The 72,089-nt window shown below is 34.1% G+C and overlaps 2 protein-coding genes, 1 long non-coding RNA gene, 1 other non-coding gene and 1 pseudogene across 6 annotated transcripts; all 5 read right to left on the bottom strand.

Moving 5' to 3' along the window:
* Window positions 1–26,110: 26,110 nt before the first annotated feature.
* Window positions 26,111–26,217, bottom strand: LOC111897151 (small nucleolar RNA R71). Its single transcript, XR_002852110.1, has one exon. It is a non-coding gene; the product is annotated as a small nucleolar RNA R71 (small nucleolar RNA).
* An 11,225-nt stretch (window positions 26,218–37,442) lies between these two features.
* LOC111897141 ((3S,6E)-nerolidol synthase 1-like) lies at window positions 37,443–44,968 on the bottom strand. 2 transcript variants are annotated; one of them, XM_023893106.3, is made up of 7 exons: window positions 44,817–44,967; window positions 44,472–44,742; window positions 43,981–44,341; window positions 39,777–39,995; window positions 39,516–39,654; window positions 38,061–38,309; window positions 37,443–37,921 (listed from the first exon to the last, which is right to left on the bottom strand). In XM_023893106.3, exons 1-7 carry the CDS (start codon window positions 44,952–44,954, stop codon window positions 37,649–37,651), a joined length of 1,650 nt encoding a protein of 549 aa, XP_023748874.2. In that variant the 5' UTR covers window positions 44,955–44,967; the 3' UTR covers window positions 37,443–37,648. The 2 variants fall into 2 exon arrangements, with proteins under 2 accessions (XP_023748874.2, XP_042757023.1); XM_042901089.2 differs by lacking the exon at window positions 39,777–39,995 and having other exon boundaries at window positions 44,817–44,968.
* On the bottom strand, window positions 40,191–43,939 carry LOC111897142 (chaperone protein dnaJ 11, chloroplastic-like; annotated as a pseudogene).
* Window positions 44,969–46,145: 1,177 nt separating the features above from the next.
* Window positions 46,146–47,605, bottom strand: LOC111897101 (uncharacterized). The gene is made up of 3 exons (XR_002852093.2): window positions 47,546–47,605; window positions 46,884–46,965; window positions 46,146–46,313 (listed from the first exon to the last, which is right to left on the bottom strand). It is a non-coding gene; the product is annotated as an uncharacterized LOC111897101 (long non-coding RNA).
* A 9,018-nt stretch (window positions 47,606–56,623) lies between these two features.
* Window positions 56,624–61,112, bottom strand: LOC111897116 ((3S,6E)-nerolidol synthase 1). 2 transcript variants are annotated; one of them, XM_052770374.1, is made up of 7 exons: window positions 61,037–61,112; window positions 60,630–60,939; window positions 60,167–60,524; window positions 58,118–58,336; window positions 57,859–57,997; window positions 57,309–57,557; window positions 56,624–57,159 (listed from the first exon to the last, which is right to left on the bottom strand). In XM_052770374.1, the coding sequence occupies exons 1-7, from the start codon at window positions 61,109–61,111 to the stop codon at window positions 56,887–56,889; spliced, it is 1,623 nt and encodes a 540-aa protein (XP_052626334.1). In that variant the 5' UTR covers window position 61,112; the 3' UTR covers window positions 56,624–56,886. The 2 variants fall into 2 exon arrangements, with proteins under 2 accessions (XP_052626334.1, XP_042757564.1); XM_042901630.2 differs by lacking the exon at window positions 61,037–61,112 and having other exon boundaries at window positions 60,630–61,035.
* Between the last annotated feature and the right edge of the window lie 10,977 nt (window positions 61,113–72,089).

Genomic DNA, 72,089 nt, shown 5'->3' with positions numbered 1-72,089 from the left:
TCAGATAGTATTAGAGTGGTGTAATTATGCAGGTGTAGCCATAGCATTCACTAGCAGCCAGATAGTGTTAGAGTGTTGTAATTCTACGGGTGTAGCCATAACATTCACTAGCAGTCAAATAGTGTTAGAGTGTTCTAAGTCTGTGGGTGTAGCCATAGCATTCACTAGTAGTCAGATAGTATTAGAGTGTTGTGAGTCTGCGGGTGTAGCCATAGCATTCACTAGGTTAGTAAATAGCGTAAGTGCGTAGTTAGGACGTGGGAAGGACAGTTGTACCCACCAGTTCGGGTGTAGCAGTGAGGAGATGGAAATCCATGGATTAGATTTCGGAATTTACCCAGACGGGTTAGATCTGGTTAAGCCAGAGATAAGACTATAGAAGCGCCACTATAACTATGAGAGCAAGGAAGCAGTGGATGGCTTAAGGTCATTTATGACATAAGGCTACAATTGGTCATGTAGCAATCGCGTTTAGCCGTGGTTTAGTAACATTAGGAATCGACGCACAGAACCCGGTCAGTTGGATCAGGAGGTTGTTAGAGCCTCAGTGACATGATAACTAGTGGCAACTAGTTCTAGAGAAGAATTTTTCTCAGAAGTCGTGTGAGGCGACTAAATAGAGAGTCATTTGGCTCCGCAGCCGAGCTGGAACCCAATATTTCAGATGACTGACGAATGAATTGAGACCAGGAAGGTCTCCATAGATGTTGGAAAGCAGCCATGAAGCAGCATGTTGTTTCAGACAATTTAGTGTTTTAGGCAGTCATTGTTTCAGGCAGTTCAATGTTTCAGCCAGTCAGTGTTTCAGGCAGTTCAGTGTTTTCAAGCATGTCAGGGATTCAGACAGTTTTGGGTCACCAACGGTAATGGTATTGGAGGATCTCATGTATGGTAAGCATAACAGATTGCTGAGTAATGCTAACTCACCCCCCCCCCCCCTACAGGGTTAATCTATAATGATTTGGTACGAGTGGTCTGTCAAGAATTCAGACCATCTCGAGACAACAGATTTCAGACGGTGTAGATGTGATCTTGTTGCAAGGAGTTCATTCATCTGCAAGAGTTAGGGCCTTACGAAGGATGACCAATTGAGTAAATTGAATTCTCAGGATCGTTGGGAGAACTAGAGTGCACTTGAGGATTGTTATCTGCGATGATTAGTTTTAGTATGAATGACCGGGTGAAAGGTCAATAGAAGTGGCCAGTAGGAGTTAGATTCTTCCGGCAGGAGTGTTGAAAGCAGATTGCAGAACAGTTGGACTTAGCGAACTTCAAGGACGAAGTCAAGTTTAAGTGGGGGAGAGTTGTAACACCCAGAATCCAAAAGGCCAAGAAAGGAAAGAAAAGCCCTTAGTTAAAGGAGTCAACTCGTCAAGTTCAAAGAAGAACTTGACGAGTCAGAGCAGGCTCCATGTGGAAAAGGAAGTGACCGACTCGACGATTTGGCAAGTGGACTTGGTGACTCTGGTCTGGGTTGGGAGACCCTAATTCTGAGACTTGGTACCCTATTGAAGCATCTCATTATTTTCCCTAGGGCCCATTTGCGGCCCCTATTTTCCAGAACTCGAAACCCTAGCCACCCAACTCCATTGTTGAGCTAGTTCTTGCATTGAGAGAGAATTGAAGCTTGGAGAAGGAAGAATGACCTTCGTGGTGCAAGAAGAAGCTATAGATCTAGAGTTGGGGTAGCATTCCGGACCATTTAGAGGTAAAAAGCTTATACCTTGACTGATAATCATTTAGATCCCCTTTCTAGCATAGATTTGGTCACATTTGGACCATTTCCAAGGTCAATTCGGGTATTGAGCCATTGAGGACGAAAAGGACATAAGATCTAAGCATTTTTGAGCTTTAGAAACTCCGAGAGGGCAGCTTTACCCAGCTATGGCTCCATTTCATGACCTAGGCCTTCATTGTAGCTTGGATTAAGTGTTCTAGCCTCATAGCACCTTGCATGCACGTAAAGTTTGCAACTTTACGTGCAATGCTAGCATAAGGAGTCCAGATCTATGAGTTGGAGGTGTTGGGATGGACTGGAATCGGTAGAATAGAGATGTCACAAGATGGACTCGACGAGTCAGTTCTTGGACTCGACGAATCGGGCCGCAAACCCAAACCCTTCTGTTTATGAGTCGGATCAGTGAGTGGGGCTTGAGAAGGTCTCAGGTAGTCTGTGTCCATAATGGACATGAAGATCATGGTACTCGACGAGTTCAAGGAGGAACTCGGTGAGTCCAAGGCAATCTCCTTAGCTTATGAAGATGGACTCAGCGAGTCGGTTGAAGATGGTCCCGAATGTTTAGTTGAAGGAGAACCCGTCGAGTTGTTGCTAGAATCGACGAGTGGAGTCGGTGTTGTTTTGAGATTTGTGAGGCGTGGACTCGGCGAGTTGGTAGAACAACTCGGCGAGTTAGGTCAACTGGAAAGTTGACTTTGACCAGGACCTTGACCAGAGTTAACTTAGTTAACCTCTAGAGGACAGTTTAGGCTATGTTCTATTCTTTGGTGTTGGTAGCTCGGTGAGCTAGGAGAGCAGCGCTTCAGAGAATAGTCGATTAGCAGCCAGAGGATTATCAGCAGAGTCCAACAGTACAGGTGAGTATCCTTCCAGTAGGAACGGGTCTACGGCCACAATGCCGACCCGTTTAGTTAGCAGTAGTTCCGGACTTCGGTCAGATACAGTAGTTCAGTGTGCTTGATGTCTTTGTGATTCAAGCATGTCTTTGTGTTATGTGTTCTGGACTTCAGTCCAATGCAGTATGCAGCATATGTGTTTATGCTAGTAGTTATTATTATGCTATCCTATGTTCAGTTAGTTTCCGGACATCCATCCGATGCAGAGGGCGAGGCCCTGGTTAGTTCCAGACTTCGGTCCGATGCAGTTTTCGGACTTCGGTCCGATGCAGAGGACAAGGCCCTGTTTAGTTCCGAACTGTGGTCCGATGTAGTTTCCGGACATCGGTCCGATGCAGAGGGCAAGGCCCTGGTTAGTTCCAGACTTCGGTCTGATGCAGTTTCCAGGCTTCGGTCCGATGCAGAGGGCAAGGCCCTGGTTAGTTCTGGACTTCGGTCCAATGCAGTTTCCGGACATCGGTCCGATGCAGTGCGCAAGGCCCAATATGTGTTTATATGTTATTGTATGGTATGTGGTAGTTTGGGAGAGCTCACTAAGCTTCGTGCTTACAGTTTCAGTTTTGGTTTCAGGTACTCAGTTTTCAATAGAGGAGCTCGTGAAGATTGCAGTGTACACACCATCTGTTAAGCCTATGATGTTTATACTCTGATACTTTGACAATTGTTACGATATATTGAGATACACTGTTTATAATTTTTATATGATGTTTGATGAATATGGTTTTATTATTAAATTAAAACGAAATTTTTAGACTATATTTTTTGGATGTTACAAATGGAGGATGATGGACTGAATATGCCAAATTGGGGGTATTATGAACCTTGATCCCTACCACTTCAACCTCCCAAATCTGGACTATTAAAGATGTGATGGCTGATTTTGGAATCGATTACAGATGATGCTGATGTGATGGCTGGTTCATCCCAAGGACATGATTTTGAAGTCTTTGATTAATCCAAGTTGCAGTAAGATGATTGAACCAGGTGTTGTTTGGAATATTTGGCCGCTTTCTCTTCAAATCCACCCCTCGATCTACAATCTGGTGATGAAGAACGTCAGAGCTAAATAGCAAATTGAGATCGTGAAGCTGTTTGGGATCACGATGTACTGTGGTTTGACCTGGCAGCTCCGTCTTCGACAATTGTGTTTGTTTTTCTTAGTGGAATTGCTTATTACTTAATTGAGTTTGTGTTTGTTAAGAGAGAGAGAGAGAGAGGGGGGGGAGGGGGGGTAAAGGTCAAATAAGCCAAAAAACGGATTATGCAAAAATGGTCCCTTACATATGAAATGACGAATTTACCCTCACGTGTGAGGCACATGAGGGTGCTTAACAAATCCTACATAACGGGAGTTAAGTCTAGGGACCAAAACCACATACAAACCACTCCAAAAGGATGATGGATCCCAAAAACTCGTGGTTTGGACTAAAACCCCAAAAATTTGCATACCACAGGGACCGTTTTTGCAATTTTGTCTTTTATAATAGCATAAACAAAATCAGTCTTTTATGGCCGTAGAAATGGGGATGTCACAAATTCTTCCAAAGTGACCATTTGGACTTGACAAAAACAACTTTATGCCATATAAAGCAACCAAATAACTTTAGGGACCGAATCGATCAATATTGAAAATATTTTAGGGCATTTGTGTCATTTACCCTTTAATTTATTGTGAAATTCCAAATCTTCCCATATGAATTGATTGGTTTAGAATTGGTTAGTGATAGAACATTAGCCAATCTTGAGGCCACTCAATGGAACAAGGTTATGGAAAATGAGATTCAGTCCATGCTGGATAACAAAATTTGGAATTTGGAGTATCAACCACCTAATCTTAAGATAGTGGGTTGTAAATGGATCTTCAAGAAGAAGATCGACATGGATGAGAATATGCAATCATTCAAAGCTAGGTTAGTGATAAAAGGTTACACTCAAACTTAAGCAATTGATTATAAGGAAACGTTGACACCATTAGCCAACATAAAGTCTATTCAGATACTACTTCCATAGCTACTTTTTCATGATTGTAAAATATGGAAAATGAATGTTAAATAACATTCTTTAACGGGAAACTCTCTGAGGATGTGTACATGATACAATCTGAAGGGTTTGAACATGCAAAATATCGATCATGTATGCTATGAAATGTACTTGCCTTGTTGTGACATATGCTTTAAGTATGGTGATTCGATGTAAGGAATACCCAAGACTAATTCATTGGACAACTGTCAAGAACACTTTTAAGTATTTAAGAAATACGAAAGATATCTTGCTTATGTACGATGGAGAACCAGAACTAGTGGTGAAAGGGTATAGTGATGCTAGTTTCCAAACAGGCATAGATAACCCAAAGTCATAGTCTAGATGAGTATTTGTTTTAAATGGTGTAGTAGTGACTTGGAAAAGTTCCAAGCACGAGACGGTGGTAGAGTCTACCAGCAAGTTTGAATACATTGCTATAAATGAAACCTCCAAGGTCATTTTGGATTAGACACTTCTTAGGAGACCTTGGAGTTCTTCTTATTAACAAATAGTCATTGTAGATTTTATTTGATAACAAAGGTGCAATCGCCTTGAATAAATAACCTAGGGATCAAGGAAGTTCGAGACGTATAATGAGGAAGTTTCACAACATTCGAGATAGAGTTGATGATGGGGATGAAGTTGTGAAGCTAGTGTCGTCATAGGAGAACCCAACTGATCCATTCACAGAAGGGATGGCCAAATAGAAGCATAAAATGCATGCTAGGAGCATAGACACGAGAGATGATGTAAAGTTTAGTAGTTATTTGAGTAGTTGAAACATTTAGAAAAAAGAATGAATTTTCTAATTGTTATGGTGATTAAGTAATGGAGATTTATTTATGTTTAAGTGTGATACCATTTTCAATTAAATTTTATATTGTGTTTCATTTTCGCATGTTTAGATCCCCACTTCTAGAGTATTAATGTACTCAAACTACACAATTATTTTATAACGCCCGTGTTTCTGGCTAAGCATTAGTATGATGTTGCAATAGTTAGGGTCAATAATTGTAACCTATTTTGAAGTAATAAAAAAGAATTATTTGAGTATTATGTGATTTTATGTGCATTATATTTATTTATAATGACGTAATGAAATAGTAATAAAAATAAGCGTAAAAAATAAATTAATAGATAGACCCAATATCTATGAAGAATGTTGAAGTAGTCAAAACAAGGATTCTGGGGATATAAGGAACGCTGAAATCCGACTTATAACGAAGAAGTTATGACCTGTCAAAGTTTTGCGGCAAAACCGACACGACACCGAGAATCGTAAAAAATGAATTTACGATAAAATACTTTTTAGCATTAGCGATCTAAATGAAAGCCATGGTAAACAACCAAGAGCGTGCATAAAAAGAAGCTTCTAATATTACTTTGTATGAGGAAATTATGATTTTTCTAAGATTTAGCAAAACAGTGCACAACCCGGAAATCGAATTTTAGATCGTTCAATTTTTAGCCAAAACAATCTAAACAAGAATTTAAGATCTCGTTAATAGGAGCTCAACAATGAAAAGATAGTCGAAAACAAAGCTCGTATGCGAAAGATATAGACGAAACATAGTCCCTACTCTTTGAGCACGGCGAATTCAATACAGATTTTTAAATCTGAGATAGAATGAGAATTTGTAGATGGAGTCTAAATGAAAGTCGTAGTACTCGTAAATACCAACACGTGGATATAAAGAACATCGAGAATAGAGCTCGTATGTTAAAGATATGGATGAAACTTAGTCTATACTCTTCGAGCGCGATAAATTTGATACAGATTTATAAATCTGAGATAGAATGATAATTAGCCGACGGGTTCTAAATGAAAGTTGTATTACTCGTAAATACAAACGTGTGGATATAAGGAACATATAAAATGGGGCTCGTATGTGGAAGATATGGATGAATCTTAGGGTCTACTCTATGATCAAACCCCTATAAATAAAGGATGAATTCTTCATATTTACTTACACCATTCCTCTAAAATCTCTCCAGAATCCTTCTTTCTTTCTTGTTCAATTTCTCCTAGTTATTGGGTGTGATTGAAAAACTGTGAGTCGTCAAAAAGCCGACGAAAGTAGTTTTTAGAGTCAGAGTTATGTCTGCATAATCTTCTGGTTTTCGTTAAAAACCCGATAAGTTAAGCTACACTATTATGTTTCAGTGAAACTTATATTTATAGCCATAAGTCGTTATTATGAACCTACAAACAACATATGTGCTAAGTATTATAAAATATAAGGTGTTATTATAATATCTTGTAACTACTCACGGTACGGAGAATCTGGTTTGAAGGGTTGCATGGGGTTGTTGGGTTTCAGAAGTACTATAATGCCAAAATGGTCCTGCCCTCCGATGTTTCATGTATGGCTCATGTCTATACATAGTAGTTGAAAAGTATTGTTTAAAGCATATAAAATAATAACGTTCATAAATAGTCGCGATAAATATTAGACGATTGTGTAACATGTGCAAGAGTTAAGGCATAACATCAGAAACCGTATGGGAGTTTAGAACCCTTACATGTACGCATGGGTAAATGGGAAGACATCACCATGGATTTTGTGACTAAACTGCCCAGGACAAAGAATGGTCAAGATATGATTTGGGTTGTCGTGGATCGATTCACTAAGAGTGCACACTTCATAGCAGCCAATGAGAGATGGTCTATGGATAAGATTGCAAATTCTTACGTGAAGGAGGTAGTAAGACTTCACAGTGTACCCTTAACGATTGTATCAGATCGTGATAGTCATTTCACGACAAGATTTTGGAGCACTTTACAGGAGGAAATGGGTACGAAGTTGTGTTTGAGTACATCCTACCATCCGCAGACTGATGATCAGAGCGAAAGAATGATTCAAACACTTGAAGGTATGCTAAGAGCATGTACCCTAGAATTCCAAGGTAACTGGGATGAAAATTTACCCATAGTAGAGTTTTCCTACAATAATCGTTACCATTCGAGCATCAAGATGACTTCTTATCGAGCTTTCTACGACTAGAAGTGTTGCACGCTGTCTAGTTGGCTTGAGGCCGGAGAAAAGCAGTTTATGGGCCCCGAAATAGTCTGTCAGATTGCTGAAAAGCTAAAAGTGATTAAAGAAAAAATGTTAGCAGCTCAGGATCGCCAAAAGAGCTATGCTGACAAAAAGCGAAGACCAATGACATTTGAAGTTGGAGATTCAGTATTGCTTAAAGTCTCACCATGGAAGGGACATATAAGATTTGTAAAGAGATGAAAATTGAGTCCAAGATTTATTAGACCATTCAAGGTTCTTCAGAGGATTGAGAACCAAGCTTACAAGCTAGAATTGCCAGAAGAACTAGATGGTGTTCATAACACTTTCCATGTGTGTTATTTGAGGGAGTTTATAGGAGAATTTCTCGATGTAATTCCACTCATTCAGATATGCATACTAGCATCTAATACTAAATCCTATAATTAGGCATATAAAGGAATTTCTCCTATCATGAAATACTGAGCAAATCGTTAGCCCTAATCTAGCATGAAATTCTCATAATCATAACATATAACATGATAAACATGTATTGGTATTCTAGGAACCACTTACTTGAGCTCGGTCGATTGCACGCATCACACCCCTATTCTTTGATTAGAAATTCCTTTTTAGTCAAATATTTATTTCATAAAAATTTTCACCAAACCCTCAGTTTGAGTTAAGGAACGCCTGAGAGTATGCCTGAATCCCTCAAACCAAGGCTCTGATACCAATTTGTAACAGCCCAAAAAATCCAAGGTAAAAATTTCATTTTTATTATAATCAAAACACTATTATAACTTTTTTCAAAACATTGAAAACTATTTCAAATCATACAATTATCAGAGTCCAATCCCAAAGATCACATATTGCGAAAAACACGGGTGTACGCGATGCGATCAACTCGATCACCACCTGGAAATTAAGGTGTTTAAATAGGGTACAAAACCCAAAAATTAAGGTTTCTCAAACAACGTCCAACTCTTCGAGTTCCCTTCACCAACTCGACGAGTTGGTCCTTAAAAACACGCACCCCCAAAAGCTTCCAACATGTCGAGAGTATGCCATAAACTCGACGAGTTGGCCCCTAAAAAGGAAATTTATTTCCATAATTAACCTTCTAGATTCCAGATGTAACAATAATTATGCGTAATTCAAGTTTCCTTGTAAGACATGAATTCATATTGATCTCATGATGTGAGACCCTAATTCTCATGGAGTGAGATATGTTTTATGGAAACTATCAATATTCCTTGATATATACGACTGTAAGAGGGTTGGATTGATATTCTGGAAGTTATAGTCGATTTCAGAAGCAAGATACCTACACAATTCAACCCTCGCAAGAAGAGATCAACTAGAGATTGAAGATTTGAATAATCATAACAAGAATTCTCATTACACATTCGTTTTTCTTTAGATTGAACATGCCTAGCTTACCTTTTATTTAGTTTTTGTGCTTATTTTCTTCCATGAGTAGTTCAATAATTACTCTTTCATTTAGTGTAGATGAACCCTAATACTATGTGTTAGTTTCTTACTTTTCATGGACTTTATGAAGTTGGTTTAAGCTTGTGTTTGATTATCATTACCAAGCATGTTAAATTTATAAACTTTTTTGATTTAATTCACGTTATGTCTATTTGAATGACCTTTTTAATTACATGAACTTGATTACATGGTAGTTTGTGATCATTAAATTGCTAGAGCTAGGATTAACAAAATCTTAGATTAAGTAATAAAGGTAACAACTTTAGTTTTGTTAGAGAAATAATTTTATCATAAATGTGTTTAATTCATTCTCCTGATCATAGATACTTATCTTAGATATATCTTACATATCCCAATTAACCTTAATAATCAATTTAGTGTTTGCTGGTGTACGATCGTTACATATGTAACGCCCATAGATCCGGGCTAGTCAATTTACAAATAATAGGGGTTAAAAACGACTTTTTGACAAAAGATTATTTATAATAAATAATCTTAACCAAGTTGTAGAATACGTCTCAAGGGTTCCGTACATATAAATAACGTTGAAATCCGAGTTATAACGAAGAAGTTATGGTCCGTCGAAGTTTTACGGCAAAATCGGCACGACACTAGGAGACGTAAATAGTGAATTTACGATGGAGGACTTTTTAGCCTTAGAAATCTAAACAAAAATTTTAGTATACGTTAAACCAAGAACATACAAAAAAAAAAGAATGCTCAAATCTGACTTCGTATGAGAAAGTTATGAATTTTCTAAGATTTGGCTTAGCAGTGCACAACCCGAAACTCAAATTTTAGATCGAGCAGTTTTTGGCCTATGCGACCTAAATAAGAATTGGATATCTCATTAATAGAAACTCAACGATAAAAAGACAGACGAAAACGGAGTCCGTATGTAGAAGTTATGAATTTTACGCAGATATTTAACAGTATAATCTCATCGTACTGTTAAATTTAAGATCGGTCGAGAATTAGCCGATGAAGTCAAAATGAAAGTTCTAGATCTTATTTTTACCTACACGTGGATATAAAGAACGTCAAAAAAGGAGGTCGTATGTGAAAGTTACGGATTTAAGAAGTCGGATGTGTGTTGTGCGAAAATGGGTGATGTGGCACAATCTTGGCCATTGCTTTCTCCCCAAGTCTTGCCACTAGATGGTGACATGTGGCACCAAGTTCAGCCATTTTCATCCTATAAATAGAGCCTCTCTCACCCTCATTTTCTTCACACCTTTCCCATTCTTTCTTCTCTTTACTCTCTCTCTAGAATCTCTCTCTAGCCCCGAAACCCCCCGAAAAGCCTAGGGAACCTCCCTAGCACGAGGCGGAAGCCCCGGATTGCTTGACGGCTCCGAGAAGAGGAGCTTTTCGGCTCGGGAACGCTGCTCCAAGCAAAGCCGGTTTTCTATAAAACCCGTTGTAAGTGAGCTACACCTACATTATTTTTAATAAAGCTTTTATTTAATTATAATAACGTTATTAAGAACTTATAATAAGTACTTGGGCTATTATTATGGGTTATATAAGTATTGTTGAACGTTTATATAATAATAATAATAGCTAGACTATTAATTAGTCTCGGCGAATAATAGACTAAACTCTAGTGTTAATAACACTAGGTTTCGTCGAAGGAAATTATTTTTTTAAGAAGCGAAGCGCTGTCTGAGTTCGGAATCACCACCCTTTCAAGTGAGTGCATGGTCGCTTTCATCTTACACACAGATATGAAGTATTTATATAAACTATGTGTGCATATTATCTATATACTTGCTATCTATGCTGGATGAACAATTTTATACAAGTTTTATATGATGTAAAATGTATATGTATTTATATCTACATAATATATTGGGTAAAACATGGGTAGATGAAATACGAGTTGGATGATGAGTTGAGAGGTGATATAGACCATGAGGTAACGGTGAGAGGTGGACGATGTGAGAAGCTTTGTTCCCAAATGTTGGCCCCATCATCTAGCAGAGTATGGATGACAACCACAGACTATTCTAGACAGTCCAGTGGAACACTAGCCGGCTTGCAAACTGTAGGTGTTGTGAACAATGTGTTCACCGGTGTACTCTAAAAACCCATTGACAAGTATTTCGAGTGGACTCTTGCAAACGATACTGCCATTAAACGAGATAACCCTAGCAGCTGTGCTCAAAGGACGATACTGGTAGCTGCGCCTCATATAGAATGTCACAATTCTGGCAGCTATGCCTAAGCGATAAAACTAGCAGTTGTGCTTGACAGCTATGTCATTGACAACGATGGACTTCGTACCTATTCTTTAGGATAATCCTTAGGAATGAATGAATGAGAAATAGCTGATTCTTAGGGTAGACCCTTAAGAGTAAAGAAGATAATGGGGATGGGTAATTTGGTATTTGATGATTAAACATAATAATTATATTATTGTGGGTTGAAAACCCTATGTACTCATCAGGTTTCCCAACCTGACCCACTCAGTTTATTTATATCGCAGGGGTTGATATGAAGTCACATTACACTGAGAGACTAAGGAGATATAAATCACTAGTGATAATGATTGTAAGTTCTGTTTATGATTATGTTTCTGTATTAACGATGACATCCCGAATGTTTTAAAATGATTAAAAATACTTTTCTTCAGAAATACCTTGATAACACATTTATTGTGTTTTAATGGGAACAAATTCTACAACACTTTTATGAAAAATATTACTCTGATTTTCAAACAAGCATAAAAAAATCGGTCTTTTATGGCCGTGAAAATGGGGATCTCATAGTTGGTATCAGAGCATTAGTTTAAGCAAACCAGGAATATGAATTTATTTCTAGACTTAAACTTAGAATGCTAAGCAATGATTGTGAGGAATGTTTCTTAGGTAATACACCTAAATAGACACAAGCAGTAGCTTATTTAAGGAAAATGCCTAACATGCTTTTATGTGCTAAATGATTTATGATGCTTGATGATGCTAAATGTATGATCGGATCTATGGTTTGTTGCCGACAGGATTTGTAAACTTTACGTGTTCAGACTTCTAAACGTTTAATTACGGTATTAGAACTGACATGTAACTTTTCAGAGTAATAGGGAGATTTACATGTCGATCGTAAATAAGATCTTTCTTATCCTAAATCTCATCATTACACACCGAAGTGGAGTCGAGAACGCAAATGGAAATAGGAATCAACAACCCCTAGTGATTGAACAAATACCTTTTGTAGTAGAAGCTGCACCAGAACCAATCACCATGGCCGGAGTACAAGCCATGATTCGGGCTATATTAGCTGAACAAAGGGAAAAAATGAGGAGGATGTTTCAAGAAAATAGGGATGAACCTACCATGCCCATTGAGGAACCTGAGCTAATTCCCGAGCAATCGGAGGAAGGGAACTATAGTTGCCCTGTAAGTCAAGTTGGGAATCAGGGAGAACGAAGGAATGGCCCGGAGAAGGGAAACAACAAGGATGGACGAATGTATAAGAACTTCTTGGGTTCCAAGGCACCAGGCCTTTCCGGAAGCCCGAAGCCGGTTGAGATTATAGACTGGGTCTCCGAGATGGAGATGGTATTTGAGAGCTGTGACTGCAATGATAAGCAAAAGACAGTCTTTGCAGTTAGACAACTAAAGACCAAAGTGTTAAGTTGGTGGAAGTTGTTGACAGATACAATGCCATGAGGAGAAGCCGTACGAATGTATTGGGAAGCATTCACGGAGCAGTTAAAAATGTAGTACTGCTCAGAGATAGATCTGATAGACCTAAACAATGAGTTTCAAAACCTGAAGAAAGGGAAAATGAGTGTTGATGAGTATGTCACCACATTCACTGAGAAGATGAAGCTATTTCCCTACTTGGTGCCTACTGAACTCTCCAAGATAAATAGGTTCACTAACGGACTGCCTGCAGACTTTGGCCCAACGGTCAAAATCGCAGCTACCTTGAAAACAACCGTTAGAGCAGCTAAGAATATAGAGACCCAGATAAGAGAAATGGGTCTAGAAAAAGATAAGGCAGGAGAAAAGAGGAAGTTTGAAGTATCTACAAGGCCCAACAAGGAGAGTAAATCCTCAAAGTTTGCAAGATGAGGAAGAGGCGAAGCAAGATGGTGTGATAAGTGCGAGAAGAAACACTTAGGAAAATGTGGCGAAGAGGTGACTTGTTTCAAGTGTGGAAAACATGGGCATTATGCCAATAAATGTAGATTTAACAAAAGGGTATGTTATGAATGTAATGAGGGAGGTTACTGCAAGCAAGACTGCCCAAAGAGAGAAGGGGCTACAAGGCCAAATGTGCTGCCAAAACCAAAAGCAAGAGCATTCCACATGATCCTCGATGAAGCAGAGAACAACACGTGGGTCAAGGATGAGCAATTCATACCCGAAGATTGAGTTATGAAGTAGCCAAAGGGATAGAAACACATGATGTAGCCTATTCGAGGCATAGTCTAGGGTGAACTTGAACACCTTTGTAACAGTTTCAAGAAATAATATAAAACCTTCGTTTAGTTATCTGATGTGTTGAATGATTGTGTGGTTTTCTTGCATGGTGACTTGGATAAACTGCAAGACAATACTTGGGACGAGTATGAGTAGGTGTGAAAGGTAGTAGAAGCCTATACTACCAGAAGCACAAGACTCACGCTTAGATCAGGAAAAGTCACAAGGTTACCAAGAAGCTAGTAATTGATACCGTTTTATTCAAATATGTCGTTACCATCATTTCGGTAATGACTAAGAGGATGATTGTTATTCTGACCCTAGTGGTCATATCGAATTGAGTCCGACTACGATAAGTATGTTACGTGGTTTAGAGAACCAAGTTTGATGTAGCATCTGACTTAAGTCGGAAGATTGAAATAAAAGATAATCAAAGCGATCGATAGAGGTATCACGATATTTGCTTGTAGCAACAAATGCTACCTTATAAGATGTGATTAGAACATGAAGAAATGTATAGTCTGTTCTGGAAGACTCTAAGAGACTTGAGTCTAAGCGTGGGAACATACGATGATAAGCAGTGCCGACCCATGGGGAGTGCAAACAGTGCCCTTGAACAGGGCCCAATTAATTATGGGGCCCCGAAATTTTCCATCATGTAAACTAGTTGTATTCGGTTTGAGACCCAAATCAAATTAGGTTAACAATGGCATGTATGCAAGACGTAGGGGCACAAGGAGCGGGAAATCTGGAATTTTGGGAAAAGAAAAAAACTCTTCGATTTCTCTTAGGCATGGGGAGCAAATTAATGATGCCTATCGAATCCTCTCCAATCCTTGACAACAACTGTCTTATTGTTTGTTTAATATCAGACGATTTCAAAGGCAAATCAAATCAGGAGCTTTCAGTTCTCACAATCCTATTGTTTCTACTCTAAAATCAGAAGCATCAATTCTATTTTACTCTCAAAAATCAGCTTTGACTGCTTTGTGCTTATAATCTCTGGAAAAAAAAAACCTGAATGATAGAATCATTCTTGTTTCTTCTCGAAAACCAAATTTTAGAAGCTACGAAATCATACCTGGTTGAGGTTTCGAAATCAGAAGGTAAGAAATTTCTGATTTTTTTGTTTTTTTGTTTGTTTTTATGCAGGTTCCTTTTTTAACTATAATTTTTGGTTTGTTTTATTAAAGATACAAGCAAATCGGTTTCGAAAATCAAAAGACACAAGGAAATCAGTTTCGAAAATCATAAGGAAGAAGGAAATCAATTTTTGATTTTTGAAGGTACAAATGTGCAAGCAAATTAAAATCTGTTTTTTTTCTTTAAGTTTGTTTTTTATTTTTTATTTTTCTATTAAGTTTCACTTTCAGATCAATAAGAAGCAAACCAGTTTTTTTCTTTCTTTTCATCGTGTCCTTTTTTTTTGAATTTAGACTAACTGAAGCAACGTCAATCAAGCATTTATGTTTAGAAATTTTTAATTATAAATATTTTTGTAGTATAGATAATCAGAAAGTAACTTATCTAATTTTTTATTATTTTATTAGAAGCAAGTATTGAGTTTGTTTTTTTTCCTGATGTAACTTGTTGATTTCATTTCTGATTTTTCCTATAGTTTTATTTTAAACAAATCAAAGTTTTTTTTTTTTCATAATTGAAAACCAAGAATTCACTTACAAATTTGCATGCATATTGAAGAACTATGATCACAAGAACAATTTAATAAATTGGTTTTGAGAAAAGATTGAGAAAAACATTTTGGATCAAGTTATTCATGAAGAGGTGGCGGAAGACCAAGAGAAACCTATTGGAAGGATAGACAATTTTCAAGTTGAAGCAAATTTCATTTTTTGTGCATTATTTGAATGAATTTTTGTTTTATGTATATTGTAATTGAGCATGGAATAAAATTTGCTTAAATTTTTATGTCTTTTAAATTTTAGGGCATTTTTTTGTTAAATTGAACGGGGCCTCCTAAATCTCACGGCCGGCCCTGATGATAAGTCATTAGAATATGACACATCGGTCCATTTTAGTAATAAAATAACTTATCTTAACTTTGTTAAGTAAAAGAAACAATCTCCAGTAAAGATCGAGATTGTGACTTTAAGGTCATAATTTGGAGTCTAACGTGAGATAGGGAGCAAGTGTAAGATCGAGCATCGCCTGCAATCAGGAAGTCTTAGAGTTAGATAATCGTTTGAAGAAAATCAAAGTTACAGTTATTACTTAGGATGAAGAGATAACATACGGAGTCATCATGCGAGCCCTGTTTCGTTGATGATTCCGGGACGTAATATTAAGGGGGAGATAATTGTAACGCCAGTAGATCTGGGCTAATCAAATTACTGATAATAGGGGTCGAAAACAACTTTTTGACAAAATATTATTTATAATAAATAATCTTAACCAAGTTGTATAACACGTCTCAAGGGTTTCGTACATATAAATAACGTTGAAATCCGAGTTATAACGAAGAAGTTATGGTCCGTTGAAGTTTACAGCGAAACCGGCACGACACCTAGAGACTTAAATAGTGAATTTACGATGGAGGACTTTTTAGCGTTATAAATCTAAACAAAAGTTGTAGTATACGTTATACCAAGAACATACAAAAAAAGAACGCCCAAATCTGACTTCGTATGAGGAAGTTATGAATTTTTTAAGATTTGGCTTAGCAGTACACAACCCGAAACTCGAATTTTAGATCGAGTAGTTTTTGGCCTACGCGATCTAAATGAGAATTGAAGATCTCATTAATAGGAACTCAACGATAAAAAGACAGACGAAAACGGAGTCCGTATGTAGAAGTTATGAATTTTACGCAGACATTTAACAGTATAATCTCATCATACTGTCAAATTTAAGATCGGTCGAGAATTAGCCAATAAAATCAAAATGAAAGTTCTAGATCTTATTTTTACCTACGCGTGGATATAAAGAACGTCAAAAACGGAGGTCGTATATGAATGTTACGGATTTTAGAAGTCGGAAGTGTGTTGTGCGAAAATGGGTGACGTAGCACAATCTTGGTCATTGCTTTCTCCCCAAGTCTTGCCACTAGATGGTGACATGGGGCACCGAGTTTAGCCATTTTAACCCTATAAATAGAACCTCTCCCACCTTCATTTTCTTCACAGCTTTCCCATTCTTTCTTCTCTTTACTCTCTCTCTAGAATCTCTCTCTAGCCCCGAAACCCCCCGAAAAGCCTACAGAACCTCCCTAGCACGAGGCGGAAGCCCCGGAGAGCTCGATGGCTCCGAGAAGAGGAGCTTTTCGGCTCAGGAACGCTGCTCGAAGCAAAGTCCGGTTTTCTATAAAACACGTTGTAAGTGAGCTACACCTACGCTATTTTTAATATAGCTTTTATTTAATTATAGGAAACATTATTAAGAACTTATAATAAGTAGTTGGGCTATTATTATGGGTTACATAAGTATTGTTCAACGCTTATATAATAATAATAATAGCTAGACTATTAATTAGTCTCGACGAATAATAGACTAAACTCTAGTGGTAATGATACTAGGTTTCGTCGAAGGAAATTATTTTCTTAAGAAGCGAAGCGCTGTCTGAGTTCGGAATTACCACCCTTTCAAGTGAGTGCATGGTCCCTTTCATCTTACACATAGATATGAAGTATTTATATAAACTACCGGCTATGTGTGCATATTATCTATATACTTGCTATCTACGTTGGATGAACGATTTTATACAAGTTTTATATGATGTAAACTGTATACGTATTTATATCTACATAATATGTTGGGTAAAACATGGGTAGATAAAATATGAGTTGGATGATGAGTTGAGAGGTGATATAGACCATGAGGTAAGGGTGAGAGGTGGACGATGTGAGAAGCCTTGTTCCCAAATGTTGGCCTCGTCAACTAGCAGAGTATGGATGACAACCACAGACTATTCTAGACAGTCCAGTGGAACACTAGCATACTCGCAACCTGTAGGTGTTGTGAACGATGTGTTCACCGGTGTACTCTAAAAACCCATTGACAAGTATTTCGAGTGGACTCTTGCAAACGATACTGTCAATAAACGAGATAACCCTAGCAGCTGTGCTCAAAGGACGATACTGGCAGCTGTGCCTCATATAGAATGTCACAATTCTGGCAGCTGCGCCTAAGTGATAAAACTAGCAGCTCTGCTTGACAGCTATGTCATTGACAATGATGGATTTCGTACCTATTCCTTAGGATAATCCTTAGGAATGAATGAATGAGAAATAGCTGATTCTTAGGGTAGACCCTTAAGAGTAAAGAAGATAATGGGGATGGGTAATTGGGTTAACTTTTTGATGATTAAACATAATAATTATATTATTGTGGGTTGAAAACCCTATGTACTCATCAGGTTTCCCAACCTGACCCACTCAGTTTATTTATATCGCAGGGGTTGATATGAAGTCACATTACACTGAGAGACTAAGGAGATATAAATCACTAGTGATAATGATTGTAAGTTCTGTTTAAGATATTGACGATGACATCCCAAATGTTTTAAAATGATTAAAAATACTTTTGTTTGGAAATGCCTTGAGAACGCATTTATTGTGTTTTACTGGGAACAAATTCTGCAACATTTTTATGAAAAATATTACTCTGATTTTCAAACAAGCATAAACAAAATCAGTTTTTTCTGGCCGTGAAAATGGGGATGTCACAACATAGTAGTTCATGAATTGGTAAAAAAAACTAGGACATCGGATCAAGACTGCTAATTATATTAGTTTTGGTAACCAAATGAATAAATCCATGTTTGGAAAATATTCATATGAAAAAGGGGGATTCAAAGCTAAATTGATGTTTCTTCTTAATCTTGATAAACAATTGTTCTTAGTTAAGTGTTTGATTAGTTTTTAGTTAATTGAGTACTTAAGTTAATCTAAACTTGCAAAAATCGATAAAACCCCCATTTCAGATATTATTATTAGATTAATTTTTAGTAATTATATTAATAGCTAAATCCCATTCCTTGTGATCAACATCCGACTTACTTTACTATTCTACAATTCGACTAGGTACACTGTGTACAGATGCATTAATTACTTAAGTTAGTTAGCTTTATAAATTTAAAAGTCGATAGGTATAATTGCGCACATCAAGTTTTTGACGCCATTGCCGGAGAGCGACTATTCTAGTTTTTAATTTAATTGTTATAGGTTAATCAAACCTTTTTGTGGGGTAAAAACCGCAAAAAGTTAATTCTTGCAAAATTTTATTTTTTATGTTTATACAGTTCTCACGATGTGAGTGTCACACCTCACGACATGAGTTACATATTTTTCAGTTTTTCGTTTATTTTATTTTTAGTTCGTATTTACCCGATTTTGTTTTGTTTCGTTTCATGACCCAATGATCCAAAACTCCAATAGTTCCACCACTTAAAAATGTAGATTCAGCTTTCCACAAAAATACGAACAAAAAGGTCGACGAATCAAGTAGCACCTTCCAATTTGACATGTACAAAAGCTTTGAGAAGATTCCGGATAAGAAAGGAACCAGGTACGAGCCAGAAACCAAGGAAAATTCAGAAGAAGAAATAAATAGGTAGGAAATGGAGATAGTGGACACAACAAGCATGACAATGGAGGATTATAAGAAGAGATTACAAAACAACAACTATCCACGTCTAGTACCTCCCGAAATTCCAGCTGCCGGGTTTTGAGCTCAAAGGTCATATCCTTTCGAAGCTCAAAGACATACCCTTTTACGGGAAAGACTATGAAGATGCATTCAAACATATAGATGAAGTCTTGGACATTACTAATTATTTTAATGTTTCAAATGCTACTAGAGATGCAGTTTTACTAAGGATGCTTCCACTTACTGGAGATGCAAAAATTTGGCTAAAATCTTTAACACCTGGAACTATGAAAACTTGGCAAAACCATCGTGAAGTTTTCATTGATCAATTTAGTCCTATGACATCCCCATTTTCACGGCCAGAAAAGACCGATTTTATTTATGCTTTATAAAAATCAGAGTACCTCTTTTAATAAAAATGTGCGGAATTTGTTCCCAGTGAAACATGATAAATTCGTTATCAAAGCATTTCCGAATAAATGTATTTTTATTCATTTAAAACATTGGGATGTTATCGTCAATACAAAAACATAAGCATAAACAGAACTTACATTAGTTATCACTAGTGATCTATATCTCCTTAATCTCTTAGTGTAATGTGACTTCATATCGACACCTGTGATAGAAATAAACTGACTGGGTCAGGTTGGGAAACCTGGTGAGTACATAGGGTTTTCAACCCACAATAATATAATTATTATGTTTAATCATCAAACAGTTAACCCAATTACCCATCCCCATTATCTTCTTTAATCTTTAAGGATCTACCCTAAGAATCAGCTATTTCTCATTCATTCATTCCTAAGGATTTTTCTAAGAAATAGGTACGAAGTCCATCATTGTCAATGACACAGCTGTCCAGCACAGCTGCTAGTTCTATCACTTAGGCGTAGCTGCCATAGTTGTGATATTCTATATGAGGCGCTTCTGTCGGTATTGTCCTTTAGATGCTACTGTCAAGGTTATAATGTTCTCTATTAGGCGCAGCTGCTGATATTATCCTTAGAGCGCAGCTGCTAGGATGTTTATCATAGATCAACAACATCTACAGGTTGTGGCGCAGCTGCCAGTGCTCATCTATAGGGTACTAGGTCCATTGTTGCCAATGTTCACTTATAGGGCACTAGGTCCATACCACTAATATTCCTCTATTTTAGCTTTCACCCCTCGTCCTTCATCTACCCATGTTTTACCCAACATATTTTATAGATATAAAAATACATATACAGTTTAAAACATTTAAAACATGTATAAAAATCTCTCACCCAGCATAGACAGCAAGTATTCAGACAATATGCACACATAGCACGTAATTTATATTTAATACTTCATATCTATGTGTAAGCTGAAAGTAACTATGCACTCACAACACTTAACTTGTATAAATACTTCATATCTATGTGTAAGATGAAAGTAACTATGCACTCACAACACGTAATTTATATAAATACTTCATATCTATGTGTAAGCTGAAAGTAACTATGCACTCACAACACGTAATTTATATAAATACTTCATATCTATGTGTAAGCTGAAAGTAACTATGCACTCACAGCACGTAATTTATATAAATACTTCATATCTATGTGTAAGCTGAAAGTAACTATGCACTCACTTGGTAAGGTTGTGAGTTGGCACTCGGACAGCACTTCGTTACTCTTAAGACAATTATCCCTTGACGGAACCTAGTATCATTACCAGTAGAGTTTAGTCTAACATTTGATGAGACTAATTTAATAGTCTAGCTATTATTATTATTATTATATAAGCGTTAAACAATACTTATATAACCCATAATAATAGCCCAAATACTCCTTATAAGGTCCTAGTAACATTACTATATTGGAACATAAGTTATACTAAAGATAGGGTAGGCATAACTCACTTACAACGGGTTTTCTCGAAAACTGGGCTTTGCTGGAGCAGCGTTCCCGAGCCGAAAGGCTCTTCTTGTCAAAGCCGTCGGGCGCTCCGGGCTTCCGCCTCGTGCTAGGGAGGTTCCCTAGGCTTTTTGGGGGGTTTTAGGGCTTAGAGAGATGTTCTAGAGAATGAAGGAAGTGGCGAAAGGAATGAGGAAAAGAGGCTGCCTCGAGCCTCTATTTATAGGCCTCCAGGGGCGTCACCACGTCGTGGTGCCTCTCACCACGTTGTGTGGTTACGTAGGCTCCAATTTTTCACCTGGTGCTGACACGTGGCATCGCACCCAGGGTGAAAATAAGCCGATTTTCAAAAATTCATAACTTTCGCATACGAACTCCGTTTTCGACGTTCTTTATATCCACATGTAGGTAAAAATAAGATCTACAACTCTCATTTAGACTCCCTCGGCTAATTCTCAACTGATCTTAAGTATAACAGTAAGCGTTGATTTCCTATTAATGAGATCTTCAACTCTCATTCAGGTTGCGTAAGCCAAAAACCGCTCGAACTAAAATTTAAGTTTCGGGATGTACACTGCTAAGCCGAATCTTAGAAAAATCATAACTTTCTCATACGAAGTCAGATTTGGGCGTTCTTTTTATGGATGTTCTCGGTTTAATGTATACTACAACTTTGGTTTAGATCACTAAGGCTAAAAATTCCTCCATTGTAAATTCACTATGTACGTCTCCCGGTGTCGTGTCGGTTTTGCCGTAAAACTGCGATGGGCCATAACTTCTTCGTTATAACTCGGATTCCGGCGCTCTTTATATGTACGGAACCCTTAAGACATATTCTACAACTTGGTTAAGATTATTTATTCAAAATAATATTTTTTTGAAAAGTCGTTTTCGACCCCTATTATCTCTAAATTGACTAGCTCGGATCTACGGGCGTTACAATTATCTCCCCCTTAGGATGATTACGTCCCGGAATCATCAACGAAACAGGGCTCACATGATGACTCCATACGTTACCTCTTCATCCTAAGTAATAACCGTAACTTTGATGTTTCTTCGAACGAGTATCTAACTCTAAGACTTCCTGACTGCAGGCGGTGCTCGATCTTGCACTTGCTCCCTATCTCACGTTAGACTCCAATTTATGACCTTCAAGTCACAATCTTGATCCTCATTGGATACAAACTTAACAGAAGTTATTTTATTACTATCATGGACCGATGTGTTATATTCTAATGACCTCTCATCGTATGTTGCAACGCTCAGACTCAGGTCTCTTAGAGTCAAATTCCAGAATAGAATATACCTTCCTTCATGTTCTAATGTGATACAATCACATTTCAATATGTAGCATTTCGAGCTACAAGCTTCTTACTTTAACGGTGATTCGCGATACTCCTATTGGTTGCTTCGATTATCTTTTATTTCAATCTTCTGGCTTAAGCCAGATGCTACATCAAACTTGGTTCTCTGAACCACATAGCATATTCATCTCAATCAGACTCAATTTGATATGACCACTAGGGTTGGAATAACAATCATCTTCTTAGTCATTACCGAAACGATGGTAACGACATACTTGAATAATACAGTATCATTTACTAGCATGTTGGTAACCTTGTGACTTTCCCTGATCCAAGCGTGAGTCCTGTGCTTCCGGTGGTATAGGCCTCTACTACCATTCACACCTACTCATACTCGTCTCAAGTATTGTCTCGCAGTTCTCCAAGTTATTATCAGAAAAACAATTTTAACACATACAGATGTGTCCAAACAATCATATAATTTTCTCTAGACACTACTAGGACTTCTTCCATGTGTATCTTCAATCATCAATTCTGTTTTAACCTGGTTGGTGGTGGAAATGTCAAACGATGGGATAACTTCATGGATTCTACCAAAAATCTTTCTTTCTTCTAATCGAAAGTGAACTTCTCCCGTACTAGACGTATTATTTATTAGACGCATTCTAAAGGCAAGATATCACTCTTAAAATATCTTCTGATATGTATCATTCACTATCGTAAGCCTTATCATTTCCTCCATTTTCTCGGTCTACTATTAGTCCTTATACTGACATTCTATACACCAAAGCAGACGTTCGGTGTATCGATACGAGAATATAGATAGAGGAAGATTTAGACGCGTATTCCTTCGTATTACTCCGAATAGTTACATGCCAGTTCTAATATCATAATTAAATGTTTAGAAACCTGAGCACATAAAATTTCTAGATCTGGTCGGCAACAAACCATAGATCCGATCAAACAATAGCATAAAGCATCACAAATCATTTAGCACATAAAAGCATTTTAGGCATCTTCCCAAATCAAGCCAGTGCTGTGTCTATTCAGGTGAACTTCCTAAAATATATTAGACACACTCCTCACAATCATCGCTTAGCATTCTAAGTTTAAGTTTACAAATAAATCCATATTCCTAGTTCGCTTAAATTAATGCTCTGATACCAACTGTGACATCCCCATATCCACGGCCAGAAAAGACCGATTTTGTTTATGCTTTCTAAAAATCAGAGTACCTCTTTTTAATTAATATGTGCGGAATTTTTTCCCAGTGAAACATGATAAATTCGTTATCAAAGCATTTATGAAGAAATGTATTTTGATTCATTTAAAACATTGGGATGTCATCGTCAATACAGAAACATAAACATAAACAGAACTTACATTCGTTATCACTAGTGATCTATATCTTCTTAATCTCTCAGTGTAATGTGACTTCATATCGATACCTGTGATATAAATAAACTAAGTGGGTCAGGTTGGGAAACCTGGTGAGTACATAGGGTTTTCAACCAACAATAATATAATCATTATGTTTAATCATCAAACAGTTAACCCAATTACCCATCCCCATTATCTTCTTTAATCTTTAAGGATCTACCATAAGAATTAGTTATTTCTCGTTCATTCATGCCTAAGGATTTTCCTAAGGAATAGGTACGAAGTCCATCGTTGTCAATTACACAGCTGTCAAGCATAGCTGCTAGTTCTATCACTTAGGCGCAGCTGCCATAGTTGTGACATTCTATATGAGGCGCTTCTACCGGTACTGTCCTTTAGATGCTACTGTCAAGGTTATAATGTTCTCTATTAGACGCAGCTGCTGATATTATCCTTAGAGCACAGCTGCTAGGATGTGTACCGTAGATCAACAACATCTAAGGTTGTGGCGCAGCTACCAGTGCTCATCTGTAGGTTACTAGGTCCATTGCTGCCAATGTTCACCTATAGGGCACTAGCTCCATACCACTAATATTCCTCTATTTCAGCTTTCACCCCTCGTCCTTCATCTACCCATGTTTTACCCAACATATTTTGTAGATATAAAAATACGTATACAGTTTAAAACATTTAAAACATGTATAAAAATCTCTCACCCAACATAAACAGCAAGTATTCAGACAATATGCACACATAGCACGTAATTTATATTAAATACTTCATATCTATGTGTAAGCTGAAAGTAACTATGCACTCACAACACGTAATTTATATAAATACTTCATATCTATGTGTAAGCTGAAAGTAACTATGCACTCACAACACGTAATTTATATAAATACTTTATATCTATGTGTAAGCTGAAAGTAACTATGCACTCACAACACATAATTTATATAAATAATTCATGTCTATGTGTAAGCTGAAAGTAACTATGTACTCACAACATGTAATTTATATAAATACTTCATATCTATGTGTAAGTTGAAAGTAACTATGCACTCACCTGGTAAGGTGGTGAGTTGGCACTCGGACAACACTTCGTTACTCTTAAAACAATTATCCCTTGACGAAACCTAGTATCATTACCACTAGAGTTTAGTTTAACGTTTGACGCAACTAATTTAATAGTCTCGCTATATTACTATTATATAAGCGTTAAACAACACTTATATAACTCATAATAATAGCCCAAATACTCCTTATAAGGTCCTAATAACATTACTATACTGAAACATAAGCTATACTAAAGATAGGGTAGGCATAGCTCAGTTACAACGGGATTTCTCTAAAACTGGGCTTCGCTGGAGCAGCGTTCCCAAGCCGAAAGGCTCTTCTTCTTGGAGTCGTCGGGCGCTCCGGTCTTCCGCCTCGTGCTAGGGAGGTTCCCTAGGCTTTTTGGGGGGTTTTAGGGCTTAGAGAGATGTTCTAGAGAGAGAAAGAAGTTGGGAAAGGAGTGAGGAAAAGAGGCTGCCTCGAGCCTCTATTTATCGGCCTCCAGGGGCTTCACCATGCCGTGGTGCCTCTCACCACGTCGTGGTGTTGCGTAGGCTCCAAGTTTTCACCTAGTGCTGACACGTGGCATCGCACACAGGGTGGAAATCAGCCGATTTTCAAAAATTCATAACTTTCGCATACGAACTTCGTTTTCGACGTTCTTTATATCCACGCGTAGGTAAAAATAAGATCTACAACTCTCATTTAGACTCCGTCAGCTAATTCTCGACCGATCTTAAATTTAACAGTAGGAGGAGATTATATTGTTAAATGTCCGTGTAAAATTCATAACTTCTACATACGGACTCCGTTTTCGTCTATGTTTTTAACGTTGAGTTCCTATTAATGAGATCTTCAACTCTCATTAAGGTCGTGTAAGCCAAAAACTGCTCGAACTAAAATTCTAGTTTCGGGCTGCACACTGCTAAGCCAAATCTTAGAAAAATCATAACTTTCTCATACGAAGTCAGATTTGAGCGTTCTTTTTATGGATGTTCTCTGTTTAATGTATAATAAAACTTTGGTTTACATCACTAAGGCTAAAAAGTCCTCCATCGTAAATTTACTATTTACGTCTCCCGGTGTCGTGCTGGTTTTGCCGTAAAACTTCGACGGGCCATAACTTCTTCGTTATAACTCGGATTTCGGCGCTCTTTATATGTACGGAACCCTTGAGACATATTTTACAACTTGGTCAAGATTATTTATTCAAAATAATCTTTTGTCAAAAAGTCGTTTTCGACCCCTATTATCTCTAAATTGACTAGCCCGGATCTACGGGCGTTACAAGTCCTTCAAAAATCACCAAACTCAAGAAAAAGATTGCTAATTTTCAACAAGAAGATAGAGAATCCTTATACGAAGCTTTGGAAAGATACAAATGCCTTTTGAGAAACTGTCCTCAACATGACTTGAACATACAACAAGAAGTTTCCATTTTTATGATGTGGTGAATGTGACAACAAGGAAAATCCTTGATTCTCAAGGACCAATGACTAAGAAAGATCCAGTCATCATAAAAGAGTTAATTGAATAATTCGCAAAGCACTCCTGAGAGTACCACAACCCACGAGAGGATGTGACTAGAGGTAAGGGAAGTAGCAATGGAGGTTCGAGAGATTTGGTAGCTCTAATGGCTAATTTAGAGAATATAGACTGAAGAATAATGAAAATGGATCAATCTATACATGCCATACGAGTTGGGTGCAATAATTGTAATGGGCCACACTTAACTAAAGATTGAAATTTGGATGAAAAAGGGAATAGAAAAGCTAAAGTGTCTTATTCTAGTGGGGATGGATTTGATGAAGATTGAAGAAAACCAAAGAAATAATTTTTGCCTTATGAAGAATACAAGAAGAAAAAAGAAGAAAAGTATTGGCAAACTGGACGAGGCTACTACCAAAAGGAGCAACCACCACCCCAGAAGAAGATGGACTTTGATTTAATGCTTAATAGGTTTGTGGAAGCCTCTAAAAAAGACATGATGCTACTGATGAGACCATTATCAATTAACAAGCTTCCATAAAAAGCATTGAGATTCAATTCGGGCATTTGACTATACTTGTTAACAAAAGGTTACCACTTAAGAATCCTGATCCAAAACCGTAACCACATGTCATAGCCATATCCACTAAACAGGACCCTCATTCAGAGCCTATAGTGGTCCATAATGGATCCTTGAATAAACCTGATCCACAACCCAAAAGAATGAAGATCGTAGATAAATTAAGGGATGCCCAGTTCTCATGACGTGAATTACAACCTATCATGTCGTAGGCACATTCTAAACAAATTTTTTTCTTTTGTTAAATCGTATCAGCCTCCATTACCTTCTCCTTCTCGAGGGAATTCCAATTAATACCCCCTATTGAATCATTAGCAAAAATGCCCGAGTACACGAAATTCCTTCAAGATCTTATTAACACTCGACAACAACTAGAGAAGACATGCAAGGTTGTTCTTAATGAACAATGTTCAGCAGTGATAATGGAAGGCAAAGCAACAAAGATGGGAGATCCAGGATGCTTTACACTACCATGTGAATTTGGAAATTACGTGAAGATATTTTCCTTAGCCCATTCTACAGTTTTCATTAATTTAATGCCTTATTCATTTTACTAAGAGCTCGATCTTGCAGAATTGAAGACCAAAAGGATGGTGATCCACACGACAAATCGGTCAGTAACATAACGTCAAGGCATAGTTGATGATTTATTGGTAAAAATTGGAAATTTGTTTTTGCAATTGATTTTGTAGCTATAGATATGAAAAAAAGATGCAGATGTACCCATTATCCTTGGACGCCTATGACTTAATACCATATGAGCCTTAATACCACACAAGCCTTGGTGGATGTTGTGAGCCAAAGATTACTTTACGAGTGGGAAAAGAATAGATGACATTCGAGGTTGAAGAAGGATTCAAGAGGTCTAAGAATCAACATGGAGTGTTCTTTATGGATGAAGACAATGTGCTTGAAGACTTAGAGAAATTAATGGAAGAAGAGATCCAAATAAGGGACAATCCAAAAGAAGAAGTCAAGCTTGCTAAGCCAAGAGTGTCTATTCAAATGGTGTTTGGAGTTTTCGCCTTTACTACACTAAAAGTACAAGTTGAGGAGCCTAATGAAATTGAAGATTCAAGTGATGAAGAGGATGATCACAAAAGCATAGATACCAAGCTTGATTAGATAGAAATTGACAAGGAGTTAGATGAAAAAAAAAGTGAAGAGCTCGATTGATGAAAATTTCCAAGGAGTTAAATGAAATGAGGCGTGCGAGAACCAAACAAAAAAGGAAAATTCAAAGAAAGTGTACATAAGACGAGTTCAAGCTTAAAAGAGGAGGTGGAAGGAGAAAAAGGAGAAGAGGGAGATTCCGCTCCTAACTGACAGAACATATATTTGGAAGGGGTCCGACTCACGACTCCTAAAAAAGAAGCGCTTCTCCGGAGGCAACCTGAGCTCGGTTTGCATTTTCTATTCTTCTTCTTTTTAGTTAGTTTTTCATTTCTTTTATTTGATTTTAAGGATAGTCATTTATTCATCTCCTATTTTAAAAATCAAGTGTTGGGTTTAAATTGTGAGTGGTATAATTTTTAAAAGAAAAAATATTGGTTTTTGTCAAATTTTTCGAAGCCCACGAAGTGGTAGTAAAAGTCATGGTGTGGACAATTAAAAAAGATTGATTTTTCATTCGGTTCAAGACTCACAACGTGAGCATTAATACTCACGACGTGAGAATAAAAGTTGACCATTTTTATACACATCTCTCAACCATTTTACTTTTTTACTTCTTCCCACTCACAACGTCAGAATAGCTCTCGGTGCCCCCTCCCATCACATCGATTTTCAATTGAAAAATTATTTTTCATCCAATTTTCTTATGTAATATTGAAAAGAGGTAATATTTCCGTACTTTAAACTCCTTTATTTCGTTGATTTTAAGCTTTTAGAAGTAAGGGTTCGCCATAGGATTTCATGTTTGAAATTGATCTGAGTTTTTGAAAAATTGATGTTCATGTTTTATTTATGGACTTGGATTAACTGTTGGATGAAACCCCTAGTGATATTTAGGTTCCATTTGGCCGAATTGTTACCCGATGTTTATACTGTCGTTGAACTAAACTCACGACGTGAGGACTGACCCTCACGAGGTGGTATTTGGGTTCACAACATTATTTGTTTCCTGTTTTGATTAATCTGTTGTGTTTTGTTCTTGGTTTGTTGTTTCTTTAATTTTTGTAGAATCCATTGGACCAAAAAGAGCAGTACCTCAACATCAAGAAAATGTAGATGTCTCAAGTCTCCATCCACTTTATCGTTTCCACCAAGACATTTCCCAAGCTATATTGACTAACTACACTAACCGTTTATGGTGGTTGTACAATTATGAGTTCACTATCTCCCTTTCATTAATTGATCTTTGTTACAAGGGGTTGGAATTTTGGAAGAAGTGAAAAAAAATATTATGTGACAACCCAAAATTTTTTTACATTATAAAGTCCAACCATTCAACTCAACTAAGTGCCAGACTCGTTTCTAATGAGTTCTAGCCTTGTTAAAGGTCATTCGAAGGAGTTTTAGCCTAGTACACTTAAGGAATGAGTGTTAGGAAGTACCTGCTAGAGACACTGTGCAACATTCAAGCCTTAAGACCACCAAAAAAGGAGTTCACATCCAAGACACTTGAGTTTACGGCCGTAAACTCAAGGCTGGCCGTAAACTCCACCTTATAATCTCATATCCTTCAACTTTCTTCATTATTTCACTTCCACCTCAAGAACTTCCATTTCTCTCTCAAGTACCATCGGGTTCTTCATCTAAATCTTTATATATGTAAGTATTCTAACCTTTGATTAGTTGATATCCTTTATTAACTAGTATCATTCCATGATTTCATCCATGAAATCATTCCATTTTATTAGATCACCAAGAACACCAAGAATACATACTAGTGTTTTGGTCCAAAATCAACCTTTTCAAGCTTCAATATTGTGAGTACTCTTTCCTTCACTTGTTATAGGATAGAAACACTTCATCTACACTTTGAAATCATCCATTCCTCAACAGCAAAAGGAGTTTACGGCCAAGATCATCTCCCTTGGCCGTAAACCCCTATAAATGTGCCATATTGGCCGAATACCCATCTTAAAGTCCAAGCCTTTGACCTTGTACCCTTAATGGATGTTATAGGACCTTAAACTACACACTTAGGCATGATTGACCATGAGTTTACCGCCGTAAACTCTCTTGGCCGTAAACTCATGGCCGTGAACTCCATTGGTGGCCGTGAACACCCCTTAGCTCAATCGCATGTGATTCCAACACTTGGTCAAAGTGTTTCCTAGTCCCGTGAGGTGTTTCTTTGCATTTGGTTGCTTCTAAACATTATATTTATGTCAAAATATGCCATTATATGTCATTTAGGACTCATTAAGTCTTGGGACTTCATTCGTGGAGCTTCTCATCCTTACGTGCATATTCGTTTGAATCACCCACATAAGGTGAGTTCACACCCCGTAATCAATCTTTTAAACTGTTTTAAATGCTTTTAAGGGGGGGAATACAAGTTGACCACAATGATAATTGTGTAAATGAGTCTTTTCAGTAACAGTTCAAGTAAACATACTATTAAACTATAATAGGTATAGTTTAGGGTTTCAGTTCATACTAGATACTAGAGCATACTATAAAGAGAGACAAGGAGGTAGAAACAATATGCGATAACAAAGAGAACATGCTAAGATACTATAACAGGAAGAGCATACTAAGATACTATAACAGAACGAACTTACTAAGATGCTATAGCATAGAGCAACTACAGGATCTAATTATACCAATGAATCACTAACTCATTGTTCTTAACAAAAGGTGATAGTTAAATTGGGTATACATGATCACATAACTTTAATGTGGATTACACGGCATAGCAACTGGTTTACTGAAGTCACGTTTGGTTCCCAGAATCTCTCGATAGGGAGAGTGTATAGTACGGGTACTAGCCTTCACATTATGACCTTAATTCCCGTTACTTTCATAAAGTGACCGTACCACTTGAAAGTTAATGCAAACTATTTTCGAGTCGAGATAGTTATAAACTAGGGAAAACTTACATCTTTTCAAACGACAAACAGAACAGTCAGGTCTAGTACATTCAGTAGAAAGGGACCATAATGCTAACCTTATGATTCCTTAATGTATACATCAAGGGATATATATTAATAGGATCCGGCAGGTAATAAGATGTGTGCTTTCCGCTTCATTTCTTGTTCCTTGTTTGGTTGTGGGCTTAGAGCGGATTCACCCAGCCTATTATCCATCCGATCTTCGTTATATATATATATATATATATATATATATATATATATATATATATATATATATATATATATATATATATATATATCTATATATATATATTCTTTTTAGCATTTGTAGTTTTGAATGAAAAAAAGTGAGTTTTGACAAAAAAAATATAGAAATAAAAGAAAAAAATAGATTTTTTTTTTGCAAAGTTTGAGTGAATAAGAGTCTATAAAGCCATGAAGATCAAGAAATATTATGAAGAAAAGTTCAAAAAGTTCAAATGATTGAAGAATCAATTTGAAGAAAGTTCAAGAATATGGCAAAATTGCCAAGATGTTTTTATTGTAATTTTTATTTCTAGGTTATTTTTTCATATGTATACTTCACATCTTAACCAAAAATACATTGAGGTTAAGAAATTTTTTTTGGGATGGATTCGGAGAGATGCTTAAAATGAATATTGTTTAAAATAAGTGGGAAACATTTATGAGGACCGTAAGTATTTAGAGCTGGGTGGTAATTAAGATTTAGACACAAATACGTGCATTGAAGTAAGACATAATTAGTGGCTTCAATTCAAATTGTCTTGTGTGATATTGGCGGGCATGGTTCTATGTGATAAGTTTTGCTTGATGGTAAGCAAAAGGCAAGTGTGGGGAAAGATATTAAGTTCTTCAAATGGTAAGAAAGGAATCTAAAGCAACCCACACTGAACTAGATTAATTTATGGATTCTATCACAGGTAATTTTAAGATAATATCTTTTATTCTTAAAATGGAAAGACATTAAGTTCTTTGCATATGATTTGGTTGCGTATTATTCTTATTCTAGCGCTATCCGTTGCTGCTAGTGATAAGGAATAGGTCTTTGCGTGATTTGATGAGGACACAAAAACTATGTAGTCAAAGTTTATTTGTGCCCTTGCACTATAATGTGAAAGAAGATATCATGGGCCACTTGGTTATTTGATGATGATATTCATATGCTAGGCCTAACCCAAACTTAATTGATGTGTTTTATTAGTAGTCTGATCCGATCGTCATAAATTAGAAATCGAGAAACATATTGATTGACTGTTCGGTTGATTCATAATTCATGACTTAGTCCATAATGATATCTTGAAAGAAACAAAGGAATAATTGATCACTTATTTAAGGGCCAATTATAGATAAGATAAGATTTCGGAAGTTGTTATGGAAAGTTTGCTTTGTTGGTTATTCGAAGTGTATTTTGACCAATATCAATTATTGAATTGTCCGTGTTACAGACTGTTTGAAATAGGTGTCCAATATCATAAGTAGTTGGTATAATTTTGGGAACAATAACAAAGCCCTTCTTGGTTTCTCTCAAGAGAAAGAATATTTAGAAATAGTTTCAGGAGATTGAGAAAATATTTTTTAAATTTATTACATGTTAATAAATTAAATTGAAACTAGTTGAAATTAATTTGGGATTAATTGGAGTTTATACATTGGCTGAATATTAATTGTTTAATAGTTGAACATTGGGAACATTCTGGAAGGCCCATATGGTGGATAGTTGTGGGAGGGTTCTAGAAACCTAATTAAATCCATCCTACTAATAGATAAGATAATGATTTGAGCCAGGATTAAATATGATTATTTAATTGATCCATATCACGGTTATCCTATTACCACCATAACTACATGTATATATATATATATATATATATATATATATATATATATATATATATATATATGGGCCTTAGGGAGCTTATATTTTCATCTTATACATCTATCCTAAAAGGTTGAGAACTTTGTGTCTCCACTCTCTCTCATCTACCTCCTGTAGTTACTATAGTTACTAGGGCTCTTGATTTTTGGGTGTGAACCATTAGAGGTACCCTACATTGGATTATAGTCTTTCCAAGAATAGATAAGAAGACTAGGCAACAAGTAACAATTCGATTTGTTAATGCTTAGTATTTGATTCCCCCTCTTTATCTTCTTAAGTTAGTTTCAAAATTATGATGTCTTTATAACAAAACTTATATCCTAGGGTGGATAAACATTTAGGATGATTTTTGTTTGTTTCCCTTTCCACAACCTAGTGTATAGTTGCATAAAAAATCCAATAGAGGCTTATCCCAAAAATTCAAAATTTCAGCTAAATTCTTTGTCCAGCTCGGCAGCGCGTCGCGGCTAGCAGGCTACCATACCGCACCTGTGATTAGATAGGTTTTTTTTGTTTTCACTAAGTTTTTAGCTCATGATTAAAACAATTAGGCTTTGATACAATTGTTGGGGATTTATAGCATCAAGTACACAACTCATAGGTAATAGAATTATCAAAAGATATACCTAAGTGCACATGTATCCTAGGATCTATGTCTAACTAGTTATTGCAACCTACTTTGAAAAATAACAAAAAGTAACCAAACGCAGATTCGCTTGTTTGTGATCTCATATATGCTTGCTTGTCGTAATAATGAATGATCCAAAACAGTACTCCTCTAATGGAATCAGACTCGCCACAATAAATAGCAAAATGATTTGACCCAAGTTACGCTTTATACAAAAATCACCAAACCCTAGGAGAGAGGTTATGACTTTCGTCCAAGGAGAGAGAGAGAGAGAGAGAGAGAGAGAGAAATAGAGAGAGAGAGAGAGAGATTGAGAGAGAGAGAGAGACAGACAGACAGAGAGAGTATGTGTGGAATTTTGGAGGTAGAATATCTGGCTTTAGGGTTATCCCTAACAGTCTATTTATATATAGATGTTATAATTCCAGAAGAATACAAACTTTAGAGCTTATCTCTATCTGATTCAAACTAGCATCATCCATATCTAAGGGATGCCAAAACCATCCCTTATATGTCTCTTAGAGATTCTGAAATATTACAATTAATCCACACGATTAATTATTATTCGATTTCTTTAATTAATTAAATTTTTTTAATTAATTTATAAAAATAATTTATAATTAATTTATTAATTGCTTAATAATTTATCATATTATTTATCGCATTTTCCTTATGCTATTTGAGTCATAAGGCCAACCAAAAGTTGTTATGTTATTATTAAAAATATTACTAAAAGAGTCAATAAACTTGGGCAACATTTACAACATTGATTTGTTTTGTTTTCGTCAATTTGATAACTTTTTGATATTTTTTAAAACTGAAAAATGCATGTGTATATTACAATTTTCGCCTTTAAGTTTTTTTTTGATTTTCTATTTTTTTTTATACATCATTTTGGTTATTTTCGGTTTTGCTTATGATTTTTTATTCAAGTAATATGACTATCTATTATTTATTTAACTTTTTTTTTATAAAAATATAATTTTTTGCAAATGAAAAAAACGATATAAAAACTTCAAAAGACCAAATAGAAAAAAATATATATAAACCAAAAATGAATAAATAAAAAGTTGGACAAAAATATTAATATAAATATACAAAGGGCTACGATATGTCGTTTACACAATTTTCATAAATTGGTAGCTAGGTATAATATAAGAAAATATTAAATATGGCGTTATTAAATTCTTAAAAAGTGAAACAAAATAACAAGTAAAAATAAAACGAAATCGAGTTTTGTTCCGACTAAAAAAATAAAATAAATAAAACAACTTAAATTGAGTTTATTTTTGTTTAAAAATAATATAAATATTTTTTAAAATAAATAAATTTCAGAGTTCAAGATCTAATTTTATTCAAGTAATATGACTATATGTTGTTGTTATTATTATTATTATTATTATGACAAAAATATGGTTATTTGGAAAATAAAAAATGTTATAAAAACTTCAATGAAAAACCAAATACAAGAACATATTAAATGTGGTTATAAATAATAATAACCGCAATGAGTGAAAAAAATAACGAAAAAATAAAATAAAATTGAGTTCAGTGGCTAAAAAACAAACAAATAAAATAAAAAAATTTTAAAAAATTTAAATTGAGTTTATTTTTTTAAAAAAATAATAATTGTTTTTTTTAAAAGATTTCTGAGTTCAAGATCTAATATAGCATGATCATAAGTTTATGATTAAATCAAATCATTTTACCCTCACTTGGGCCATGTTGGCAGAGGGAATTAACTAATCGAGTGCATGAGGTAAGAAATAAGGAAAATGACATATTAGCCCTACTATGTATTTTGACTGTGCTCAATCAGTCCCTAAACTTATTTTCGAGCCTTTTAAAGAAATAAAGTGTTTAATGACATGTTGATTTGGTCCCGTTAACTTTTTTTTAGCCAGTTAATAGACATATGTGACTTTTATTTGATTAGAAAAAATAAATTAAATCCACCTATCTCTCTATCTCTCTCACATACGCACACCTGCAAGTTCCTTCCATAGTCTCCTCCCACCCTTTTTGTTCATCGATCTGACATGCCCCGATCCATCTAATCGATCCAAGTTGTGGTGTTTCCTGTCTTTCTGTCATCTCCAACCGACAACAGGTGCCCTCCCCCATCCGATTCATCTTCTCGGTGACCCATGTGAGAAACTTCAAACCAAAAAAACCCACATCCAATCATTATCAGTGAAGAACATCTCACAACTACATACACAAGACCCGGAAGGAATTTAAATCCGGATCAGATCTAATTTAAGGGTTGTTCTCTCAAGATTTGTCTATGGGTGTAGAGAGCAGCCTCTCCGCTAAGTGCTCGTTCTCCATCTGTCATGGTTGAGGTCCTAGTGCTAGGCATACCAGATTACAATGAATTAAACATTTGGTCGAGCACAAGACCATAGCACCTCTATTCTTACTTTCCTTTATTCATTGTCTGCACCTAGTTCCATTTTTAACAATAATAGCTATAAATCTAAACAAAACTCAAAAAAACCTACAAAACCAATTTTTTTCTTAAGGTTCTCATATATACAGGCTTAGTAAGTGTACCACCACCACCTGACCATCCATATGTAAAATGAACACCACCACCTGCTGTAAAATGAACAGCACCACCTGTTGGATTTTAGAGCTCCAAAGACAGGGACTAAAGGAATCTGGTGGTGTTGGGAGCGTCTTATGGTCTGGTACTGAATGTAGGTTTATAACGAAACCCCTTTCGTCTTCTTTAACTGGGTTTACAAGTTCAGGGCTTGAAACCCCTTGAACCCAAGAACAAATCCCCTTGAAACCCCATGTCTTCTAAAGACGAAGTTTATGGAAAAAGGTCGTCGAAGAAGGAAAGAGATCGACGATGCTTTCTTCAAACTGAGAGAGAATATTTTCAAGAGATTAACTATTGCTATCGTTTTTAGTCTCTAAAACGTTGATTTAAAAGCTTGATCTCCGAAAATCGGTTTTTGTCCCACCCTCCACCTTACCCATCGACTTCGAAGACAAACACCCCCTCTGAAGCCGTTGATCCGTCTTGGCCCTTTTCCTTTCACATTTTCTGCTAGACAAATGAGACAACAAGAGCATGGTCTAATTTCCTTGAGATTTGATTTTGCGATGAATAGGGTTTGATGGAGTGGGGGCTAGTCAAAAGCACCGCCATCAAAGAAGCCTCCTTGAACTCTCCAAATTAAAGAACTTAAACATAGCACAGTTGGTGATGTGGCAAGTTTGGTCAACAAATTGGAAAAAATCAAAGTCAATTTAGGGGAATTGGTCAACAAATGCCAATTTGGGAAAGGGGTAACCTGGTGACCCCTTCACTTTGGCCAAAAGGACTTAATCGACCCGACAAAAAGGACTTGGTTCCCTCATAAAGCCATCAAAATAGTTAAGGGACTAAAAGGGTAAATCCTAGAAAGATTATAGGGTGTATATGTCATTTTCCCTAAGAAATAAACAAAAACAAACAAAAGTTGAGACTTTATAGTTTAGTGACGAAGTTAGGCTAAATTCGAAAGTTTAATGGTCATTTGAGTCAAAACACCAATAATAAAAGTAAAATAAAAACTACAAAACATAAAATATATAGCTTAAAGACACTAAAAACAAAAAAGTGAATAAGGCGTAGAAAAAAAATCAGTGGTACATATATATTTCCATTTAATTATGGGTGTTGATTGGTAAACATCAAGTTTTACATACATAAAAAGTTAATATTTGTGTTAAATGTTATATTGTACAATTTAATAAAACATAAATTTTTGTGTATGTAGAAAAACTGTTGTATAGAAATCAATTTTTTTAATGATATATACAACTCTCAACACTAACCAAATATTATTATAGCGTTAATATAAATTTAGAAACACAACAAAAAAACTAAAAAATATTAGAATCGACCAACCCTAGTGTTTCAGTCAGTGGCAGTGGCAGAACCATGAAATTTGATACAAGAGTACAAACATTATCGACTTATATTTTATCTAGTTATCCATTGTATTAAAAAAAATATAGTATAATCCTTTTAGTTAGGAGTACAATAACACAAAACATGTATACATATAATTTTTTTTACATGTATAAAATAATTTTTTGGGGATACTGTAGTATGCCACCACCCCATGTAACTCCGCCACGGGTTTGAATAGGGGAAAATCTTAACTTTTAAGTGTTTCTTGCAAAGTTGTGATGAATGTTATTTCCTCCCTAAAACATGGAATTTATATAATACTTAAGAAGAGGAAGGGAATGGTTCTCATCATAATTATACATCATAGGTACCATTCTTGCAAGATTCAAACAAGCCTGTATGAATGGTGCTGAAAATTTATTTGGGGAGAGGCACTCCTTATTTAGTTGTTTCCATGTGTTTGATATCATTGACATAACATGTCCCTGTGCATTCTCAAGAGAACAACCTTCATTTTCTCGCATGTAATATGTCACATATGATCCATCATGACCATCTTGATTCTCATCCTGTTAGTTTATAACAAACGGATGTTACTGTGGGACATGATCAGTAAAACATTTATCTTCAAGACATAGCTAATAGCTAATGAGATAATATTCAAGTCAATAATATAAGTTAAACTTAAGTTATAAAAATTTGTATTACCTTAGCACTGCCTAGATCATCCCAAAGACGAAGTATTTTTGCTAAACAAAATGTTATCCCTGGGTTGTCCTTAATAATTGTAGCGCTATCTTCATTAGTAGCACAACCGAGAAGGAAAAACATGTGTACTGTAACTACTTCTGCACCAGAACTTACAATCCCATTCCTCAAGTATTCGTCTACATTCGGCAAGTGTCCTGCAGCAAACCATTTTGCCTCCACTAGAAATGCTTCACAAAGGTTTATCCACTGCAAGAATTGAATTACATTTAAAAGTACGTTTATATTATTTCTCTTTGCTTTCCTTCCACCATTTGGGTATATATATATATATATATATATATATATATATATATATATATATATATATATATATATATATATATACTAGGAGTAAGACCCATGTATTACATGGGTTTATTTTAAAAAAAAATTAAATATGAAATTTTAACAATTTGAAAAGTTTGAATTTATAAGAAAAATGAGAAAATTTTTGAATTATTAAAGTTGATGAGGCTTTAATGTATTGAATACATTACATATATAAACCCTTTCTAATAAATACCTTACATATGTATTACCTTACATATTAAATGTGGAATTTTAATTTAATAAAATGAAAAATACAATAAAAATTTTAAAAATTCTAGAAAATGCCATGTGTCCAACATAAATGAGAAGAGGACATGTGGCAAAAAACCTTCATTTATTATATATATATATATATATATATATATATATATATATATATATATATATATATATATATATATATATATATATATATAGGGAAAGGTTATATGGAAAATAAAGAATTAGGGCAACACATGTTGGAACCAATAAAAGAATGACAACTCATCATTTTGGAATAACTACATAAATAACTTCCATAATACATTGCTTATGAATAAAGAAATGGACACGTGTCACTTGATCAGTGGTTCCAACATATGTTGCCCTAATTAATCATTTTCCATTGAACCTAAACACACACACACACATATATATATATATATATATATATATATATATATATATATATATATATATATATATATATATATATATATATATATATATATATATATATATATATATATATATATATATATATATATATATTGGCGGAGAATTGGGGGTCCCGGGCCACTGCTCAATTTCCGGCTCGTAGTGTAAAAATTTTTTTTTTTTAATATTTTCTATTAGGTGGGCCCGTTTGAAGTATGAGGGACACTCCTACTAAAATAGTATAATATATATATATATATATATATATATATATATATATATATATATATCTTGTTCTAAAACACTTTTGTATTTGTTTAACGTTGTATTTATTAATTTATTTATTTTTATTTATGATGTCTTTAAATCAAAATTAGTTTCTAGAGATAGTTGTGCTCCAATTAGAAACTGTTTTTCAACTCATACGATAGAAAATATTCAACATACCGTCCTTTTTATGTACTCTATGGGGTTGAACCCATATTTCTTGTAGATTTTGTCACTGATTTCATGTGTTATGTTATATACAGCCTCGATACAGATCCTTAAGTGATACGGGAGTCGTTCAAAAGAATTAACATCCCATCTGCAAATAATTGAAGTAGCAACCTTATAATGAAAATCTATATCAATGGTACTCAACTCGTAAGTTATATATATTATTGAAGCTTAACACACGTTTTCACTATTTTTGGATAATAAATGTACCTAATAACAGCTTCTGTAAAGAGGACGAGGTCATCTAGATTTCCATAAACATCAAAAATATCATCAATTATAAAGATTAAGGCAATTGGCTTTATGAGCTCCAATCTTTGCTCCGACAAGCTAGGATCTGCAAGGCTGGCCATCGGCCATAAGTACCAATTCAATGGTTGACTCCTCGCATGCTTCAGCTCCTCTGCTAATCCCAACTCCTTCCACCATCTATTTCAGAAGGATAATTCATTTTAGAGTAAATCACGCGAATGGTCCTTATCCTTTGAGATAATTTGAACGTTTGGTCCTACTTATTTTTTTCTTTAATTCTTATCATTTTTATAGTTTGATTTTCTTTGGGATTGCCCTAATCAATATAAAAAGACTAATATGACCTTTCTTTTTTAGTATTTATTAAATTTATTTAAATAATTAAAGGGAAAATGACACATATGACCTATAAACTTTTTAGGGTTTCCCTTTTAGTCACTTAACTTTTTTGGTGGCTTTATGAGGGAACGAAGTCATTTCTGTTGGGTCGATTACGTCCTTTTTCACGAAAGTGAAGGGGTCATCCGGTTACCCCTAGGGCTGTCAAATTGGGCAGTCGTGTCGAGTTTTTGTCTGACACGACACGACACTACAAGGTTTTGTATAACACGAACACGACACGACACGATGTCGTGTTTTTTTTTCATTAACACGAAAACGAATCAATTAAAACACGACAACACGACACGACAAAGATAATATTACATAACTATTAGTTTATTTCATTCATATTTAAATATTTATAACACGAAAAACCCGACAACGACATGCTTAATCGTGCCAATTTCGTGTCGATTTATGAACACGAACACGACACGACACAACATCGTGTGTTTTAATCTTGACACGAACACGAATTCGAATTTTGATTTCGTCCCGATTTCGTTTTAATTCCGTGTATTTTTATCGTGTCGTGTCATAAATTGACACCCCTAGTTACCCCTTTGCCACATGAACATTTGTTGACCAATTTTTCTATATTGACTTTAAGTTTCCCTTACCCTTGAACCCACACCTCTCTCTCTCTCTCTCAAATTCTTCCTGTCACCATCTATCTGTTTCATTGTGTTTGTAAATATCACCTATAAGTTAACAATTCGAGTTTGTTGTTTTAGTTCTAAGTAAGTATCGCGTTCTAGGGGAAATTTCTCTACATATCTATTTACTGGTTCCTTCCCATTCCTTGTTCTAAGTACGATGACTAAATCTATCTTCATGATCCATATCTCCATGGTTTTGATAATAGTTCATTATAGCTTCCTAGATTTCTGATGTGGGTTTCAAACGGTAATATGTGGATGTACTCAATGCTTGATCAAGGTGTCCAATTTTCCCATAAATCGCTAAAACCCCCAATTAATGTTTGATTTTTGGGGAAATTCTGTATTCTTTTACATTGATTCAAAGTGGCAATCTGACTTTCAAGGACACAATTTCTACCAACATTTGTCGGTCTCCCATCTCCGACTCTTGTAACCACTGGAAAGTCTCACCGGAAAAGAACCCCCCACCCGCCTCTTGAACAGATTCCGATCTTAATCCGCTCGTTTCAACGGATCTGCAAGTGTAGCATAAGCCGAGTGCACTTTCATGAACTTATCCGCCGACGAGTCAGTACTCCCGACATCCATATGCAAAACTCTCGCTAATCTCTGGTACGATGCTTTCACCTCCCGTGTATCAGCTCCAATTCGAACTCCGAGCACATCATACAACGAAGGAGTATTATTACAGAACGATCTAATTGTCTCCGTTTTCTCAGCAGTGGCGTAAGAAGCTGAAATCGGAGCTCTTTCGAACTTGACAGAGTTTGAACTCGATGTTGCCGATGACTTTAAATTGATTGAGAAATTAGGGGAAGTAAAAAACGAAGATGCAGTTGAAATAGATGAAATAGCCATTTGATTTGTATTTTTTTGGATGTTTGAGTGGTTATGGACACAATTTCTCTACAAATGAATTTACTAGATGCCATTGTTAATGAGGTCTTAGAAGATTTTTGTGAATCATGTGGTTAAGGTTTTTCCATATTTAAGACAAATGAACGATTGTGTTTTTTCAGATTTTGTACTCAAATTCCGATTGAATTTCTCCCGGAATAATGTTACCGGAATTGATTGTGTGAAATGTTGAAGGAGACAAGATGGGGAAGTTTGGCTTACTTGACTTGTAAGTTTGACTATTTGGTTGACTTGGCTTTTAAAATTAGTAAAATCAGTTTTTATATGTGCCATGTGGCATATCTACCTGCTAGTTTAGGTAACAATACTAAAAAGACAGGTTGCTCACAACTTTATTCCCTTATAAAGCCACAAAAATAGTTTAGGGGCTAAAATGATCAACCCTAGATAGTTTGTGGACATTTGTGTCATTTTGCTAAAATCAAACTAATAAACGTAAACAGACTAGCATGTGGATCCTAAATTTCTTCTCTCTTCTTGTAGACGGATTAGGCAATTTCCAACCGAAAACATCCCACTCTTTCTTGATGCTCTCATCTACCACCACAACCACACACCCTTTTCCTCTTTCCTCGTCACCTTTCACCTGAATCTGCATTACCCTCCCACTTTCATACACTAAAAAAATCCCACATCCCAACCACGGTTGTCGGAAAAGGAATTGGACCCGAAGCTATGTAAAATCACAGTTGAGGTTTTATCGTCGGTCACTATTTCCAATCTAATGCTTTCTATTGGCTGTGGTGGGAGGCTTTTTCTCTGGAAGTTCGTGTTATGTGTTTTTTATTGGGCGAAGATAGGGTTTCTTGACGACAAGAGAAGACGATGAGGGCAACGAGTGAGAAGATGGCACCAGCCCACAGGGTGCTGTAAATGGAAGAGCAAAGAAGATTATAACGACCTAACGAAGAGATATGGTAACGATGATCCAACAAAAAACACGGGAATATTGGGTTTTTCTTTTTAGTTTTAGGTTGCAGGTGTTCTCAATATATATGATGGGTGGTGTTGCATGTGTTCAAATAATAAGTTAAACACCAAAAGACTTCTAGCCTAGCGGTATCCAGTGTTGCCCTCCTTCCTTGAGGTTGAGGGTTCAAGTCTTGTGAGAGACATAGGTGAACATTTAGGAGTAGTGTATGAGTAGATTAGATTTGCCGTTCCAAATAATAATAATAATAATAAGCTAAACATAGGATTGTTTTTGTTTTTATTAGGGATGAGCATGGGTCGGTTTGGGTCGGTTTTTGGCTAAAACCAAACCAAACCGTAGAAGTCGGTTTTTCGATTTTTAAACCCATATAGGTTCGGTTTTTGCATGGTTCGGTTTTTCGGTTTTCCGGGTTGGGTTTATGGGTTTTCGGTTTTAAACCGTGGGTTTATGAGTTCCTTTTTTTTTCTAGTTTTTGGGTTCAAACCTAGTGAAAATACGTTGCGATAAATAGTATTGTATCTACTTTAAATATACCAAAATAAAGAGTACGAATTCTAGTATTATAAAAACATAAAAATGTTTAAAATATCAAAGTTTAACACCATTAACAGTTTATTGAAAATAAACATAAAGTATTAAAGAGATAAAATCTAAAGTCTAAAACTAAAAGTTTAAAACATAATAAATAATATATATGTGGGTCGGCTCGGTTTTTATGGGCGGTTTTATACGTCAAAACCGAACCAAACCGTTATTTTTCGGTTTTTGTAAAATTCAAACCTAAACCGCCGGTTATTGTTTTGGTTTCGGTTTTTCGGTTTCGGTTATATCGGTTTTTTTTCGGTTTTTCGGTTTTTCGGTTCGGTTTTTGCTCATTCCTAGTTTTTATTAATGCTAGAGTTAGTTTAATAATTTAAGCAGCTATAAATACATTAGGAAGGTATGTATATGTGTTTGGAATGGGTCCCTTTAAAAACATTAAAAATCATATAAAATTAAAAAACAAAAAGGGTTTTAGAAAAGTTGGCAAGGATATACCACTCATATTGTCGGAGTTTAAAAAAAAAAAAAAGAAAAAGAAAAAAAAAAGGAAAAAAAAAAAAACCTTAGGTTAAACACAAGACCATCCGTGTAATTTACTCTTCATTTTAGTATTTAGAAAGAACGCTTCTTTAAAATGATTGTAATTCCATTTATCTAAGCAACCGGTTTCTCATGCCTTTGTGTACATTCATTATGTTGCATGTGTAACAAAATAAATTTTTACCTGAAGATTTGAGTAACTTCTGTTCGATGTAGGGCCTGGAGTTTAGCCAACTCCATCTCAGCAAGTTGAGACATGGTGGTCCCCGAGTAATGTTTGATAAATTTCTTGACCATAAAAGTTGACGAGGTTTTCTGATACGAATGTTCTAATGTATTTTTTACCATTATAGCTTCATCTTGGTCAAGAAAAGGAATCATTTCTTTGAGAGCATGGCTGCTAAAATCCGCAGCCTCCTCAAGTATATGTTCCCCCTCTATGCTTAGCTGTGATGCTTCATATAATGTCATTAATCCCTTTACATCTTCGGTCATTTCTTCAAGGAATATTCCATTCTTTTGCTTGAACCCTGCAAAAACGTCGTCTGATACAACAGATTTCACTTGTAATTAATAACTTTAACAGAATTGACATTATTTGAATCAAAAGTACTAGAAGAAAAACAAGGATGAGTCCTGTTGAAAGTTAAGCAAGATTTAAGAACGTGCGCTCACCTGCTGGAATATAATAACCTTGTTGTCGAAGGATTCGGAAATTAATGGAAACCTCATAAAGACTTTGGTCATGGTTAGAAACATGGCCATTGAAAATTTTAGTGTAATGCGTTTTCAAGATTGAGTCAATCTCCTCTTTGAAGTGATGGTTGATGCAAAGCTTTTGGAGAGCGTTCACCATGTCCATGGATTTTAAGGGTTCATCTTGGACATGCTTTAGAAGATTTCGAACTTCCTGTAAATGTTCGGAATACTTGATGGGTTGTTCCATCTGCAATTTCCATAGCCATGCTTTAGACGGTGACATGGAATATAAAAGAAGTAAAAAAACAAAAAAGGAAATACATTGAAGAAGATCTTAAAGTTTATTTTTCTTGGTTGAGAATCTCGTTTTGTAGGGATTAGGGTATGCTGGATGTTTAGTTTTGTAAAACTGTTGTTCATTGCCGGGGGGGGGAGATTGATATTATAAGCCGGTTGCATTACATATTTATAGCTATTAGATTTAATCTCGACAATATCTATGAGATATTTCTTTTCTAACCACACAATACTATAATTTTAATTGACACCCTACTTTACTTTTAAACTACTATTATTGGACAACGAAATTATAAAATCTTCTAAAAGATTTTTGCTCTTAACTTTAAAAAAAGCTGAATAAAAAAAAATCATTTCAAAATTAATATGAGATTAAAAATTTTATTTTTTCAACAAAATTATGTATCCAAATACTATTTCAAAATAGCGATTCAAGAAAAAGTTATCTATATTATGACCAATTTACCAGATTACCATACACTACAAAAAAATGCCAATTAGTGACAACACTGAAATGGTCACTAACAATAGAAATAGTCGCCACTATGTGATATAGTGACAAAATATATAGTCGTCACTTTTCGTCACTATAGGTCCGTCACAAAAGTGATTTAGTGACCAAATATATAAGTGGTCACTATTCTGAATAGTGACTAAAATATAATGGTCAATAAATCTGTGACAACCAATTTCATGACTAAATCTTGTCACTAATCAGTGAAAGTCGTCAATAATTTATATAATTAGTGACCAAAAAAAGCGGTCACTAAACAAACATTGTTAGAGACCAAAAAAGTGGTCACTATTTAAGAAACTATGAGAAAAGACAATACGTTATAATTGAGTTGCTATAGAATTTTCATAGCTAATGATAGAAGTAGAATGCTATAAATAACGTACCATCAAAAATATGTCACTATTTCTTACATATAGATATCAACTTTCTACAAAATAAAATACTTTAAAAATTAAAAGACATCAAAATAGAAATAAACATTTTCAAGTGTCTTCATGGCCATCGAATTATGGTGCTTTGAGAATCTTCATGAACGGATAGGCTTTTTTTTATCTGAAAAAACAAGTTAAACATATGCGAAATAGTTGCTTCTACATTGACTATTAACTATTAATGCCGAAAAAATTGTAAAAATTTAGGTCTTAATGGGGAAAGACTCAATTCCCTAAATCTCTTTATAAAGTTGTTATTAAGTCAAAAAGAACTCTTCTATATAAACCTTATCCATCAGTGTGCATGTTTCTTTTTTATTTAACATAGAAAGAACAACTTAATTGAGAAAGTGGGAACAGAGCTCTCAACATTAATTTATTTTTTCTTTTTGTTTCCTCAAATATTTTTCACACATCATTTCTACTGACAAAACTTAATAGAGGGGAAAAAACATAAACAAGGCTTTATTGTCCTCATTAAACCATGTTAAATATTTATACATAAATTCAAAAACAGAACTTGATTATTTCAGTGGCCCATTTATTTAAGTTCTTCTCTTGGCATGTCCCAACCTGCAAAGGAATTTTTCATTATAATAATGAATAGTAGCATTGGAAAGTTACTGAACAGATTACGATGTCTATCTGGATAAGAAGCATTGTATACATATATAGACTATTTCTTTTCTGGACAAAACAAACTATCTAAATGAGACCAAATGACCATTTTAACCTTATATTAAAAACAACAAATCTAATGATATTCATCATCAGCTTTAGCAAAGTTTTTTTTACTTAACTAATTAAGTCATTAAGTGCATAACTCATTAAGTGGAAAAAAATAGTAACGTACTTACATTTCTTTACCACTAATAAAATGTACTACTATATTTTATCCATACTAACGATGTACTTACTTTTATTTAATAATATATATGGCTATAGAAATGCACATTAACTGCTATTATTTGTACAAAAACATAAGTACCTTATGTTATAAGAGAAGCATGTGCATTGCTATTATGGTTTTAACTAAATAAAGTACATTATCTATGTTGGTAAAAAGAGGAAAGTACATTGCTTTTTCTTACCAATATCGGGCATATATAAAATTTCATATGAATAAAGGAAGTCAAGGCTTACTCTATTCAGAATTCTTGAAGAACAAATCACCCGCACCACATCCAATATTAACCCGGGATGTTTCCTGGTAATTTCAAATTTACTGCAAAAAGGGGAAAGACCAGGTAAGAACTTTATTATCATTAGAATTAAAATACCAAATTAATAAATTTGCAAATTATTTTCATGACTACAGTTTAAGGTAATGATTTTTTTATGCTCGTATTCATAATCATTATCCGTTTTAACATTTGTGAGTTATAAATCATGAAAGCTACAATCCTACACTCACCAAACCTCATCAACAACTCACATTAACTATTTATATAATTTTTTTTGCCTAATAGACTATGAGTTCAGTAAATAGATTCACTCCCTTTTAAAGGAACTATAACGCACAAAAATCTATTGTGTAGAACGAATGGTTAAAGCTCACTTTACATAAGAACCCTAAACCCACCCAACATGATTTGTGTTTATAGCTAAATATATTAGCAAACAAAGGAATTTATGTTTAAAACATATAGAACATACAAAAAATAAATTGATACATCTATGAAGTGGTTATTTTAAACCTTAATTCAGCAAAAGTTGGAGATTAACTTTTTCCCCCAAATTGTTATCCGATTCGATTAGAATACAATAAAGGAAAAGACCCATATTTGTTCTACAATAAAACTTACAAGAAGATATAATGTCCATAATACACATCATTATAAAAGCTCCAGCTCCAGGTGTGCCCCTATTTAATTATATTACAAGAAATGATCAGTATCATCATAATTATGGCATCTTATGTTAATATGCCAAAAAGGGTAACTCGGTCATTTATATTAGATCTTATGATGTTTGGGTCCAGTTGAAAGGTTCTTTCTGGTTGGAGATGCTTTTCACTAAGACAAGATGCCTGATTAATAACAATTATAATATGTATCTTAAATAAAAAGAATACGAACTCACCCTTAATCGCATTATTATTTTGACTAATCTTTAATACTTTAGAAGCAATGTTATATAATTATGACTTGTGTCTATACTCATGTTGGATCCAACCCAAATGAAGAATCTGAGACCTGATATAGTAGGTTCTTGGTAGAACTGCAAGTTGTTATCACTTCCTCTCAACATGAAGAATCCAATAAGCAAAAAAAGTTAGATTTTTGAAAGATATAAAATATAGAGCAATTAGAAAGAATAAAAGTCTAATTAAAAACAATTGATTGCTAATGATAAAGAGTAAGAATTACACATTACCTTTCTTGCTTTTGAGAAGACTCATAAACATCATATTCCATTGCCTTCAATTTCAAACAACAGATTGACAACACAAGGAATATGTTTAATAGTATTTTTTATGGAACACAATAGTCAAACAAAGTTAAAATGATAATATTCATCCAAAATATGCACCTGGTAAGCAAAAGATAGTCCTTTGGTCCCTTCATGGATCAGCCTTAGGCTCCACCACTTCTTTTATATCTTTCAGTCTCCTACTACTTAAATAACTAACAATACAATGAGGGGATAAATCAAGGGTAAACACTATTCAAAGCTTTTAAATCTTCATTCCAATTACTTGTGAATCGTGATGAGAAGATAGATAACACTTTCACCTTCAGTTTGAATACCTATGAATCCAGGTGAGAGGATAGAGGATATTTTCACCTTCATTAGAACAAAATGGACACCATAATAAATAAAAATCATAGTTAATAAGCTTTTTTTTACCATTATTTACACTTAATATCATTTTAGGGTTTGTACCTTTCTATGCATAACAAAAACATAATTAAATTCTGCCACACATTGCTAATGTATATACATTGATATCAGCTGAATGGTTAAATTATCAACTTCAAATGGATTTGGAACTCTAAAACAAAAGACAATTACTGATTTACTATAAAACAAAGATCAACACTCAACAATCTAAATAATCAAAGCAAGAATAAAAAGACCTTGAGAAAGTCATTGTTCCCTATGAACGTCAAGCTTGTTGGTCATAAGAACATGGATACAATTGTCCAAATTGTGAAAATAACAAGAACAAAATAAATAAAATTAGGTCAATTGACGTTGCTCATAAGAATATAGATTCAATTATCCATTTAACCTTCTTTCGAAATCTAATCCAGTCGTTGAAATCACGAGGGCTGATCGAGAGAGAGAGAGAGATACCAAACATTATGGGGAAGGAGGAGGCGGTGTGATGTGGGCCCTAGTGTGGAGGATCGGGCCCTTGCGTTCCTAGAGGCCCACGATCGTGTGACTAAAGGGGCTTCACGAAAATGGCCATAACTTTGGCTACGAATCTCCGTTTCAAGCCTACGACCAGTTAAATCGAAGCTTGGAGCAAGGAGCACGCCTAGATAAGTCCCCAAAGGGGACTTACCCATTTTTGAGTCCAGAAATCGCTTTCTAAATGGAGTTATGATCAATTTTGTTATTTTTCCTTAATTTTTGGGTTTTGTTTTTGGGTTTGTATTTGGCCCATGGACTTTTAGGGTTTCATTTTAATTTCTGCTTCTTATTTAACTGTTTTTGATGTAATTTGGATGGTCAATCATCAATTTTATGAACTTTCGATTTTCTCCCAAATTATGTGTGTTAACACAGATTTTGAAGCCAATCCCACGGTATTCGTAGAACCAACGTAGTTTTGAAGAGATTGTCCTGGCTATTCTTTTAGAATCAACAGGTTCATTCTTGGTTATCTTTGTGTTGTTTTTTTTTTTGCGCTGCATCACGGTGTCGGTCAGTGGGAGGAAAAACCTTAGCATAGACAGCTATGTTGCCGTTTTTGTGCTTTCATCACAAGTAAGGAGTGGCGACGACATCGAGGCGAAGGAATTCCTTCGCTAGGACGAATTCTTCTCGGAATTTTGTTGATGACATCCTCGATGACTTGGATATAGATGGTGGTAGTCATCGAACTCGCCATTTCCCAGATCCTTGAAACTTTCGGCTGACACAAAAACCCAAATAATAGAAATTGGATTTTGAGTTGATGAATTGGAGATTAGGGAAGGATTAGGGCTTGGAGAACCCTAAGCATTAGAAATTGAATTTGAATTTGATGAATTGGAGATTGGGGAATGTTTAGGGCTTGGAGATGGTGGAGGAGAACGGTGGTGAAAAGATATTAAGTAAAAAATGATTTTATTTTACGGTTAGTCAGTGACAACAAGTATAGAACAGGTCACTAAATTTCAGTGACGACTTAATATATAGTCACTAAATGATGATGATAGTGACCAGATTTTAGGTGGTCACTAAAACTTAGTCACTAAAAAGGACTTTTGCTTTTAGTGATAAGTAAACACTATCATAATTAATCATGTTTGTCATCATCTTATGTAATTTTATATATTTTAAAATTTTTAGCTATTTTTGTTTTTATTAACCATCCGTATACAAATAAACACTACAGCTTCATACAAACTAGCTTTGCGAGTCACACCCTATATCTTTCATCCCAAATGTAAAATGCACCTTTACACCAACACATATATTATTAGGCTACAAACCCATTAGAGAGCTCAGGGTGGCCGGTTTTAGGCTGGTGGTCACAATACTACCATCGGGGGATTGCTCCGTCATTGGATGGGTTGAGATTTTGGCCTCCTATGTGGCATGAGGAACTTGTTGGATTAGATGTCTAATCCCATAACTATAAATTGTATGTACTTGACCTGATAGAATCATGATCCTTTTGGGTTGCATTAACCATAGCAACTTGACAGGATGAATTATGAGATAGAGGTTGATGAATGCTTTATTAATATATTATAAGAATAATATATTAATTGAGAAATCATATTATTTAATTAGTTTTGATCAGAAATTAATTTGGAATTAATTTAGTGATCAAAAGAGACTGATTAAAAGAACGGGGACTGATTATGTAAATCAGTAATAGTTGTAGTTTGGGCTAATGGACCCTATTAATAAAGGGTGGAAGAAAACTCTATGGGAGCCCATAAAGATTTCGTCCAAGGCCTTTCATGTGGGGGTCTATGGATTGTTAATTAGGGCCTAAGCAAGGGAATTAGGGTTTCCAGTTGAAAACCCTAGTAGCAGCTCAACTATATAATGACCCCTTTGGCTATTGTTTTCGACCCCTATGCTTGATAGAAGAACCGTAGCCGAAATTAAGAGCCTCCATCCTCTCTCTCTCTTATTCATCCTTTGCTAAGTGGTGTTTGTGACTCTATAAGAGGTGCAGCAATTAGGGTTCTTGCTTTGAATAATATATTTACATGTATAACTTGAGAAAAAGCTAGATCCAAAGCAATTAGGGTTGCATATGCACTATAGGAATGTTGTAATGCTCAAAACCCGTCAGTGGTATCAGAGCTTTGAGTGCTTTTCTACTATATTTGATGTTATTGTGTTTTTCAAAGCTGGAACAAAATTTTGATTTTGGTCTCTGCCTGGTGAACTCGACGAGTCCTAAGTTGGACTTGACGAGTTGGACCTACTCGACGAGTCCATGCCATGACTCGACGAGTTGGTTCGTCATATGGCAGATTTTTTGGGTTTCAAGCCAAAATTAGATAAGGGTCATTACCTTAAATTGTTTTGATTGTTAAAATTTGAATGTTTTGTTATGGTAATTAATAGCCTCATTAATAAGTATAATGAAGATTATAAAGTAACCAAATATTTTTATAATTTCTCAATCTTAGTTATTCTGGGGATGATGCATATTATTTGGTACATTACAACAATTCCCTTCTGAAATCCAATCCAAAGACAGAGAATGTGGTTTTTCAATTTCAAGACTACATTCCGTGATCAACCATTTGATAAAAAAGAGATACGACTTTCTTTCCACTCGCTCAACTTTAGAGTCCAATGCCCTTCTACTTTAAAGACAGCAGAAGTTTCTAAACGAGTAATTGTGAAATATCTACATATCGGAGCAATGGAACCCACTACAACTCCAATAAACTGTATTGTAATGGTTGGCCACCATCTATAGCGAGATCCAGACATTCTCTCAAGATCTATATATATATTTATGAAGTCTTCAACTCATATAACTCATATAGTTCTTTTTTAAGTACTCTATGGGGTTGAACCAAGGACGGTCCTACAATGGGGCAGTAGGGGCAGCTGCCCCCACAATAAAAAAATAATTAAAAAATAATTTTTTTTTCAAAAAATATTATATTTTAACAATTCAAAATTATATATTTTGGCTCTTCAAAAAAGTTTGCCCCCACAAAAATTTAAAAAAAAAAAAAAAATTGCCCCACTTCGAAAGAATTTTGGGTCCGCCCCTGGGTTGAACCCATATATTTCTTGTAGATTTTGTCATTAATTTCATGTGTTATTTTATATAACTAGGCGAATGCCCGCACGTTGCGCAGAAACACTTATATAGTTGAAGTCTTTACAAATATACGATATTTTTTAATATAACAATAACATTGTTGTTAAATTTGATATAATAATTTCTATATACTATATTGATATAATATATTGCTTATTTTGAATTATATGATAATATATACATTTATTATAACTTCATAATTTCAATCGTTTGAATGACTTTTACCCGCGAGTTACACATGAATAAAATTAAATATAATATATGATTTGATGTTATTTATAGTTGTTTTTATTGTTAATTAATTTTTTAAAATTTATTAGCTTAATGTTTTAATTTCTATCATTATCATTATTTAAAACATCAAACATTTTTTTTTATTTTAAAGCTAACAATATAATCATTTATATAGAGTTGTTTTTAACTATTATTATTGTAAGTTATTTTAAGGTAGTTATTTGGAAACTTTTAACGATTATAAAAATATATTTAAGAAATACTTTAGTTAAATTGAATTACAATTTAGTTTTTTCTTTTATCACTACAATTTATCACTTTTAACTATTTACAAAATATTCTTTAGTTTTTTTAAATTGAATTGAAATTTATATTTGAGTTGACATTGTAATGCGCAGAAACACATATATAGTTGAAGTCTTTACAAATATATACTTTTTAAAATATAACACTAACGTTGTTGTTAAATTTGATATAATAATTCGTATATTAATTTGATATAATATATTAACTATTTTGAATTATATGATAATATATATATATATATATATATATATATATATATATATATATATATATATATATATAATATAACGTCATAATCTCAATCGTTTGAATGACTTCTACTCGCGAGTTACACATCAATAAAATTAAATATTATATATGGTTTAATATTATTTATAGTTGTTATTTTTAACTAACTTTTTAAAATATATATGCTTAATGTTTTAATTTCTATCATTATAATTATTTAAAACATCAAACATTATTTTTTGATTTTAAAGGTAACAATATAATCGTTTATATAGAGTTATTTTTAACTATTGTTATTATAAGTTATTTTAAGCTATTCATTTGAAAAGTTTTAACGATTATATAAATATATTTAGGAAATATTTTAGTTAAACTGATATTACAATTTAGTGTTTTACATTTATCATTATAATTTATCACTTTTAACTATTTACAAAATATTATTTGATTTTTTTAGTGGAACTAAAATTTATATTTAAGTTGGCACTGTAATGTTATATTTAAATTAATAATTTAAGTATTTTGTCAAAACTGTTCAAAAATTATAGCTTTAAACTGATAATTGTTTACATGTAACAACATTTTAAATCTAATAAATTAAGTAGAATATGTTAAAATTTAAAGAAATAACTTTATAAATAGAAGTAAAAATATTATTTTAAAATTGAAATTTAGTCTATTTATGATTACACTTTATGTTTGATATTTATTTAACCTTATTAACCAACTTACAATCATTATTAGAAAGACACTATAATTTATCACTTTTAACTATTTTTAAAATAATCTTTGGGTTGTCTAAGTTAAATAAAATTTATATTTAAGTTGAGCCTATAATGTTATATTTGAATTAATAATGTAAGTATTTTATACAAATTGTTCAAAAATTATACCTTTAAAATAATAATGGTTTACATCCAACAATATATTAAAACTAATAAATTAGGTATAATATGTTAAAAATTAAAAAACATAATTAAAGATATTATATGAATACATTTTAGATTTGATATTTATTTAACCTAATTACCTAATTATAATTATTATTATAAAGAAATTTAAAAGTCATGGGTGTTTCAAATGAATGTGGTGAAAGGAAAAAAGAATAGGGGTTTTAAATGCATGAGATTCAAAAAAAATGCTAGCTTTATAAGTATGTATGAAGCCTTCTTAGAGATCCTTAAGTGATACGTCAGTCGTTCAAAATAATTAACATCCCATCTTCAAATAATTGAAGTAGCAACCTTTTTGATATTTTTCAAAAATTGAAACGTGCATATGTATATAACAATTTTGGCCTTTGAGTTTTTTTTTGGTTTTCTATTTTTTTTTCTTCATAATTTTTGTTCTTTACAATTTTGCTTATGATTTTTTATTCAAGTAATCTGACTATCTCTTATTTATTTAACTTTTTTTTATAAAAATATCGTTTGTTTGGAAAAGAAAAAAACGATATAAAAACTTCAATAAAAGACCAAATAGAAATATATATATATATATATATATATATATATATATATATATATATATATATATATATATATATATATATATATATATATATATATATATAAACAAAAAATGAATAAATAAAAAGTTGGACAAAAATATTAATATAAATATACAAAGGGCTACGATATGTAGTCGGTAGCTAGGTATAATATAAGAAAATATTAAATATGGTGTTATTAAATTCTTAATTAAAAAGTGAAACAAAATAACAAGTAAAAATAAAACAATAAAAGACAAAAATTAAAGTGAGTTTATTTTTGTTTAAAAATAATATGAATATTTTTAAAATAAATAAATTTGAGAGTTGAGAACTAATTTTATTCAAATGATATGACTATCTGTTATTATTATTGTTGTTATTTTGAAAAAAAAATGGTTTTTTGGAAAATAAAAAACATTATAAAAACTTCAATGTAAAACTAAATACAAGAACATATTAAATGTTGTTATAAATGATAATAACCGTAATATACATTATTATATTCTTTAAGAGTGAAAGATAGAACGAAAAAATAAAATAAAATCGAGTTCAATGGCTAAAAAAACAAACAAATAAAATAAAATAATTTTGTAAAACTTAAATTGAGTTTATTTTTTTAGAAAAATATTAATTGGTTTTTTTTTAAATATTTCTGATTTCAAAATCTAATATAGCGTGATCATAAGTTCAACGACTAAATCAAATAATTTTACCCTCACTTACCCCATGTTGGCAGGGGGAATTGACTAATCAAGTGCATAAGGTAAGAAATAAACAAAAACGAAAAAAAGTTGAGACTTTTTAGTTTAGTAATGAAGTTAGGCTAAATTCGAAAGTTTAATGGTCATTTGAGTCAAAACATCAATAATATAAGTAAAATAAAAACTACAAAACACAAAATATATAGCTTAAAGACACTAAAAAACAAAAAATTGAATAAGCCGTAGAATCAAAAAATCAATGGTACATATATATTTCCATTTAATTATGGGTGTTGATTCGTAAACATCAAGTTTTACATACACAAAAATTTAATATTTGCGTTAAATGTTATATTGTACAATTTAATAAAGCATAAATTTATGTGTATGTAGAAAAACTGTTATATGGAAATCAATTTTTTAATGATATATATAACTCTCAACACTATAAAAATATTATTATAGCGTTACTATAAATTTAGAAACACAACTAGGGCTGTTAATCAGGTCAACCCGATCGGGTTTCAGGTTAAACGAGTCGGGTTTTCACAAAAAATAATTTAACCCGGTACCCGACCCTATTAAGGTATGGGTTGGTCGGGTTCAGGTTTCGGGTTAATAGGGTCGGGTTAGCCGGGTTAGTCGGGTTAATACACTAAACACTTAATTTAAACATAATATATATGATTTTTTCAAGAGTGCAATCTGATATAAATCCAAACCATTTTTTACTCTTTTCTTAACATCAAGAATGCATACAAATTGAAACAAATTAAAAATAAAAGATCATGGACCTCATGGTTATTACAACATACGAGAAAACATGCATACCACAATGGCTAAAAGAGTTCTTCCATTATAAATATTAAATAGATGAACTTTCAATCTCTAGTTAGCGATCAACGTCATGTAGTTTATTCATGTTTATAGTTAGTTTAAAGTAGAAATAATTATCAAAATAAAATCTTTACTTTCTCAGCCGCTCTAGTAATTTTGAGATGCGGAGGTTTTATATCTTTTTGGACTTCAACTTGACAAATGGGAGTTACTTGACCCTCGTATGCTTCTAGAGTCACAAAAATTTACATTTTCAAAGGATTTGTAGTCTTTTTGTATAGTTCAAGTAAATAGCAATGAAATATGTAAAGGTTGTGAATTCCTAACCGGGTTATTCGGGTTGACCCGAAACCCGATTTTTTTGTAAAAATCAACCCTAAACCCGACCCTAACTACAAATCGGGTTTGTCGGGTTAACCCGAATAACCCGATTTGGAATTCTAACCCTATTGAACCCGACCCTAATTACCTTATTCGGGTTAGGGTCGGGTCGGTTAATCGGGTTCGGGTTTTTTTGACACCCCTAAACACAACAAAAAAACTCACAAAAATATTAGAATCGACCAACCCTAGCGTTTCAGTCATTGGTAGAATCAGAAATTTTGATACTGAAGTACAAACATTATCAACATATATTTTATGTAGTTATCCATTACATTAAAAGAAATATGGTTCAATCTTTTTAGTTAGGGTACAATAACATAAAACATACATACATATATATATATATATATATATATATATATATATATATATATATATATATATTAATTTTTGGGGATACTGTAGTACCCTACCGCCCCATGTAGCTCCACCACTGGTTTCGGTAGGTGGAAATCTTAACTTTTTAGTATTTCTTGCGAAGTTGCGATGAATGTTATTTCCTCCCTAAAACATTGAATTTATATAATCCTTAAGAAGAGGAAGGGAATGGTTCTCATCATAATTGTACATCATAGGTACCATTCTTGCAAGATTCAAACAAGCCTTTATGAATGGTGCTGAAAATTTATTTGGGGAGAGGCACTCCTTATTTAGCTGTTTCCATGTGTTTGATATCATTGACATAACATGTTCTTGTGCATTTTCAAGCGAACAACCTTCATTTTCTCGCATGTAATATGTCACATACGATCCATCATGACCATCTTGATTCTCATCCTGTTAGTTTATAACAAAACGGATGTTACTATGGGACATGATAAGTAAAACATTTATCTTCAAGACATAGCTAATAGCTAATGAGATAATATTGAAGTTAATTATATATAAGTTAAACTTAAGTTATACATGGATGAAATTTGTATTACCTTAGCACTACCTAGATCATCCCAAAGACGAAGTATTTTTGCTAAACAAAATGTTATCCCCGGGTTGTCCTTAATAATTGTGGCGCTATCTTCATTAGTAGCACAACCGAGAAGGAAAAACATGTGTACTGTAACTACTTCTACACCAGAACTTACAATCCCATTCCTCAAGTATTCGTCTGCATTCGGCAAGTGTCCAGAAGCAAACCATTTTGCCTCCACTAGAAACGCTTCACAAAGGTTTATCCACTGCAACAATTGAATTACATTTAAAAGTACGTTTATATTATTTTTCTTTGCTTTCCTTCCACCATTTGGGTATATATATATATATATATATATATATATATATATATATATATATATATATATATATATATATATATATATATATATATATATAACACTTTTGTATTTGTTTAAAGTTGTATTTATTTATTTATTTATTTTTATTTATGAAGTCTTTAAATTAAAATTAGTTTCTAGAGATAGTTGTGCTCCAATTAGAAACTTGTTTTTCAACTCATACAATAGACAATATTCAACATACCGTCCTTTTTAAATACTCTATGGGGTTGAACCCATATTTCTTGTAGATTTTGTCACTGATCTCCCGTGTTATGTCATATAGAGCCTGAATACAGATCCTTAAGTGATACGGCAGTTGTTCAAGAGAATTAACACCCCATCTGCAAATAATTGAAGTAGCAACCTTATAATCAAAATCTATATCGATGGTACTCAACTCATAAGTTATATGTTATTGAAGCTTAACGCACGTTTTCGCTATTTTTGGATAAAAATTGTACCTAATAACTGCTTCTGTGAAGAGGACGAGTTCATCTAGAGTTCCATAAACATCAAAAATATCATCAATTATAAAGATTAAGGCAATTGGCTTTATGAGCTCCAATCTTTGCTCCGACAAGCTAGGATCTTCAAGGCTGGCCATGGGCCATAAGTACCAATTCAATGGTTGACTCCTCGCAAGCTTCAGCTCCTTTGCTAATCCCAACTCCTTCCACCATCTATTTCAGAAGGATAATTCATTTTAGAGTAAATTACACGAATGGTCCTTATCCTTTGAGATAATTTGAACGTCTGGTCCTACTTATTTTTTCTTTAATTCCTATCATTTTTATAGTTTGATTTTGTTTGGATTGCCCTAATCAATATAAAATGACTAATATGACCTTCCCTTTTTTTTTGTATTTATTAAATTTATTTAAATAAATCAAACTAATAAACGTAAAAAGACTAGCATGTGGTTCTTAAATTTCTTCTCTCCTCATGTAGACGGATTAGGCCATTGCCAACAGAACACATCCCACGCTTTCTTGATGCTCTCATCTGCCACCACCACCACACACCCTTTTCGTCTTCCCTCATCTCCTTTCACCGGAATCTGCATTACCCTCCCACCTTCATACACTAAAAAATCCCACATCCCAACCACAGTTGTCGGAAAAGGAGTTGGACCCGAAGCTATGTAAAATCACAGTTGAGGTTTCATTGTCGGTGACGATTTCCAATCCAGTGCTTTCTATTGGCTGTGGTGGGAGGCTTTTTCTCTTGAGGACAAATGAAGAGATGAGGGCAACGAGTGAGAAGATGGCAGCAACCCACAGGGTGCTGTAAATGGAAGAGCAAAGAAGTTTATAACGACCTAATGAAGAGATATGGTAACGATGATCCTACAAAAAACATGGGAATATTGGGTTTTTCTTCTTAGCTTTAGGTTGCAGGTGTTGTCAATGAAAAAAAAAAAAAAACAGAGTAGAAGGGGTGGGGCGGAGAAGATCATGGTGGTATCGTGGGATGGGTGGTGTTGTATATGTTCAAATAATAAGATAAACATAGGATTGTTTTTGTTTTTATTAATGTTAGGGTTAGTGTAGTAATTTTAAGCAGCTATAAGTGGTACGTAATGTGTTTGGAATGGGTCCCTTTAAAAAGATTAAAAGTCATATAAAATTAAAAAACAAAAAGGGTTTTAGAAAAGTTAGGAAGGATATACCAAGGTTGTCAAGATCGGGATCCTACCTAGGATCGATTTTGGGTTTGCAAGATCGGGATCGAGATCCTAAGATCCCACAAAATAGAACATAATTTTAATTTATAATATTTAATCATGAAAACTATTTCAAACATTTAGTTTTTCGTTCAAAAGTTATAAAAACTTCAAAATATTAGTCGTAAGTCTCAATAAAAAATGATAAACGGTAGATTGGTAAAGGATAAAAGACATAAAGTGATTAAAAAAAATTCATTTGCAAAAAAAAAAAAAAAAAATCAAAGGAAGGTAGGATCGGATCGGATCTCGATCCTACGATCCTACCTACGATCTTACGATCTTACCTGCGATCCTACCCCAAATACGATCCTTTTACGATCCGGATCGTTTTTCATACCTAGGATCGTAGGATCGTACGATCCTACGATCAGGATCGCGATTTTGACAACTATGGGATATACCACTCATTTTGTCGGAGTTATAAAAAAAAACAAGTTACCTTAAATGACAACCATCTGTGTAATTTACTCTTCATTTTAGTATTTAGGGGTGTTTGGCTTAGCTTTTCAAACCTCAAAAGTCATGATTTCATGACTTTTCTAAAAAATTCCTTTTCTTTATGTAAAAACTTCAAAAATGAATTTTAAAACTAGTTTGTCAAACATTTTTTGTTTTTTTGTTTTTCTAAAAATGACGTTTAGCTATGAAAAGCTAATTCAAACACCACCTTAGAAAGAAAGAATGCTTCTTTCAAATGATTGTAATTCCATTTATCTAAGCCACCGGTTTCTCATGCCTTTGTGTACATTCATTATGTTGCATGTGTAACAAAATAAATTTTTACTTGAAGATTTGAGTAACTTCTGTTCGATGTAGGGCCTGGAGTTTAGCCAACTCCATCTCAGCAAGTTGAGACATGGTGGTCCCCGAGTAATGTTTGATGAATTTCTTGACCATGAAAGTTGACGAGGTTCTCTGATACGAATGTTCTAATGTATTTTTCACCATTATAGCTTCATCTTCGTCAAGAAAAGGCATCATTTCTTTGAGAGCATGGCTGCTAAAATCCGCAGCCTCCTCAAGAATACGTTCTCCCTCTATGCTTAGTTGTGATGCTTCATATAATGCCATTAATCCCTTTACATCTTTGGCCATTTCTTCAAGGAACATTCCATTCTTTTGCTTGAAGCGTGCAAAAACATCTGATACGAAGAAATTTTACTGGTACTTAATAACTTTAACAAAATTGACATTCTTTGAATCTAGTACTACAAGAAGAAAAAACAAGGATGTGTACTACCGCTCACCTGCTGGAATATAATAACCATGGTGTCGAAGGATTCGGAAATTGATGGAAACCTCATAAAGACTTTGGTCATGGTTAGAAACATGGCCATTGGAAATTGTAGTGTAATGAGTTTTCACGATTGAGTCAATCTCCTGTTCGAAGTTATGGTTGATGCAAAGTTTTTGGAGAACATCAACTATTTCCACAAGTTTTATGGGCACACCTTCGACATGCTTTAGAAGATTTGGAACTTCCTCTAATTGTTCTGAATATTTTAGAAGATTTCGAACTTCCTCCAATTGTTCTGAATACTTGGTGGATTGTTCGATCTGCAATTTTCGTAGCCATGCTTTAGACGGCAACACGAAATATAAGGGAAGTAAAAAAAGCAAATACAATGGAAAAGACATTAAAGTTTATTTTTACTGGCAAAGAATCTTGATTTGTAGGAACTACGTTTTGCTGGATGTTTAGTTGTGTTACACTATTGTTGATTGCCATGAGAGAGAGTGTGTGTGTGTTTGTTATTGGAAGTTGCTTGCATTATTTATAGGTATTGAATTTGATGTTGACTTATCTATTAGGCACTTTTAAAGTTTTGGAAATAAAAGTTTTATATCTTTTAGTTTTAAAGAAAGAAAGAATTAGAAAAAGTTTGTTGGTGAATATAAGTTTAAAATATAGAAAAAGTTTGTTGGTGAATATAAGTTTTAAATTTATTTTTTTTGGTAAATTACACCAATCGTTCTCGTGCAGATATCAATAGACAGGTTTAATCTCTATTTTAAAAAATTAACTCGAATCATCTATCATATCGTTAAAAGTTGCATACTTCATCCATTATTAATTTTAATTTGAACGTTTCATCCATTTTGAAACATGAAAGGACTATATATAATACTCTTTTTATTTTCATTTTCATTTATTTTTACCATTTTTGACTATTTTTACTTATAAAAAAATATTTTACATATTGTTCTAGCTTGTTAAGAACACTTGACTGTAGGCCTGACAATTGAGTTGGGTTCGGGTTAACGGGTTGGCGGGTCAGAAAACATAAACTCAACCCAATCCATATAATATATGAGTTGACGGGTTGACGGGTCACGGGTTGGTAGGTTGGAAAGCTCAACCCAACACAACCCATATAACCCATTTAAGTATATTGGTTCGCGGGTTCACAAGTTAATGGGTCAAACCCAACCCATATAACCCGTTTAATAAACACACAACACATTTAAAAAAAAAAAATTCAACATAAATTCATAAAATGATTAAAGTAATTAACATAAAAAAAGGTTTTCAACATAAATTTATCATAAAGTCAATAACATCCATATAAAAATGAAAAATGAAAAAATTCAAAGAAAATGGATGTGTTCTTCGTTCGTGACTAATGAAAATAATGACATGTATTTTTTCTTTTTCTGATTAACGAACCGCAAATGCAGATTAATCACATATTAATACGGAAGGAATACAATGATACAAAATATTACGAATACAGATGGAAATCAAATTTCATTAATAATTAAATATATCATTTTTTAAATGTAATATATATATATATATATATATATATATATATATATATATATATATATATATATATATATATATATATATATATATATATAAGTTACACTTTAGCCCCAAGATTTTTTTTAACAAAAAAGTCCTGAAAACCGGCAAAAATTTGCAGTTTGATCCTTTTTGACCGGTTGAAACTGGTACCAAATTAATTTGAGACTATTTCGTAAACTAACGCAAAATATTGGGACTTTTCGGTAAACAAAAAATATTAGGACTTTTCTGTAAAACAAAAATATTATGACTTTTTTCTACAAATAAACCATTATTATTATTATTATTAAAAATATAAATAAGAATACTATTTTTTTTGAACTTGTTATTATTAATATTGTTACTAATACATATAAATGCATTTAAATGAAAAAATAATAGTAATGACATTGTTTAAAGGTGGAGATGGAGGAGATGGTGATGCTTTTAGCATTGAAATGATGAATGTTTGTTTGTATATTTTTACTTTGTATATGATCATTTCATATTTGTTATTATTGTTTTCAATTCAGAATAATAATACTTAACAATTTAAAAGAACTTGCATATTTGTAAAATTGTTTATTAATAGTTTAAGGTAGAATGATTTCTCACTTTGTATATAAAAATGTTTAAAATAGAAGGATTACTTTTTAAATCCAACACATCCACTACAAACATTTACATAGGTAGCCCATATCAAACTTTAAAAGTATTAGTTACAATATCTTGTTTAATAAAAACTAATAGGACATGTTTTTTGGATTAATACTTTTGAATTATTCCTATTACTTTTTCTTAAACAAGATATTGTAATTAGTACGTTTGAATTTTGATATGAGTTACCTATATAAATGTTTGTAGTGGATTTATTGGTTTTGCAAACTAATTCTTCTACCTTAAACAATTTTATATACAAAGTATGAAACCCTTCTACCTTAAACTATTTTTTTTATAACAATTTTACAAATATTCAACTTCTTTTGAATTGTTAAGTATTAATATTCTGAATTGAAAATAATAATAGCAAATGTGAAATGACCATATAAAAAGTAAAAATATACAAACAAACATTCACGATTTCAATGCTAAAAACATCACCATCTCCTCCACCTCCAAGCATAAACAATGTCATTAATATTATTTTTTTCATTTAAATGCATTTATATGTATTAGTAACAATATTAATAGTAACAAGTTCAAAAAATAGTATTCTTATTTATATTTTTAATAATAATAATAATAATAATAATAATAAGGGTTTTGTTTGCAGAAAAGTTCTAATATTTTTTGTTTACAGAAAAGTCCTAATATTCAGGACTTTTTACCTATATATATATATATATATATATATATATATATATATATATATATATATATATATATATATATATATATATATATATATATATATATATATATGGAAATCTCCAATAAAATCCTAAAATTTTGGCCCGGTTTACGTTTTAGTCATAAACTAATTTTTGTTTATGAAAAAGTCTTAAAAACCGGTAAAAGTAAGCATTTTGACCATTTTTGACCAGTTGAAACCGGCAGCAAATTAATTTGGGAGTATTTCATAAACTGACCTAAATTATTGGGACTATTTCACAAAATGACCGAAAATATTGAGACTTTTCTGCAAAAAAAAATATTAGGACTTTTTTGCAAACAAAAGCCTTATTATTATTATTATTATTATTATTATTATTATTATTATTATTATTATTATTATTATTATTATATTAAAAATATAAACAAGAATACTAATTTTTAAATTCATTATTATTAATATTTTTAATAATACATATAAATACACTTAAATAAAAAATATATTAAATAAATTATTTAAAGGTGAAGGTGGTGGTGATGGTAATGCTTTACGCATTGAAATCATGAATATCTGCTTGTATGTCCTCACTTTGTATATGATCATTTCACGTTTCTTATTATTGTTTTCAATTCAAAATATTAACACTTAACAATTTAAAAGAAGTTGCCTATTTGTAAAATTGTGTATAAATAATATAAGATAAAAGGATTTCTCACTTTTTATATAAAATTTCTTAAGGTAGAATGATTTCTTTTAAAATCCAACAGATACACAATAAATATTTACATTGGTGACCCATATCAAAATTCGAAAATATTAATTAAAATATTTTATTTAATAGAAAGTATTATGACTTGTTTTGCTTTATCACACTATATCTGCTATGTTTCCAAAAAATCTACAATGATAAAGTAATAAAAAAGAGCAACACACATGTTGGTAATTCAAATTCTTACACACAAGACATACATGCATATCACATGCTCACTATTTGTAAACAATTTGAAAAAATTTGTAGCTTCTTTTAAATTGTTAAATGTTAATATTCTGAATTAAAAACAATAATAACAAATGTGAAATGACCATATACAAAGTTAGAATATACAAACAGACATTCATGATTTCAAAGCTTAAAGCATTATATATATATATATATATATATATATATATATATATATATATATATATATATATATATATATATACGGGTTGGCGGGTTGACCCGCGAAGCCAAACAGATAACCGAACCCAACCCATGAAATAAATAGATTGGTGGGTTGGCGGGTCAAAATTTTCAACTCAAACCCGTCTATTTTTGGGTTGGGTCAATGTCGAGTTACGGGTTGGGTCAAGAGTTGCCACCCCTACTTGACTGATAATCTATACCCAGAAAATGGAGCACCATCGGAAAATCCCCACCACCGCCTACTACACATTCTTGCTGAAAAACCCCACCACCACTTACTTCAGATTCCAAATAAAAACTATTGTAGATTCATGCCCAACTCTTGTATCTTCACTCATACTACAAATTCTGGCACTACCACACCAACCATTTCTTCCCCTTTCTCCGTCAGAAAACCCACATACAGAAAAACCCCACTTGATATTGCCATACATCCTTTACCGCCCGACAACTTGAACCGGAATCCACCTATGCATTGAGAAACACCAACATTGTGGTCGAAAATATGCATTTTTTCCACCCATTAATGAAGATTTGAAGCCTTTGTTTCTTTTTCAGGAGAGATTTTGGAAGTTGCCTTTTTTTTCCTAGTGGAGATCTGATACCGGTGGGAAAAATCAAACAGGAATCGATCCATGGTTGAACGTGCAAAAATGGAACGTTGATGGATTGTCCATAAATCGAACGGTGGTAGATCGGTGTGACAACCTGAAATTTTTTTTACCTTTTAAGACCCAGTCAATCAACTCAACTGAGTGTCAAACTCATTAGTATTGAGTTCTAGCCCGGTTAAAGGTCATTCTAAGGAGTTTTGAGCCTAATTCACTTAAGGAATAAGTGTTAGTAAGTACCTGCTAGAACCACAGTGTAGCAAATCAAACCATAACCTCATCAAAATGAGTTCACCGCCACATGACCATGAGTTTACGGCCGTAAACACATGTGGCCGTAAACTCAAGGGTATATAGATGATACTTGGCCATTTTTCTCATTCTTTCCTTCCTTGGCCGATTTTCCTTCAAATCCTCTCAAGTATCATCAAGACTTTCTTCCTAGATCATCAAAAGATGTAAGTATTCTTCCTAGATTTGTTGATACATCTCTTAATCTAGTATCCTTCCATGATTTCACCCATAAAAATCAATCTTTTCTTAGATCTTCAAGTTTCACCAAGAACACCAAGAACACACACTAGTGTTCTTGGCCAAAACCGTCCATTTCAAGCTTCTAGATCGTAAGTACTCTTTCCTATACTTCATATCTACTAGGAAGCCTTGAATCACACCCTTGAAACACACATTTTCCCAAGAACATCTTGAGTTTACGGCCCAAGATCTTCCTTGGCTGTAAACTCATTGTGAAGGCATATATAGGCCATCAACCCTCCTAGATGCAAAGCTAGTAACCCAGGACCCTTCATAGATGATAATAGGACCTTAAACTACTCTCATAAACATAAAAGATTATGAGTTTACGGCTATAAACACCTTTGGGTCGTAAACTCATCAAAAGCTTCAATGAAGGTGGTCTTTCTCATCCTAGTGTAGAGCAAAAGTCCCTAAAGCTTCCCAAACCTTCAAACTTACACTTATACATGAGTGACCATGAGTTTACGGCCGTAAACTCCCTTAGGCCATAAACTCATGGCCGTAAACTCATGTGAGTGTCACTCTACCTTCCTTTTTTGAATCACATGTGATTCCAACACTTGGTCAAAGTGTTTCCTAGTCCCGAAAGGTGTTTCCTTTCATATAGTTGTTTATAAACACTATATTCATGTCAATATGTGTCCTTATATGTCATTTAGGACCTATTGTATCTCGAGACTTCATTCATTGAACCTCTCATCCTTAAACGCGTATTCGTTGAATAACCCACATCAGGTGAGTTCATACCCCGTAATGAATCTTTTAATTGTTTTAAATGCTTTTAAGGGGGGAATATAAGTTGAACACAATGATAATTGTGTAATTTTTTGTTATAAACATCTTTCAAAATGTTGCTTATGTCTTCTATAAGGGATCAAAACATTTCAAAAACTATTTTACAGTTATGTTGCTTTATAGTTTAACAAAACTCCGTTTTTAAAGTACAAGCATAACTTGGTAGTAAAATGAGTCTTTTCAATAACAGTTCAAGTAAAACATTAGTAAACTATAAGGGGTATAGTTTAGAGGTTCAGTTCATACTAGATACAATACACGATAACATAAAGAACATACTAAGATACTATAACAAGAGAAGATAGTAAAATACTATAACAGAACGAACATACTAAGATGCTATAGCATGGCACTATTACAGGATCTAATTATACCAATGAATCACTAACACATTGGTCTAAACAAAAGGTGATAGTTATATTGGGTATACATGATCACATAATTTTAATGTGGATGTTCACGGCTTGCAATTGATTGCAGAGGTTGTGTTTGGGTCCCAGAATCTTTTGACAGGGAGAGCGTTTAGTATGGGATCTAGCCATCACATTATTCCATAATAATCAATTTAAGGCATTTAGTACAATAGTAGTTACTATATACAATACTACAATATTTACATTTTACAAACGACAAACAGAACAGTCGGGTCTAGTACATTCAGTAGAAAAGGACCATAATGCTAACCTTATGATTCTTTAATGTATACACCAAGGGATATATATTAATAGGATCCGATAGGTAATAGGATGTGTTCTTTCCGCTTCATTTCCTGTTCCTTGTTTGGTTGTGGGCTTAGAGTAGATTCACCCAGGCTGTTATCTATTCGATCTTATGTCTCGTATACATTAAATCATCATAAGGGGTACCAGGTATGGGTCAAGTCATAGGACACTAATTCAATGCACAGTTTTCTAGTATAAAGCATACTTTTCAAATCAGAATTTTCAGTATACAAAACTAGAAACTTACCAGTAAAGGGTTTAATCCATTTTATTAATCCAGTATTAAACTAAAAGGATTTTAGGTGATTGACTCTATAATACCTTAGTTTATACATCATGTTTATATATCATTAATACCGAACAGGTAGTTGGATGTGTGCTTTCCGCCTTATTTTCTGTTCCTTGTTTGGTTGTGGGCTTAGGGAAGATTCATCCAATGAACTATCTATTCGATATTAGATTATATACATCTAGTATAACCTAAATGATTATAGAAGTAATCACTGTGGTCATTATTCTATTATAAGAAATAAGGGTTTTCTTAAGAGATCATTTCATTAGATATAAAGAAACTATTACAATTAACTCCATGAGTAACAAGTGAATACACCAGGGTTATATACAAACGAGGACCTAACAAACAATGGGATGTGTGCTATCCACCTTACTTCCTGTTCCTTGTTTGGTTGTGGACTTAGGGCAGATGCACACAATCGATTGTTCGTTTACTGTGAGTTTTATATAACTTGTATCCATTTAGTACTCATTGAAAGGATTGTAGAATCATTTTTACGTATCTTTCATCAAATTAGGAAATATATGATTTTCTAGAGGAACAGGCGAATTTTTCTAAAACAAAACTTATAACTTACTACATTTCAACTACATTTTTCAACAACTTTTTACAACTTATATACATCACTAAAAATTTATGAACTCACTAGCTTAACTGCTGATAAACTCTTCCAAATAACTTGTATTCTCAGGAAACTAGTAGACAGGTACTCGCTCTGGGAATTCTGAAGATGGAGCAGTATAGCTTCAAGTCTTGTTTTGTTATTTGCTTATGTACTCTATGTTTTGTTAACACATACTTTGTAAACACTTTCTTTCTAATGAAATGGTTGTTCATTACTTGCTTACTATGATACATGTCTTGTGATACTAAACATGACGTCCTCCACCCCCGAACGTTTCCGCCGTTCCGGTGTTGGGGTGTGACGGATTGGTATCAGAGCATTATTTATAGTGAACTAAGTATATCAACCGATAAAAGATATACAACGATAAATACAATGGGGCTTATGTGCTTTGGATAATGATAGATTTTGAGAGTAAATGATAAGTTATAAAAATATACCTACTTGCTTATACATGTATACATACGAGAACGAGTGTCATAAGAAGAACAGAACTAAAGTATTTAAAGGTTGAACACTGTCATCAAACCTGAACAGTTATGTAGTCATAGCTAGGATCAATATAGCCTGATCAACTATATTCATTCGAGATCTGACCGACATGTGCTTGGGAGTGATGTGGTGTTGCAACGGTGTTAAAACTTACCTAACTCTATACAAAGGATCTCTAGATCAGAACATGAAAGTTAGAATACTATAGGAGTATTTTAGGCTTTATATAAATAACTTATGTGATAACTTAAAAGACCCTTACGGATAGGTCTATAATTTTGAAATGTATACTCCCAAGGTTATGTATAATTGGGGTTTTATAGACTTAGAATTTGTGATCTACACTTCATTACCTGCTCCTTGTTTGGTTGTGGTCTTGGAGTAGGATCACTTATTCGAAGGTCTATTTAATCTTGAATTATATAAAACTTGTATACATTGTACCATTATAGAAGCACTCTGTAAGGATCACCCCATAAAGTTATCCTAAATCTCATAGGTTCTCTAGTCACATCCATTCTCGCATGACAAACCCAAATAGATGCAACTACTTCCTCATAGGAGTCAGCAGAAGAGTCAAGGAGGAACAAGGACAAGTTCATAAGAAGTGTTCAAAGAAGGATCAGCAGAAGTAACCAAAACGTCATATGTGTCACACTAATAAATAATAATCTTGGTTAACTTAATGAGTTAGTGGAAACACCGCTCACCCTATATGGTAGGATTATTTTCTTTACATACAGCTGGTAACAGTTATTCAGGTAATAGATGTTTATTCGAGGATAGCCATATCTAATTCATAAAGTTTATTCGGTATAAACTCTTTTATGAATTGTTTCTAGAACCCTGTGGAAGTCAGGACCCGATACACCCAGAACTAGGATAACCTTGTCTTTTTAGCTTTCGGCTTGTGTCCATTGCTCTAGACTTATTCCGTCTCATCTTTGTATTCTTTTAGCAAAGATGCCTCCTCGCAGATCAAACAGATGCTATAGTAGCTGCGGGTGTGGCAACAGCCATGGCTCAATATCATCCTACCAGTTCCAGCGGAGGTGGAACACCTATTCATGCTACTCAAGGTGAGGTCCCCGTGCGCTCGAGAGAGTGCTCCTACAAGGACTTCAATAACTGCAAACCCCTTTCCTTTAACGGGAATGGTGGAGTGATATCTCTGATGTGATGGTTCGAGAAAACAGATTCGCTCTTCAAAATCTGTTCGTGCCCAGAAGGGAGCAAAGTGAAGTTTGCTGCCTACACCTTCTTCAACAGAGCCCTGACATGGTGGAACAGCCATGTTAAGTCACTGACCCTATCAGTGGCTAACTCAATGGGTTGGGAAAACCTAAAACAGTTAATGCTGGAAGAGTACTGCCCCGAGGGACAAAGTTCAGAAACTGGAACTAGAACTATGGGAGCTTACCATGGTCGGCTCAGACATATTGGCCTACACTGACAGGTTTAACGACCTGGCATCACTATGCCTCGGGATGGTTACCCTGGAGAGCAAGAAGGTAGAAAGATATCTGGGGTCTGACTGCTTTGACCCAAGGAGATGTGTTGTCTTCTAACCCAACCACATTTGATAGCGCCAAATGCCTAGCCCAACGACTCATTGACCATGGAGTTTGCCATGGTGTAGAAGTCCTCGCTCCCGAGCCATCAAATGGAGAGGACTATAATCAGAAGTCGGGGAACAAGACGATGAAGAAGCGAACAACACAGGAACCCCCGCAAGAGCAACAAGCGAGTACTATGTATGCCGCTACAATGCCTGCTGCTCCAGCACCTGCCATTCGATATGTTGGAACCCTCCCGAAGTGTGGAAAGTGAAACTACCACCACACTGGAGTATGCCGGGAAATGCAGTGTCTGAATTGCCACAGAAAGGAACACACAGTCCATTTCTGCAAGGCACTGGTTCAACCGATCTCCCAAGTCCCCAGAGTTGAAGAAAACCAAGCCTTCTATGGCTGTGGTGAGACTGGACACTACCATAGGGACTGCCCGATAACAAAGAACACAGGTGCGGACGGACGCAGTCTGATGATCACCGCAGGAGAATCAACCCCAGAGTCGTCAACGAGCAGCGGTATGTATTCGACCTAGTAATTACTTTCAAAATTAACTTATATCTATATAAGATTAAAACTTGGGGGAAAACACTTAAAAGGTAATTATAATAACTCACATATTGAAATAGATCACAGTATTTAAGAGAACTAAAAGATCCGTTTAGAGAAGCTATGATGGCTTAGCATATACATCAGGGTTGTGCATAACTAAGATGTTGCAGACTTAGAGTGAGTGATTCCACCTTAATTCATGTTCCTTGTTTGGTTGTGGATTTGAGACAGAGTTACTCAGTCGACCGTCTTATTCATCTTAACTATTCATAACTTGTATATGACAGGTGATCGTAGTGGTACTAAGGAGGATCATGATATTAAATATCATCACCAGTTATCAAAGCACTTTCATTTGTATGTATGCGCACATAGCAGTACGATACGTAGGAGTGTTAACATCAAAGGAAGAAAAGAAAGCACTAGAACATTTACAAAGAGTACATTGCCGAGCACACTAGGAGTACATTGTCGATCACACTAGGAGTACATTGTCGAACACACTAGGGATACATCATCGTATAACAGACGTTTCTTTCAAATTGGCCAAAACTTTGTTCGGTATAGAGTCTGTCACTATCATTCGTCATGAATTGGCGTGGTCCTCACCATACTAAGTTCATATGTTTCTATTGCCTCTACCATCAAATTCTAGAAACCTTCATCATTCGTACGATAGTCCGACCTAAACCTTAGTTTTATCTTTTGTATTCTAAACCCTGAAGTACTCATGCGAAGAGTACTTTGTCCTCCGAAGCCTTATCGTCAGATGTCTGCAAACCGTCACGAAATACCACTCGTCCAGCAGACCATGTTCGAGCACAGAGGCTAAGGACGAATACAACCCGACTATCACTATTCAGTTTATGCGCGAGGGTGGTATATGATTATGATTACGCAAATCTAGTATGCGTGTTTCCGCCCTATCTCCTGTTCCTTGTTTGGTTGTGGAGCTGGGACAGAGTCGCACATCCGACCATCTTACTAATCCTAATCATATACGACTTGTATACACGAGTTAATGATAGTTGGGCCAAGTACGAATCCTATTATGAACAGTAGGGCAAAATAGCTAGGTCTACGAGTAGGTATTCTACAAATCAGAGGAGCGCAACCCTAGTAGTACTGTAAGAAAGCAAATTTCGGGACGAAATTCCATCTAACGGGGGATGATGTGACAACCTGAATTTTTTTTGC

This window comes from Lactuca sativa, chromosome 4, assembly GCF_002870075.4.
Source record: "Lactuca sativa cultivar Salinas chromosome 4, Lsat_Salinas_v11, whole genome shotgun sequence".
NCBI lineage: Eukaryota > Viridiplantae > Streptophyta > Magnoliopsida > Asterales > Asteraceae > Lactuca > Lactuca sativa.
This window is presented reverse-complemented; position numbering and strand designations above follow the sequence as displayed.

Coding starts and splice junctions, on each gene's coding strand:
- LOC111897141 (XM_023893106.3), bottom strand. CDS start 44,954: ATGCAACCGGCTTATAATATCAATCTCCCCCCCCCGGCAATGAACAAC. Junction 39,655..39,776: donor TTTACAGAAGCTGTTATTAG/GTACATTTATTA, acceptor AATTATTTGCAG/ATGGGATGTTAATTCTTTTG. Junction 38,310..39,515: donor TAGAGTACATAAAAAGGACG/GTATGTTGAATA, acceptor CAATTCTTGCAG/TGGATAAACCTTTGTGAAGC.
- LOC111897116 (XM_042901630.2), bottom strand. CDS start 61,020: ATGTCTTTTCCATTGTATTTGCTTTTTTTACTTCCCTTATATTTCGTG. Junction 57,558..57,858: donor TAGAGTATTTAAAAAGGACG/GTATGTTGAATA, acceptor CAATTGTTGCAG/TGGATAAACCTTTGTGAAGC. Junction 57,160..57,308: donor ATGATCTAGGTAGTGCTAAG/GTAATACAAATT, acceptor ATAAACTAACAG/GATGAGAATCAAGATGGTCA.